Source organism: Sciurus vulgaris (genome assembly GCF_902686455.1).
Source record: "Sciurus vulgaris genome assembly, chromosome: 8".
Taxonomy (NCBI): domain Eukaryota; kingdom Metazoa; phylum Chordata; class Mammalia; order Rodentia; family Sciuridae; genus Sciurus; species Sciurus vulgaris.
Window position 1 is genome coordinate 122,452,897 of NC_136468.1, and position 67,669 is coordinate 122,520,565.

At 47.7% G+C, this 67,669-nt stretch overlaps 6 protein-coding genes across 14 annotated transcripts; 3 read left to right on the plus strand and 3 right to left on the minus strand.

Moving 5' to 3' along the window:
* The first annotated feature begins 5,521 nt into the window (after positions 1-5,521).
* DERL3 (derlin 3) lies at positions 5,522-8,714 on the plus strand. 3 transcript variants are annotated; one of them, XM_079150357.1, is made up of 7 exons: positions 5,522-5,660; positions 5,786-5,851; positions 5,946-6,019; positions 6,129-6,222; positions 6,690-6,956; positions 7,302-7,392; positions 7,509-8,714. In XM_079150357.1, the coding sequence occupies exons 1-6, from the start codon at positions 5,568-5,570 to the stop codon at positions 7,377-7,379; spliced, it is 672 nt and encodes a 223-aa protein (XP_079006483.1). In that variant the 5' UTR covers positions 5,522-5,567; the 3' UTR covers positions 7,380-7,392; positions 7,509-8,714. The 3 variants fall into 3 exon arrangements, with proteins under 3 accessions (XP_079006483.1, XP_079006481.1, XP_079006482.1); XM_079150355.1 differs by having other exon boundaries at positions 6,690-6,885; XM_079150356.1 differs by having other exon boundaries at positions 5,789-5,851; positions 6,690-6,885.
* Positions 8,715-9,741: 1,027 nt separating this feature from the next.
* SMARCB1 (SWI/SNF related BAF chromatin remodeling complex subunit B1) lies at positions 9,742-41,565 on the minus strand. Of its 2 annotated transcripts, none has more exons than XM_079150354.1 (9): positions 41,283-41,565; positions 37,352-37,463; positions 35,500-35,629; positions 31,983-32,120; positions 29,535-29,662; positions 22,674-22,840; positions 16,889-17,079; positions 10,397-10,528; positions 9,742-10,088 (listed from the first exon to the last, which is right to left on the minus strand). In XM_079150354.1, the coding sequence occupies exons 1-9, from the start codon at positions 41,373-41,375 to the stop codon at positions 10,049-10,051; spliced, it is 1,131 nt and encodes a 376-aa protein (XP_079006480.1). In that variant the 5' UTR covers positions 41,376-41,565; the 3' UTR covers positions 9,742-10,048. The 2 variants fall into 2 exon arrangements, with proteins under 2 accessions (XP_079006480.1, XP_079006479.1); XM_079150353.1 differs by having other exon boundaries at positions 37,325-37,463.
* A 1,418-nt stretch (positions 41,566-42,983) lies between these two features.
* MMP11 (matrix metallopeptidase 11) lies at positions 42,984-52,903 on the minus strand. Of its 2 annotated transcripts, XM_079150352.1 has the most exons (8): positions 52,750-52,902; positions 47,555-47,784; positions 46,602-46,745; positions 46,389-46,522; positions 46,004-46,245; positions 45,691-45,907; positions 44,603-44,860; positions 42,984-43,575 (listed from the first exon to the last, which is right to left on the minus strand). In XM_079150352.1, exons 1-8 carry the CDS (start codon positions 52,855-52,857, stop codon positions 43,442-43,444), a joined length of 1,467 nt encoding a protein of 488 aa, XP_079006478.1. In that variant the 5' UTR covers positions 52,858-52,902; the 3' UTR covers positions 42,984-43,441. The 2 variants fall into 2 exon arrangements, with proteins under 2 accessions (XP_079006478.1, XP_079006477.1); XM_079150351.1 differs by having other exon boundaries at positions 45,691-46,245; positions 52,750-52,903.
* A 3,483-nt stretch (positions 52,904-56,386) lies between these two features.
* Positions 56,387-58,332, plus strand: CHCHD10 (coiled-coil-helix-coiled-coil-helix domain containing 10). Its single transcript, XM_079149929.1, has 4 exons — positions 56,387-56,546; positions 56,806-57,025; positions 57,875-58,016; positions 58,119-58,332. The coding sequence occupies exons 1-4, from the start codon at positions 56,506-56,508 to the stop codon at positions 58,136-58,138; spliced, it is 423 nt and encodes a 140-aa protein (XP_079006055.1). The 5' UTR covers positions 56,387-56,505; the 3' UTR covers positions 58,139-58,332.
* On the minus strand, positions 58,138-61,331 carry LOC306667385 (uncharacterized protein C22orf15). 5 transcript variants are annotated; one of them, XM_079149924.1, is made up of 6 exons: positions 60,777-61,330; positions 59,979-60,065; positions 59,761-59,898; positions 59,447-59,521; positions 59,257-59,366; positions 58,138-58,883 (listed from the first exon to the last, which is right to left on the minus strand). In XM_079149924.1, the coding sequence occupies exons 1-6, from the start codon at positions 60,799-60,801 to the stop codon at positions 58,809-58,811; spliced, it is 510 nt and encodes a 169-aa protein (XP_079006050.1). In that variant the 5' UTR covers positions 60,802-61,330; the 3' UTR covers positions 58,138-58,808. The 5 variants fall into 5 exon arrangements, with proteins under 5 accessions (XP_079006050.1, XP_079006049.1, XP_079006052.1 ...); XM_079149923.1 differs by having other exon boundaries at positions 58,138-58,886; XM_079149926.1 differs by having other exon boundaries at positions 59,210-59,366; positions 60,777-61,318.
* Positions 61,332-64,800: 3,469 nt separating this feature from the next.
* VPREB3 (V-set pre-B cell surrogate light chain 3) lies at positions 64,801-66,549 on the plus strand. Its single transcript, XM_079149256.1, has 2 exons — positions 64,801-65,064; positions 65,900-66,549. Exons 1-2 carry the CDS (start codon positions 65,013-65,015, stop codon positions 66,220-66,222), a joined length of 375 nt encoding a protein of 124 aa, XP_079005382.1. The 5' UTR covers positions 64,801-65,012; the 3' UTR covers positions 66,223-66,549.
* Positions 66,550-67,669: the final 1,120 nt, after the last annotated feature.

Here is a 67,669-nt window from a genome sequence, read left to right on the forward strand (position 1 = left end):
GGTATCTTATTTTGTAGCAGGGAGGATTGGAAGTCAGGAGGTGGCATGGGGAGCAGAGCTCATGGCTGTTTTGTCAAGGGATCACAGGCCCTTCTCGTGTCTGTAGTCATTGCACAGGAAAGAGCAGATGGCCCAGGTAGCAGGTCTGCCAACCAGATATTAGAGCATCCAGCACTGGTTGTTTCTCCAGGCCCCTGGAACTTAGGGTGCCAAGAGTTTCTCTGTGTAAATAACTAAAGGTCCAAGGACAAGTGAACCTGATGTCTTTATTTTTTATTTATTTTTTTGAACCTGATGTCTTTAGAGTGGCCTACCTTTGTACTGAGACTAGACAGGACTAGGAATGGAGGTCTGTCCCAGGCCCTGCTCTTCCTCCCACCAAGCCTCAGTTTCCCTATCTGAGGATTCTCCAAATATCTGAGAAGTGGCATCTGTAGCAGAACTCAGCTGCTATTCCCTTGAATGTTCCGCCTGTCTTCTCCCTTGCAGGACTTTCTGCCCCCATCAGCCCTGGACTCTCAGCCTCCCAGGAATATGCTTCTCAGTCCCCAATTTAGGCGCCTGCCTTATCAGCCCCCAATCACAGAGGAGACAGACATCCCTGCTGACAATGACAGCCCCTCCTGCTAGCCTCATCGTGACCTGAGTGGAGGGGAGTCCGCATTGCTAAGTGCCTTAAGGAAGAATACCTCCCTTCCTTCCCCATGCTGGCTTGAAACCCGACCTCCCTTCCTCCTTGGGTTCATTTACCAGTCGGGTGGCGCCTGTCCTGGCGTCAGAGGCCCTGGATCCCTGCCCTGTTGCACACTGCTGCCACTGGGGGATCTGCTCTGCCTGGCCCACTTTGAATATGACCTTGGCCTGCTTTACTGGAAAACCAAGGCCATCTGAGGGGTCTCTCTCAGCCTGCTCCCAAACTCCAACCTCTGAGCACTTTAGTCCAATCTCTGTGTATTAGTGGTTTAACAAATACCCTACACGAATGCACATCTTCTTCAGTGCTTCCAGCTCTCCCCTTCCCTCCACTCTCATCAGGCACTGGTCCCCAGGGAACCAAGCCCTCTCAGTGTCCTTGTGCTTTTGGCATCCTTCTCAACCAGTTCTCCTCTCAGATAGCTTTAGTCTCCAAGGGACCTCAGGGCCTGATCCAGAGGATCCCTGGTCTTATACACAAACATAGACATCCAACGTTGAATTCCCCATGATGACATCTGTATGGGCATTCTCCTTTTCCTCCTGCTCATCCTGGTCACCAGAGACCTTGGCATGGCTGCATTCCACAGTTCTTTCCCAACGCACATCGCACATCTCGCTGAACTTCTCACTGCATGGTCCTTTCTGAAGCCCTTCCTGGGCTCAGCTCCTAGACCTATCCCTTTCCCTCTCCTCTTGATCCCACAGGCTAGGTTTGCCTTCTCTCTCAGACTACTGAAAGTTAGGTTGTAACAGTGGCCTACTTTATGCTTTGAATATAGCCCTTGCTGCTCTGCTAGTGCAACTTTTTTAAAAAAATGGACATGTTTTTTTCTCTTCCTCTCTCCTGCTCCTCCCTAATCTCTCCCCATCCCTAATCTCAGGAGAAACAAGATTACCTTTCTTTCCCATCCTAGGCAGAGTTATCTGTCCTTGAGCACTCACCCAGCATAGGAATGAAGTAATCCAGACTTTGGGGATGGTACCAGAAGGTCTCAGAAATGACTGTCTCCCAAATTAACAAGTGAATTACCACAATTCCAACAAAGAGTACGTGTAATGTAGCCTTTGAATCACCTCTTTAAAAGTCCCCTGGTTCCAGCTGATGGGCAGAATCACAGCCTTTGGGACAGGAGCTCCCTGTGTTTCTCTTTTGCTAGCAAAGTAATAAATCTTTCTTTTTCTCAAAACCATGTCCTTATTATTGGTTTGGCATCAATCCAATAACAAGGACTGAGCTTTCAGCAACAAGGTTGCTAGGCCTGGCTTATCTTCTTCATCTACCCTTACCCCCTGGACATCTCACACAAGCCCAGGCTACAGATGCCATTGGTCTACTTGTGACTAACACCCACATGTGGGCTGTTGGCTACTTTCCCCAATGCCGCACTCAGATTTTTCCCAGTGAATGTCACAAAGATTTCTCAAAACCAACAAGGCCAGAACAGGACTCTCCTGCCTTCTACCCAAGCACACTTCCCTTTGGTAATGGCCATCATGATCTACTCACTCTGGCTCAGGTCCCAAGTGGGGGCCTTGACTCCTCCTCTCACGATCAGGAATGCTAGAGAGCTAGGGCAAGATACTGAGGCAGTGTGAAGACTTCCCTCTTCAAACCCCTATTCTTGAAATCAAGTCAGAAAGATTTCAGACATGTTGCTCAGAGTAATAGGAATGAGTTTATAGAAGAGATAGGGAAAAGGGAAAGGGGACACTCTTAAGGGAGAGAGTGGGTCCGCTTGAGAGGAGAGAGACAATGTGCCTCTCCTGCACTCCAGTTTTATTGGGGATTCTAGAGAAGTTTCCAGAGAATCCCACCCAAGTTCACCTCTTGACTTTTGGCTGACAGCAGGGTAACATCAGGCTTTCAAATCCCCACTGTTATGGTAACTCTAGGTCACTTTGGCCCATGATGATCAGTTCTAATTGGATTCTTAACCCTACATTCTTACAGATTTTATGGTTAGAAAGAACCATCTTTATCTCCCAGAGTTTCAGGATCTGGTCACAGAAACCTCCTGGGTTCCTCCCATCAACATTATGTTGGGCCTTCATTTCTCCTGTAGTTAACAGGTAGTTTGCTGAGGAATGTGACATATCCTGTTCACTTAAGCCAGCAGGGCTGCAGATAAATTGCTTTTAGGAAAAGAAAGCATGTAGGGAGTCAGCACAGTGGGCCCAGTTTATAGAATTATTCTCTTAACCTCATGTTCTCACCATCCTCATCTGTCTGGTTCCCTAACAATGTCCCTGGGGAACCCCTCTTTCACAAAACCACCTTCACTGCTCCTGGGTCTCCAGGTTCTATCCTGCCCAAGCCACCATTGTCACCTGAATTGTACCCTGCTTACTGATTTCTTTCACAGTCCACTGCCCTCAAAACAGATATCATTTTTTAAAAAATATTTTGTTTTAGTTGTAGGTGGAGACTATACTTTTTATGTGGTGCTAAAGATCAAACCCAGGGCCTCACACATACTAAGTGAGCACTCTACCTCTAAGCCACAACCCCAACACCCCAGATATCATTTTTATAGTTATAAAATACACACAGCATAAAATTTGTTCTGACTTTTTTTTTTTTTTTGTACCAGGAATTGAACTCAGGGTCATTCCATTAAGCCACATCCCCAGCCTTATTTTGTATTTTATTTAGAGACAGGGTCTCACTTAGTTGCTTAGTGCCTCACTTTTGCTGAGGCTGGCTTTGAATCTAGATTCTCCGGCGTCAGCCTCCTGAGCCACTGGGATTACAGGCATGTGCCACTGTGCCTGCCTCTGACCATTTTTAGGTGTATAGTTCAGTTGTATTATGTTCTGTCACATGTAACGATCACCACCATTCATCTCCAGAACTTAAGTTTTCTCAAAACAAAACTTGTTTTTTTTTTTTTTTGACAGGACGGAAGTCCTGGGGATTGAATTCAGGGGCACTCAACCATTGAGCAACATCCCCAGCCCTTTGGCCTCAGCCTCCCAAGCAGCTGGGATTACAGGCACTCGCCACCAGGCCTGGCTCAAACTGAAACTTTTTACCCCTACAAACAATAGTTTCCCACTTCCCCTCTCATTTAAGTGAAATCCTACAGTCCTTTTGTGACTGGATAATTTCATTTATCCTAATGTCTTCAAGATGCATCCCTACTGTCAGAATTTCATTCCTTTAGGACTGAGTAATATTCCAGTTTTTTAATATACCACATTTTGTTTATCCATTCACATGTTAATGGACATTTTGGATTGTTTCCACCTTTGGGCTATTGTGAATAATGCTATGAGCACAAGTGTGTAAATAAATACCTGTTCAAGTCACTGCTTTCAATTCTCCTGGGTTTATATCCAGAAGTAGAATTGCTGGGTCATAAGGTAATTCTATTTTTAATTTTTGGGTAATAGTCATATTGTTTTTCCGTAGTGGCCACACCATTTTATATTCTCAGCAACAGTACACAGTTTCCAGTTTCTCCATATCTTAAATAGCACTTGTTATTTTATGTCTTCTTGTTTGTATAACCATCCTAATGGGCACTTTTTTTGTTTTTTAATATTTTTTTTAGATGTTGAGGGACATTTATTTAATTAATGTATTTATATGTGGTGCTGAGAATTGAACTCAGTGCCTCACACATGCTAGCCACAACCCCAGCCCCCTAATGGGCACTTTTATTTAGTTATTTTTTTGGTATGGGGGGATTTAACTCAAGGGTGCTTAACCACTGAGCAACATCCACAACCCTTTTTATTATTTTATTTTGAGACGGGGCTGGCTAAATTGCTGAGGCTGACTTTAACTCTGGATCCTCCTGTCTCAGCCTCCCAATCGCTGGGATTACAGGCCTGCGCCATTGCACCCAGCCTAATGGGTACTTTAAAAAAGTGACAATCACCTCCTGACAGAGGCTTCCCTGAGCACCCCATCTAGCTGACAGACCACCACCTGGCCACACCTCACACTTGGCTGTTTTTTTTTTCATCAGCCACCGTCCCATCAGCACTAGCTCACTGTATTACTGGCTGGGCTGTGAGAGATGTCTTTTTTTGGCTGTTGTATCCCCAGCATTTAAAGAAGGGCAACCAACACAGTATATGCTCAATAAATGGTCGAATGAATGATGTATGAAGTTTCTCTCTTCCATCAAAATATCAAGGCCCTCCCCACCTCGTTCACTTGATCTGGCCTGCCCCACTATCCTCCTGCGGCCTTAAGTCCCCAAACCCAGCCCCTTTCCGACCGCAGCCAGGAAGATCCGTCAGGAGCAGGTAAAGGTTAGCGCGTCTGGGGGAATTTGGACACGCTCCCAAGCGTCTCCTTTGTTGTGGCTTAGGTGGCCCTGCCCTAGGTTCTCACAGGGTAGTAGCACATGCCAGAATCACCTGCGAGAGGAGGGGGTGTGGACCAACGCTACCACACTTCTGGTCCCATCCGCCCCCCGTGGCTCCGCCCCTTTCCGGTCTCGCGCACCTGGCTCTGGTCTTTTCTCCACCGGGCGGTAATTCGAGCCCCGCCCCCATGGTGGCCTCGTGGTCCTTTGCTATTGGACCTCCTCTAGAATGCCTTGAAGAGGCCAATTGCTCATTGGCCACACTTTCTCCCGCGCCGCCACCTCAGCCACAACAACCGACACGTGCTCAACCGTGTGGCTTGCTCATTGGCTAGCCATCCCGCCCCTCCCCTTTTTCTTTTCCTCTTCCATCTTCTCTCTTCCTCTTTCTCTCGGCTTACCGATCCCAGAGCCCCTCCCTCTAGCCCGGTTGCTCCGCGCCTACGACCTGGATTGGCCAAAGGCGGGAGTTAGGCGGGGCTTGGAGGCGGGCCTCGGAGGTGGGTTAAAGAGCGCGCTGCGGGACTGGCTAAGTGTGCGGGTGTAGGTTCAATGGCTTGGCAGGGGCTGGCGGCCGAGTTTCTGCAGGTGCCGGCGGTGACGAGGGCCTACACCGCAGCCTGCGTCCTCACCACAGCTGCCGTGGTGAGCGGATGGGGCGTCGCTATGGCTACAGACCCTGGAGGGGAACGAGGGGGTTTTAGGGAAGGAAGCCAGGGTTAACGGCGTGGATCCTGGGGACATCCCCTGACGTGCCCCTGGTTCCATAGCAGCTGGAGCTTCTCAGCCCCTTCCAGCTCTACTTCAACCCGCACCTCGTGTTCCGGAAGTTCCAGGTGAGGCCGCCGCGTCCCTTGCATCTGCTGGCCCGGACCCACCCACCCTACGCCTGACTACCTTTACCATCCCCCCACCCCCAACACCTCATAGGTCTGGAGGCTTGTCACCAACTTCCTCTTCTTCGGGCCCTTGGGATTCAGCTTCTTCTTCAACATGCTCTTCGTGTATCCTGTCGCATGGAGCCGGGCGGGGCATGAGGGCGGGGGATGCCCGGGCTGGGAGAGGGGAAACTCAGGCCAGATTGGGGTGGCACTTCCTATACCAACACTGCAGGTTCCGTTACTGTCGTATGCTGGAGGAGGGCTCCTTCCGCGGCCGTACGGCTGACTTCGTCTTCATGTTTCTCTTCGGAGGCGTCCTTATGACCGTATCCTTCCTGCGGGCTCAGGAACCTCGAACCACAGCTCCTTGGGGGTCTAGCCTGTTGGACCTAGGACTTGACGTGACTGCCTGGGGCCAAGGAGGGTCACAGTTGTTTAGTTCACTTCAGCTTAGGATGTCATTTCGCAGCCATCCTCATTGATGTGTGCAATGTACAACAGGGTGATTGCAGGAAGGCCTGGTGGGGTGCTGGCGGCCTGAGCCCTGACTGCAAGTATCCAAGAGAAATGAGCAGGGAGGGGCAGTGGTTGGAGCCTGGAATGAAGGAGATAGGTGTGCAGGGCAGATCCGTGGCACCTGAATGCCACAGAATAAAAGGGCTCATCTTGACTGGGGAATGGACGAGGACAATGAGGGAAGGGGATCCAGTGGAAGGACTCTAGGGGCTTAGGAAGTCAGAGAGGCCCTGGGCATAGTTGAGGCCTGTGCCAGGTCACCTTGACTCTGGCCCAGCTGCTGGGACTCCTGGGTAGTCTGTTCTTCCTGGGCCAGGCCCTTATGGCCATGCTGGTGTATGTGTGGAGCCGTCGCAGCCCTGGGGTGAGGGTCAACTTCTTTGGCCTCCTCACCTTCCAGGCACCATTCCTGCCCTGGGCCCTCATGGGCTTTTCACTGCTGCTGGGCAACTCAATCCTCGTGGACCTGCTGGGTGAGCCTGCCTATCCTTTCCACCACCCCAAGTTGGCTGGTCCTCTCTGGACATGCTGCTTCTTCCCCAGGGTATCCTATTCCACTTCTGCTGGTCCTCTTAGCCACAGCCCTCCCAGCTCCTCTGTTCTTACAATCCCTCAAGCCACAGGATTTGCATCTTCAGGGTTGACCTGATGATGTTTGAGTGGGTCCTGCTGGGGGAGGGATGGGTGAGGCAGAGTTCTTGCTCCATGGCTCTTGCTCCCCCAGTGTTCACAGGCTCTTCCTCTCTTCCCCAAGTCCTGCTCACTTCTAGGCTCAAGTCTGTCCCTGGGCTGGCAGTTTGTACAGGACATTGGGGTGCCCATGTTCCGAAGCCTGGGGTTACTCTGGGCTGTAGAGGGTGGCCTTTGGCATTCTATGGCTTTCTCACAGGGATTGCTGTGGGCCACATCTATTACTTCCTGGAGGATGTCTTCCCCAACCAGCCTGGAGGCAAGAGGCTGCTGCTGACACCCAGCTTCCTGTGAGTGCTGGAGATGATTGCACACTCCTCTCTCATCCCCTCCCTTCCCTCTGGCAACTCCCCACCCCATGGGGGACCTGTGCTGGCCTCAGTTCAATGTGGGTCCCTCCCTACAGGAAGCTGCTCCTGGATGCCCCTGAAGAGGACCCCAATTATCTGCCCCTTCCTGAGGAGCAACCAAGACCCCATCTGCCACATCCAGAGCAGTAAGCCCACCCAGGATCAGTCTGACTTTTCTGGAAGGCCTCCATCCTATCCCTAACCACTGCTTGCAGCAGAGCAACCCATCCTGGAGTCTGGGCCGGGGATGAAAGGGCTCATCTGAATAAAGTCACCTGCAGCCTCTGGAAGCACAGCAGTGGCGCCCCCTGCCTCAGCCAGCCACACCCTCCCATCCTGTTCCAGGCTTGCCCTCTGCCTTTGTCTGGCCTGCCCTCTCTGCTCAACTGCAGGCAGTAGGATAGGGGGCCCAGAGAGGGCAAACAACCTGTCCACAGATGCCCAGCAGAGCTTTGAGCTCACAAATGATAGACTAAGTGCCTTGATAAAGTCTTATGGGCAAATTCTATCTCCCTGGGCCTCTGTTCCCTGCCAATCAAGGGGGTTGCCCAGACCTTAGTGGCTGGAACAGGACAGAGCCCAGTCTGTGGTGCCTGTAGGCTGATGTCCACCTGGCCTTTCTCATCCTCACCAAAAACCTCAACAAGTGGACCTCATTTTCTAGCTGGTGAACCAGGACTGTGTCTTCTGCCTCTTGTGACCCCGGAGACTAGAAAAGTTTTGCCTTAGCAAAGTCCTATGACTGGCTGATGCAGAGACCTCTGGAGAGTTTTATCCCTACCATTTACACTGAGAACCTACATGAGACTCCTCTAATGTAGGCATCAGATGGCTGGTAAGGTTTCCTTGTTACTCTAGGCTTGCCTATCTTATTTCTGGATGCTCAGTGCCACGGGGGCTCCTCCAGTCACAGTCAGTCATTTTCACTGTAATCAAACTACTTCTCTAGAATGTGAACCTCAATTTTGTAGTGAAAGTTGGTGAAGCAGCAACTCTTGCATTAAGCTGGAGATACTCAAAGGGTCCAGAAGCAGGTAGGACTTGGTGCGCTAGTTTTTCCCAGGCAAGTGGACCTTTCTGTCCTGTAGGATGAGGCAGCCAGAGTTGTTTCCATCTTACTAGTTGTAGTGACACAGGGCTGCCCCTGGCCTCATGGAACCAGCAAACCCCTCAGCAATGGAACTTGTTCATTTCCAAGGCCAAATGGGCCTGGAATCTTCCACTTTGTTTAGGGTTTCCCAGTAAAGCCTGTTGTGCCCTGCTGTTTCTGGTGCATTCTACTCTTTGATAGGCCTCTACCAGAGGAAGTGAGAGAAGAGCTTTCCTCAGACCACAAGCTGCTCTCCTCCCTGGCAACAGTCATGCTCATAGAGCCCCAGTCCCTACTCAGACTTCTACCCCTGACCCACACAGGCTGAAGCTGAAAGCCAGGTTGCATGGGGCCCCTAACACACAACCAGGGAGGCCAAGAGCTTCTGACCGAGCCCCTGCCCCAGCCCTGCCCTGGCAGGGAAGGACATGTTATTATTAGCCAAGGGTGGCAGTTGCCTGGTGCTGTGGGCCTGAGGCCATTGTCCTTAGTAAGACTGAAGCTATGTGCCCAGTTTGCCAAGCAGTACTTGGCTTAGCAAAGAGACCCACATATGCTACCCTCATGGTGCTTAAGTCATTCTTTAGAGTGGAGGTACACTACCATGTTACAGACAAGGTATGAGACAATAATCTCATCAGAAGAACAGCTGGTGAGGGGTTGTGAATTGGGCCTCCTCTGTACATGCCACATCAACCCTAAAAGCTAGCAGAAGGCTGGGTGTATTCCCACATTCCTCAACAGGCCTGGCTCAGGCCACAGGTGGAGATAGACTCCAACCAGTTTAATGTGTGCTCTGGAGTTGTGCACATAAAACAGGAGAGCCTGTAGCTCTTTTCTAAGGCCAAGTGAAAGGAGCAGAGATGGGTATCACTGGAAGACAGCTGGGCCCCTCCCCTGAGCCTCACAATCACAATTCCCCCTTCTCCCTGCCTAGAAGGACTTACTGAGCACAGGTCCAATTAAGAAGCTGGAAGGCTCATGGAAAAGCAAGGGCTGGGTTCTGCCTCAATGGTATTACATGGTGCTGGGCTATCTTGAAAGTGGAGTTTGTTAAATTCTACCTATCCACTTGGGAATCAGAGGCAGAAAAGAGTGAAGCTTGGCATGTCAGCCTTGGCCACTTCCACTAAGTCTAGCTCGGTTCTGCTCCTGGCTCTCCCATTATTTTTATGCCAAGACATTGAAGAAACTGAACATGACCTATTGCCTTTTATTTAAAAAGTGTTTCTAGCCCTGCCTGGGGCTCCTATACAAAACAAAACAACCCAAAACAAAGCTTCTTCCTGACCCCAGACACTGAGGGAGGGTGTTAGAAGGACAGGACTGGGGCTCAGCAAATGGAATGTGTGCTAGGGGAGGGCAACCTGGAGGCCCCCCACCTCTGCAGCCCACCCCACCCCCTGTCCCTTGGGATGGCACCGGGTTTTCTCCTTGCCAGAAGAGGAAGGAGAGGCAGTCCAATCTTCTGAGATGCTCCGTGGGAGCCAAGCACTGATGGGCTGGTCACCAGGCTGGGGCAGTATTGGCAAGACGCCTCATCCGCCTAGAAGAGGGGAGTGGGTGGTTAGCTAGGGCTAGTCCCAGTCCCCGGCCTTTTCTTGACTTTGCAAGTCCTGCCCCCCCTCTCCAGGAACCCTGAAATCTGCTCTGGGCTGTGGTCAGATCCGACTGGAAAACTTACTTTTATTCTCTGCTGGGAAAGCCACCCTGGAGGATAGATACATTCAGGAGCCTGCCTCTAGCAACATAGGTTGCTTCCAGAATCTATAGATCACTGGGGAAAGGAGATGACTTGCCCCTGCCTAGAAAATGGGTGCCTGTGAACAGAACTGGGGCACAGGGACAGGGTACCTTGTGTTCCTGTCCTGGTCTCGGATCTTCTTCTCCATTTCAGCATCAGTCAGAGTCTCTAGTAGTGGGCACCACTGGTCCGCATCACCCGTGTTCCGGATAGCAATTTCCACCGTGGGTAAGGGGTTCTCACTGGGGAGGGGAGGCAGTGAAAGGAATAATGGCCAATTCACAGAACAGCAGCGAGGAAGTTCCCAGAAACCACTATTCTTCCACACTACTGCCCTCCAGCAGAGAGCCAGCACATAGCATGAAAGCCCAGGCCTTTCCTTCTCATTTGCCTCTGCTCCCCTGGGCCAAAACATGGCCAAGGCCCATTTCTGTGCTCTCACTCCTCCCAGCAGCACTGCTGATACAGGAAGCTGGAGGATGCTCCTGTCACCTGAACCTCAAGGGAGCTACTGAAAACACCAGGGTCTCCCCCTGCAATAATAACCCCATGACCCACCAGCCTCCCTTCAAAATCAACTCTCAACAGTTTCTTTGCTGCCTCATCATGATTCTGGGAGACCAGGAAGGGGGCTGCTGGCTGTGGAGGTGATTCCCCTTGACAGAAGAGTGTGGGTTGGGCCAGGCTACTATCACTGGACCATAACTGGAAGAGAGACCTATTTGTCTCACTCTGTTCAGTGCTGTAACCCATCAGGACCCACTGATCAAGGAGACAGCATGGAGAGTGAAAGGAGGAGTCCTCTGCATCATTTACTGAGGCCTGCTGGGCTGGGCATCTATTGAATGTTCTACCCACTTGTAGCTTAGCACACTTCATGAGGTCCACACTAAGCCCCACAGAAACTGGCTTATTTGCTTACAGCCAGGCAGCTGGCTGCCAGAGCTGGAACCAGAAACTATATCACTGAACCACACCCAACCCTGTAACCCCTCAGAGACAGCCCAACTTCATCCTGAGGGGCTACCTGTGCCCTTCTCTGGCTAAGTGGGCACAGAATCAGGGGTGGGTTAGCATGGGCAAAGGTTACAAGGGCATAGGGGTGGACACAGGGGAGCACTGGGGGAGGGAAAGTTATGGCTGAGTTGCTGCCTCACTGGGCTTTGGGTTTGGTTTTCTCCAAAAGGAAGCTAAGGAAGTACCCACATGTTGCGCTGAGCCCCTGGCCTAGCAGAAAGACTCAGAGGAAGACCCTAACCATAATCTTCTCCTTACCCTCCTACTGTTGCTACTCTGGTCTTCTGGAGTCTTTTGCTCTATCTTGGTGGTCTCCTGGGAAGAAAACTACCCTGCTCTACCATAATCCTACCAGGTGTCTGCCCACCTGAAGCCTGCCAGTATGCAGTGCCCCACCAGCTTCAGAAGGAACACAAGGCAGGCAGGGTTCCAGAAGGTACCTGGCAGAGGTTCTCTTTTTTAATGGGTAAAAGAGAAGAGTTGCCTGGTAGGGCTGCTTGGGTTTTCATGTAGAATATGGGAACAATATTTAGTGCTGTGAAAGGTTGTTGAAGGATTATCAACAACACATACATACATATTTTTTGTGATACTGAAGATTGATCCCAGAGCCTCCCACATGCTAGGCAAGTGCTCTACTACTGAGCTGCATCTCTAGCCCCAAGGATTATTGCTATTAAAGTAGCCAACATCCCTCCATCAAGGGAACTTCCTTCTCAAATGGCCTCCCTGAAGGTGATATGATTGATCAGCTGCAGAGAAGCAGTCCCCTAGGGCTGACTGCAGAGCCATGGCCCCTCACCAACACACTAGCCAGCACACATCCTGCACTGGCAGTCAAGGGCCCATTATCCTGGCTTGGAAAGGTCAGGATGGGAGCCACTCTCCTTGGCCTGGGGAGGTATCTCAGGGACCCTGGGTCCTCCTGCCTGGGTCCAGGGTGTTGTCTGAGACTAGTACTACAGACCAGGACTGACCTGGTTCCCCAGCAGAAATGGGTTTACCCTCATGCTGAAGCTTAGCCCATGGGGCCCAAGAGGTTCAGAAGCCCAGAAGCCCAAGTGTGTGCTGGTGACTCATAAGCCTAGGACCTGGCAACTGTCACCCTTTTGGTCCCCCAGGGGCAACTCTTCAACAGCTTGGTTTGGCAATCCAGGAATGGCCCAGCCACAGACCCCAAACATCATCCCTCACCTCCAGGGCTCCTGGCTGCCTTACTTAGGAGGGTGGACATGAAAGGCGCCAAGACCACACTGAGGGAAGCAAAACATGTTTTTCTCAGAATTTAAACAAGAGCTGGTGAGCAGACCCAGAGGCCTCTTTGTTTACCTCCCCTTTACTCTGGGAAGATTCCACTCCAGTAGGTTTATTACAAAATAAGAATTGCTCCAGTCAACCATGTAAGGATAAGCTTAGAGACAATACTAGCCTGCCTTACGTTTGGGGAGACATGCAGGCAGAGAGATGCTTTTCTGAATTTCAAGAAGTTTGGGGGTCAGGGGAGCCAGTCTGCTCCCACTTCTCTTGAGAAAATTCTGATTCACGGGCTTTGAGGCTGCCAGGGACCCTAGATGTTCCTACCATCCTAAAGTGTCCAGGCAGGGACAAAGAAACCCAGGTAGGAGGGCCATGCTTGAGGTGATAGTGGGGACTAATACTCCTTGAATAGCTTCAGGTTTATTTCAGTGTGATCTCACTTTGTGACTTCATGTGACAGACTCTGAAACTGGGCATGGTGGCACATGCCTATAATCCCAGCTACTTGGGAGGCTGAAGTAGGAAGATTGCAAGTTCAAGGACAGCCTGGAAAACTTTATGAGACCCTTTCTCAAAATAAAAACTAAAATGGACTGGGGATGTAGCTAGGTGGTAAAGTACATTCCTAGCACGTAAGAGACTGAGTTCAGTCCCCAGTACCTAAGGAAAAAGCAAAAAAATAAAATAAAATAAAATAAAATAAAACAACAAAAAACCCAAACAAACAAAAAATAAGACAAGTTGAGGAGCATTATTATCCTCACTCTATAAATATGACCTGGAGGGAAAATGACTTGTCTATAGCTATTCCATCAGCAGGGGAGGAGGAGACAAAATTCAATGTGACCCTATGTTTGCAATCAATGCCTCTCCAATGGGGGGGTCGGGGGGAGGCAGTCTTTCATTATGGGGCTGGGACAACATGACTCTGGATTAGGAATGGTTTCTTAGATGTGACATGGAAAGTACCAAGAACACCATCAGGAAAGTGAAAAGACATTCCACAGAATAGGAAAAAACATACTAATCATATCTATTAAGGGACTTGAATCTAGAAAATATAAAGAATATTATGACTCAATAATAAAAACCCAAACCAATTTAAAAACAGGCAAAGGACCTGAATAAGCCATTATTCTAAAAAAGATATACAAGTGGTCAATAATACATGAAAGATGCTCAATAATATTTGTCATTAGGGAAATGCAACTCCAAACTACAATTACTTCACACCCACTAGAATGGCTACAATATAAGAAAGAAAAGAAAGAAAAGACAGATTATAATAAGTGCTGGCCACCATTTAGAGAAACTGGAACCCTCACATTGCTGGTGGGAATGTAAAATGGTGCAGCCACTTTGGAGAACAATCTGGCAATTCTTCAAAATGCTAAACAAAGTTACCATCTGATCCAGCATTTCTACTCATAGGTATATAACCCAAGAGAACTGAAAACAAGCATTCAAACAAAAACTTATACATGAATGTTCTTAGCATTATTCACAACAGCTAAAAAGTAGAAACAACAAACAAGCCAATGAATGCATAAATAAAATGTAGTATAGCTACAAAATGCAACACTATTCAGCCATAAAGAGTGAAGTTCTGATACCTGCTACAACACAGATAATCCTTGAAAGCATTATGCTAAGAAGTCAGTCACAGAAGACCACATAATGAGTGACTCCATTTATAGTATGTGTCTAGAATTGGAAAATCTACTCACAGAAAGTAGAGTAGTGGTTGCCCAGGGCTAGGAGACTTGAAGGAAGTGGGGACGGACTGCTAAGGGGTATGGAGCTTCCTTTTGAGGTGTCCTAAAATGAACTGTGGTGTTGGTTTCACAGCTCTGTGAATATACTAAAAACCAATGCCTTGTACATTTTAAATGGGTTAATCTGTACCCTTCAATGATATCTCAATAAAGCTGTAATAAAAACAAAACCTGAGGGCTAGTGGTAGGGTTGACAATAGTTTCCCTGGCAGAACAGTTAAGTTCCCATGAGGTGGGATGGTACAGTGGAGAGTGGGATGGTACAGTCAGTAGACACAAGTTCTGGCTTCTAGCCTTGCCATAGTGAGCTGCAGTTCTGCCCCTTGTACTGTGAAGTCTAGAAAGCCTCTAACGAAAGGTCCCCATCCAGTCTTTGCCAAGTCTCTTCCAATGTGGGGAGCACTCTCATTGCCCAGATAGGACACAAAATGGGCTAGACCCTGTGTGAAGAGCTCATCCAGTCTGGTGGGCTGAAAAGACACAAGCAGTCCTCCCTGGTGCCAAAAGAGATGCTTGAAACACTTACTAGGCCCCATTATGGAGTTGTTTGGCCAGGTCTCTAGCAGTATGGCCCTGTCATTAGTCCTGACCTGCACTAAAGACTGCAGTTGGACAGGGGTCAATGCTCCTCCCAGTTCACACCTGGAATTTATTAAGTGGTCACTGAGATAAATGAAGGATCGCTCTCTGAGTCCTGATCTCTCAACATTATTTCCCCAGAGGCCTGCTCTGGAGCCACTCAAAACTGGAGGCAACCAGGAGTTTGGCAAAGAACTGAGGCTAACAGCTCAAGTCACTTGGGGTCTGAGCAGAAGGGTTGCTACTGCACACTAGTAACCAAGGGCAAGGATGCTGGGAGGACCCATCAATAGTAGGCATTGGTGGCTGCCTATGACAGGGTAAAGGTCAACATCTCAGTATCTGGTTGTTGGGAGCAGCAAATCTGCCTGCCACCTGTACCTGTCAGCCTAGAAGGAGCATTTCAGCTTGACTGGTGTCTGTAGGAGGGGGTGCTTGGTGTAGCTTTCACTCCCAGAACCTATGCAATGTTATAGGACTCCAAAGTCAACTCCAGGAATGAGGTCACCCTAGCCTGCTCTTGGGACCATTGGATCCAGTGGCCTTGGCTCCATAGAAGATATCATAACTGCACCCTCTGGCAACACCCCCGCCCCCAACAGGGAGGAGTAGGTTAGACACCAGGGCTGGTCCCCAGTGTAGGAAGCAAAACCACTTGGCCCACAGGGCTGGAGGATCACCACAGGTGACAATGATGTGCATCTAGCACAGCAGGCACTCAGCCTGAGGGGCTCAGCTGTTCCCAATGTTAAGGGTGTGCCTCATTCTTTCTTGTTCAGATTTACAGGAAGCCTTAAAAAAGCTCCCTCTTCTGATATTCAAGAAAACAAGCTAAGACACAAAACTAACTTATAAGCTCCATGAATTGTCAAGTCTTTGCAAAAAATCTTTGTCCTTGATCCTCCTGTAGCATTTTAGACTGTCTTCCCTGAATGATGAATGCAAATGTGGATAATGACAGTTCGAGGGGCAATCTTAACACCTGTTTTGATGAAGTAATACTTGGTGGCTCCCCCACCCCAGACAAACAAAAAAGGTGCTGAGAGGACAGATCAGAAATGATGGGGCTTCTGTTCCTGCAGGCTTGATGAGGCAGGAGCCTCAGACTCTTCTTTCAAGGCCACAAGCAGAGTCCACTGGCCTGCAAGGGTTTTTTGTTTGTTTGGTGTTGGTAGGGGGCTGAAGGTTCTGTTCACACTTCCAGTTACTCAGACTGCCTGATGCTGCAGGCAGAGATCAGGTTGATCTGTTTCCTCCTCTTTAATGGCACTCAGTATGGCACCTAGTCCTGCATGGTGCTCAGCAAGTTTTCTGACTAAACCAAGGCAGAGATATTCAGAAAGAAACTGCTACCAGAGGACTCCGTGATGCTTGTGAGAGGGAAGGGGCCTTGTTTAATAGAGATGAAGAACATGGGGAGCTGTGGTTATGGCTCAGTGGTAGAGTGCTTGCCTACCATGTGTGAGGTGCTGGGATCAATCCTCAGCACCACCTAACAATAAATAAAATAAAGGTACTGTGTCCATCTACAACTGAAAAACAAAAACAAAAACACCATGAGCAGGGGTAAGCCTGATAGAAGGAACAGGTTGGGTCAGAGTGCAGAGGACAGTGTAGCATGACAGTGGGGAGCAGCTGCCATGAGGATGGAGGATTGAGAGGCAAAAGATCTAAGGGGTGGCCCGAGGAGGATTTGGGATGTGGGGACAATGAGGTAAGAACTTCAGATTTACACTGACAGAGCTCTAGTTTTTGCTAGGGATACTACTAAGTGCTTCCAACATGCCATCTCTTTAGCTCCAACCTTGCCTGAGACATGATGCAGGAGGAAGACAGAGCCAACAAACCAACCACAGCCAGGTCACTGTGAAGCTCAAGAAAGCTATGAAAGCTTCATGGCTCCAGCAGAGAAGTATTTCCCCAAAGTGGTTTGGCAGAGATGTGAGGGAGGGAGAGAGGCATAAGCCATCCTACCTGAAGGCATAGGTCTTCTGATGCCAGCTCAGTTGTCCCCGGATGCTGTACGCGATGGTGGTGACAAACTCCCCGCCCAACCCCAGCTCTGAGCACAACTTCAGGGCAAACTTCTCTGGTGAGTTCTCCTTCTCCGACATGTCCCACTCAAACTGGTCCACCAAGGAGATGTTTCCCACGTGGATATTCAGCTGTGGTAAGAACCAAAGTGCAAAGTGACAGCAGGCAGGACTGTCCTCAGCTCAGGGAGGCTGTGGGGAAATGGGAATGGCCTGCTCTGGAGCCACCAGGCCTGGGGTGGACCCTGATAACAATTCATGAAGTAAGAACTAGGCTATCCCTTGTCCTTCCAGTTCCCCATCTGCAAAACAGGCCGATCCCACAAACCTCCCAGATTGCTACAAGGGGCTCTGGCATCATCCGTTCCAGGGAGGCCCCAAGTTCACCTCACTATTTATGTTTTTTAAAGTTCTTTTTTTTTCTTATCTATCTATCTATCTATCTATCTATCTATCTATCTACCTACCTATCTATCTATTTATGCATGGTGGTAGGAATTGAACCCAGGGCCTCATGCATGCTAGGCAAACACTCTGCCACTGAGTTATATTCCCAGCCCCTCCATCTCACTTTTATTCCCATCCCTTGGCTCCTCATCCCTCTCTTTTCTGCCCTTTACCCCATGGCAGTCAATCTTTATGTGACTTTGTTGGCCAGAAAGGGCTCAGCTCAAATGTTACTGATCAGGAACTGTCCAAGTCTGTCTTAAACTATCATCTATGCCTGAATTCTGTTGCTTTATAGAGCTTGCCCCTCTTGGAAGTCATTTTGCCAAATGTGTCACGGATGTAGTTACACTTTGTGTCAACCTTTGTGGCAAGGCAAGAGGTAAGCCTGAAGTGCAGCAGAGGCAATAGCCAGTTCCTCCCACATTCCCAGCAGACCCTTCACAGCATGTGACATACAGCCGAAGGTATCCAGGTCCAGTTGTGCAGTTGGAGAGTTTTCACAAATCAGTGCCCAGGAAACCAACATTCAGATCCAGGAAAAAACAGCCTGTGCTCCAGAAGCATTTACCAATGTCTGCCCCCACCCTCAGATTAGTTCTGCCTATTCTAAAACTGGACATCACTGAACAACACAGGATGGACCCAGTGGCTTTGTTCCCTCAGCATTTTGCCTGTAAAATCCCAGTATAGGGCTGGGAACTTCCCTCATCACTACACAGTGCTCCACTTGATGTGTGGGCCACAGTGCACCTGCCCACTCTCACTACTGCCCCTCAGTTTTTAAGACAAGCTCGAATGGGCAGATGGGCAAGAGGTCACTAACTGGCCCTGAGAACCCAGTCCTTACAGAGACTTCTACCTCTCTTCACAAAAACAAAGGAACTCCAAACCCTGACCATGTTCATGAAGCCCTGTTGCTTTGAGCCCTTTGCACCACTCTGTATTCATTAGAATGTTCTCAGGACCAGACTTTTCTCAGCACTCTGGCTTCAGCTAAAGAGCCAGCTCCTGACACATCCCCTCCCCACCAGTCCCCTTCCATACCCTCCTCTCCTGTTTCTTCATAGCACTTAGAACTCAGAGACCATCTCAGTCATCTGTCTGCTTGTTTTCTGTTTCTGTCATCCCATGAACTCCTGGAATCCCCAGCACAGGCTTGAGGGCATTTATTTTGAGAAACAACCAGTCCTTGTGACAGAGCTGGCAAGGAGAGGGAGGAAGCTGCGGTGCAGAGCTGCACCAACCCCCACATGGCTAGGTAGTGTAGGCAGCAGTCAAAGCCCGAGGCCTTTCCTGTCTCCATGCTGCACATGCCTGGCAATCAACCAGGTTTCTGGAACAGAACTGGAGCTGCCTCTTCCCTACTGGAATCAAATTCTGAGCAAACCATATCAGCACTGGGACAAGAAAGAACACCCAGCAGCAGGCAACCCACAGAATACAGACCAGGACCTAACTGGACCACAGCTACACAGTTCACATCCAATACGCTACCTCACCCCAGGCTGGTGGACCATGTTGCCCATCCCTGTATTTGGTCACTAGCACATTCACTTATCCAAAATTACAGGAAAAAAGTTGTCCTGAGGTCAAGGACAGACAGACCTAAGTAGGTTGACCAAGTTAATACATAGTATGTCACCACTAAGTTAGGCTAGGGAGGAAAACAAGGGAAGGGGGTTAGGAAATTGAGCCAGCTGTAGTAATCAGGAGGTCAGAATGGCCTCTCAGGAGTAAAATAAGTGAACGAACCCAGAGAACAGGCATGTGGTTCCTTGGGAGCAGGGGTCCCAGGCAGAGGACAAGGTAATGCAAAGTCTGAGGAATTAAGGCCTGGAAGCTGGGTTGGACCAGTGAGGGAACAGGAGAGAAGATGAGAATGGTGAGGGGCCAGGGCCCAGGCTAAGAAGAGCCAAGTGGTTGTCAAAGGGCTTGGCTTCCACAGAGGGAGTTGGGGAGCTTCTGGAGGTTCTAAGTAGAGGAGACACTGATGATACTGGTGGATGGTGAGGAGTAGCTAGATTCCATGTGGGTTCACAGAGACTAGGCTGGATCCCCCAAACAGGCATGTGGTAAGGCCAGATTCCTACTTGTCTTCCCCTCTCACCCTGGAATTGAGTGGATCCAAACCAGGCCAGGTTCCCTGGCTGTTCAGAACTAAGCCACTACTTTCTGAGGAAAAAGATATTTTTTCAAGTGCCACTTCTTCTATCCTCCGTCCACTGTCAAAGAAGTCTATCCTCACAGAAACACCCAACTCTTCTTCTGAGTCCCCGATGTAATGGAAAACCCCAAGTGTGACCTTCAGTTCCTCACCTGCAAGATGGATCACCACCTCAGGGGTCAAGTTGCCCACAAGGCTCTGGCCTGAAAAACAAAGCACTATCCCAAGCATCACAAGCTTTTTTGGGCCAGTCTGTGGTGCCCAGTCTGACCCCAGTACTGGTGGACCCTCTTGCCACTCAGCCAGAAGGCAATGCAGGAAGAAAACTGACCTGGGGATGGTCTCCCAAGAGCCTACCTGCAGATGCCATCTCACACATGAGAACTATAACTAAATCAGAGGGTTGCTGGGAAAGCTTTTGCTTAGGGGAACATGTGCTGGCCCCTGAAGGACTTGCAGCTGCTGGACAATTTTCTGTATGGTTGCTTCATGAGGCCTATCAGAGTAACAACAACAAAAAAACAAAAACAAAAACCTGGTATTCAGAATGAGAAAAATGCCAGGGAAACTGGCTAGATATGAATGTCAGACTCACCAGTAACCTGTATGTGGCTGGTTCCATCTGCAATCAGATGGTTGAGCAAAATTAACCTTTATGACTTCATCCTCACCATGGTTGTAAAACAAGACACAGGTACAGAACAGAACCCTGTTCTCTAGAACCAGCAGGCTATTCTTAAAGACACAAGTGAATCAACACATACTGTAGCCCAGTTTATCTCTGTTAAGACATGATACTTTATTTACGGGAAACCTTAAAGACTTACACACACACATACACAGACTAATAAATGAATGCAGCAAAGTAGCAAGATACAAAACCAACACAAAAACCAATTGCCTTTCTATATATTTACAATACTCTGAAAATGAAAGTAAGGAAACAATTCAATTAAAAATAGCATCAAGAATAGGAAGATACATAGGAATTAGCTTAAACAAAGAGATGAAAGACTAGTATACTAAAACCCACAACACATGGCTGAAAGAAATTAAAGAAGGCATAAATCAACAGGAAGAAGTCCCATGTTCATGGACTGGAAGATTTGGTGTTGCTAAGATGTCAATACTACCCCAAATGATTTATAGTTTCAATGCAATCCTATCAAAATTCTAATATTTTTTCCACAAAAATAGAAAAAAAAAATCCATCTTAAAACTGTAATCTAAGGGACCCTAAAACAACCAAAACAATATTGAAAAAGAATGATACTGGAAATTCCACACATCCTAATTTCAAAATTTACTACAAAGCTACAATAATCAAGACAATGTACTGAAATATAGACTGAAGAGAACAGAGTCTCAAGAAATAAGCCCTCACATATATGATCAAATGACATTTGACAAGTGTGCCAAGAACATTCAGTGTAGAAAGGCAGCTTTTTTAATGACTGTTAATGGGAAAACTATATGCAAAAGAATGAAATTGAACTCTAACCTAATATTATATATAAAAATGAAGACAAAATGGATGAAAAATGACTAAAAAGTAGCTCATTTATAAAGCATTTGCCTAGCATATGGAGATTCATAGATTTGATCCCAAGTACTTCAAGTACTTGGGGTGGGGGGAAGAACCTGGATGAAAGATCTAAATGTTAAGAATTAATACCATTACCTGAAAATAGAGAAGGAAATATTTGTGACACTGAATTTGGCTATGATTCTTAGATATGACACTAAAAGTACAAGCAAAAAAAAAAAAAAAAAAAAAAAAAAAAAAAAAAACCAAACAGACAAACTGGATGTCATCAAAATTCAACCTTTGGGGCGGGGAATGTATCTCAGTATTAGAGCACTTGCCTAGTATGTCTGAGGTTCTGGATCCAATCCCAAGCAATGCAAAAAAAATTTTTTTTAAATGTAAAAAAACTTTTGTACATCAAACAACATTATCACAGAGTAGAAAGGCAAACCACAGAATGGAAGAAAATATTTGCAAATTATATATCTGATAAGGGATTGATATCCTTGATATTTGAAATACAGAACTTATAAAACTCAACAAAAATCCAGTTCAAAAACAGGTAAAGAATTTGGATAGACAAATGACAACAAACATATAAAAACATATTTAACATTACTGATAATTAGGAAATGCAAATCCAAACCACAATAAAGCTGGGCGTGGTGGTGCACACCTGTAATTCCAGCAACTCAGGAGGCTGAGGCAGGAGGATCTCGAGTTTAAAGTCAGACTCAGCAACTTAGAGAGGCACTTAGCAACTCAGTGAGACCTTGTTCCAAAATAAAATATAAAAAAATGGCTGGGGATGTGGCTCAATGGTTAAGGATCCCTGGGTTCAATCCTCAGTACCAGAAACAAAAACAAAAACAAAACTACAATAATATACTACTTAACATCCATTAGGACAGCTATGGTCTAAAAAAATAGAAAATAAATATTGATGAATATGGGAGAAATTAGTACCCTTGCGCACTGCTGGTTGGACCATAAACTGGTACAGCTACAATGGACAAGTCTGGTGGTCCCTCAAAATATTTTTAAAATAAAAAAAATAGAATTACCATAAGATCCAGCAATTCTACTTGTGGGTATATACCCCAAAGAACTGAAAGCAGGAACACAGACACATTTGTTCATAGCAGCATTAGTCACAATAGCCAAAATGTACAAGCAATCCAGGTGCCCACTGATGGAGAAATGGATAAACAAAATGTATTATATATGTGCAATGGAGTATTACTGAGTCTTAACCTGGCCCAGTTCACCAGATGATTGCAGTTATGTTGCTCACCTTATCAAGGGCTTCCCGCTCTGCCCATGGGCGGGCTTCACCTCCTTTGAACCAAGCTTTCCTCAGTGCCTGATAGCATTCCCTGTATCTGCCTAGAACGTGATACCTTAATCTGAGAAGTCAGACTATACCTTACTGGAGAAACAGAGCCAGGTGTTGTCTGAAAGATGGCTTAACATAAGCCCTGTTCCACAGCAGAAAACCCAAAGACAGGCTTTTGCCAAGACCTCAATGAACCCTCAGCACCCTACAATATACTTCCCTTCAGCCTAGGGTAAGGAGTCACCTACCTTGATGATGACACGCTGGTCAGACTGGTCCTCCAAGATGCTGTCTGTGGGGTAGGACTCGATCTGCTGTCTGATGGCAGAGGCAATGGCTGGTACGAACGTGAGTGGGTTCAAATCCAAATCATCACAAAGGATTTCTGAAAACATCTCAGGGGTCATGAGCTTCTCTGGAATCAATGGAGCAGGAAGGCATCACAATAGATTATAGGGCCTTATCTCACTGTGTTTAAACTTAGCCTCCCTGAGACCCTCTATCTCTGCTAAACCTCCCTGGATTCAGATGTGGATGACTGGGGAACTGAGGGGGACCCTCCAGGATACTGGGAGTGGAGGACAAAGCACATGATAAGTATTCCTCCCTTCTGGCCCTCATCCAGCAAATATTTCTTCCTCTATGTCCCTGGGGCTTTCTCTCAGTGGTAACAACTTATAAAACCAGAGTATAATCTCACAACCAGGAACCTGGTATAGTCAAGATCCAGAACATTTCCATCACCACCAGGATCCTTCATGTTGCCCTTTTGTACCCACCTGTCCCCAAACCCTGAAAACCACTAATTTCCATTTCTATAATTTCAATATTTCAAGAATGTTATATAAATGGCTCATATTGTATATAACATTTTGGAATCAACTTTTTTACTGTGGTACTGGGAATTAAACTCAGGGGCACTTTACCATTGAGCTATATCCCCAACCTTTTTTTTTGGAAACAGGGTCTTGCAAGTTATTCAGGTCAGCTTTCAACTTGTGATCCTCCTGCCTCAGCTTCCTTAGTTGCTGGGATAACATTTTTTCATTCAACAAAATTCTCTGGAGAATGATTCATCTAGGTTGTCATTTCCTTTTTATTGATGAGTAGCATTACATAGTACAGAAGAATCACATTTTATTTACTCAACCACCAAAGGGCATCTGGACTGTTTTCAGTTTCTGGCTACTATGAATGAAGCTCCTATGAACACTCACATGTAGGCTTTAGCATAAACTACTGCTCTCTTAAAAACTGATTTAACTATTTTAGTTCCTTTGCCTTTCCATATAAATTTTAAAATAATCTTGTCTGAACAAAAATCTTGGCTGGGGAGAGAGCTCAGCTGGTAGAGTGCTTGCCTTGCATGCATAAGACCCTGGGTTCAATCCCCAGCACCACAAAAAAAAAAAAAAAAAAAAAAAAAAAAAAAAAAAAAAACTTGCTAGGATTTTCATAGGAATTGCATTAAACTTGTATATCAATTTAGTGAGAATTGACATCTTGAGTCTTTTACAAATGAACATGGTATTTCTTTCCATTTAGATTTTTAAAATTTGCTTTCATCAGAGTTTTATAAAGGTTTCTGGCATGAGTCATATACATATATATATGTAATATATATATGTAATATACATATATAGTTAGAATTACTTCTAAATATTCTTTTTGCTACTGAGTAATCGTAAATGGTAATTATAGTAATTCATGTCTTGTTGCTATAACAAAACAACTGAGGATGTAAAGATATAAAGAAAAGAGGTTCATTTAGCTCTGTTCTAGAGGTTCAAGAGCATGATACCTGCTTCTGTTCAACTCTGCTAAGTGGCTTATGATGGATGACCAATTGTGGGAGTGTTTGCAGAAGGGATCACATGGCTAGACTGGAAACCAGAGACCAGGGAGGGACCAATCTTGTTCTTTTATAATAATTCACTCTCAAGGGAATTAATTCATTCCCTGAGACCAGCATTAGTCCCTTCCATGGGCAGCACCCCCATGACTTAACTGCCTTCCACTAAGCCCTACCTTTTAAAGGCTCCAGGACCTCAGTACTGCCACATCAAGGGTCACACTTACCACACATGAACTTTGGAAGACAAATCACATCCAAACCACAGCAGTAATTTATTTTTTAAATTTCAGTGTCAACATGTTTGTTAAATACAATTAATTTTTGTATATTTATTTTATATCCTCTTATTTTGATGAACTCAACTATTAGTTCTAGTTTTTTTTTTTTTTTTTGTAGACCCTTTAGGATTTTCTACATATACAATCATATCATCTTGCAAATAGGGTCAGTTTTATGTCTTCCTTTCTGATCTGTATGTCTTTCATTTCCTTATCTTGCCTTATTGCACTAGCTAGAACTTCCAGCATTATGCTAAGTGAGTAGTAACCCCAGACATCCTGGCTTTGTCCTTGATTTTAGAGTCAGAATTTAGCCTTTCACCACTAATTATAATATTAGGTAGTTTTTGTGTGTGTGTGTGTGTTTTGGGGATAGATGCTCTTCATCAAATAGAGGAAGTTTCCTACTAATTTTTCTGGCAGCTTTTATCAATATCCAGTGTTGAATCTACAAAATGTTTTTCTGCATTAACTGATATGATCATGATTTTTCTTTGATCTGTTAACATACTGAACCATCTTTGCATCCCTGCAAAGATGTAAACCTCTTTACAGGGAGCTTTTGTTTGTTTGTTTTTTGGTTTTGGCAGTACTGGGGATCAAACTTAGGGCCTTGAACATGCTAGACAAGTACACTAATGAGCTACATCCCCAGCCCTTCTAAGAGTTTTTAAATTACAAATTCTATTTCCTTAATGGTTATAGGGCAGTTTAAATTATCTATATGACATTGGGTGAACTGTGGTAGTTTGTTTTGCAAGGATTTGATCATTTTTGTGCAAGCTGTTGAGTTTATGTGTGTACAAATGCAGTATTCCCTTTCTTTTGATATCTGCAAGGTCTGTAGTGAAGTACTTTGTTTCTGATATTTGTAATTTATATTTCTTTTAGTCTTGCTAGAGGTTGCCAATTTTAATGATCTTTCAAAGTATCAGTTGTTTCATGAATTTTCTATATTTTAAAAAAATTTCATTGATTTCGACCATTCTATTACATCCTTTCTTCTCCTTGCTGTGGTTTCATTTGCTCTTCTTCTCAGTTCTTAAGATGGGAGCTTAGCTAGGCACAGTGGCACATGCCTGTAAACCCAGCAGCTCTGCAAAGTGAGGCAGGAGGATAGTGAGTTCAAAGTTGGCCTCAGTAAAACCAAAGTTTTGCAACTCAGTGAAACCCTGTCTGTAAATAAAATACAAAATAGGGCTGGAGTTGTGGCTCAGTGGTCGAGTGCCCCTGAGTTCAATCCCCAGTACCTAAAAAAAAGAAAGATGGGAGCTTAGATTATTGATCTGCAGTTTTTCCTGTCTTCTACTGTATGTACTAGTGCTTAAGATTATCCTCAGAGCTCTATTTTGGTTGTATCCCACAAATTTGGTATGTTGTATTTTCATTTCTAATTCATGAATTATTTAGAAGTGTGTTGTTTAACTTGTAATTGTGAGTTCATTGTGGTTGGAGAACACATTCCATATGGTTTCAAATCTCTTAAATTTGTTGAGGTTTATGACGTGATATGGTTTGTATGATATATGTTCCATTGGCACTTAAAAAGATGCATATTCAGCTGTGTTGGAGTGTTCTATCCATGCTCATCAAATTCTGTCGGTTGATGGTGTTTTCAGGTTCTTATATAATCTTGCTGGTTTTCTTTATAATTTTTCTATTAATTGCTGAGAAACGGATATTGAAGTCTCCAACATAATTGTGGATTTTTCCATTCAGTTTTGTTTTTGCTTTACATTTTCAAAGTAAATAAATGTAACTGAAAACAGCAAATCAATAGCAATTTTAGCATCTTAACAACTACTGAAGAATCATGGCTCTCATATACACTAAATACCACCCAAGGTACAGGAAAATTCTATAAGACAGTATTTTGGTTCCCCACACATTGTGTTTATTGTATTTTACATGAGCACTCCTATGAAGAACAGCCTAGTGAAACTTGTGGGGACACAGATTGATGCTGCTCTTCATTATGTAATACAGTATCCATTCCATGAGGGTCATGGGGAAAGTTTCTCTTGGGACTTAAGTACTATTTGTGATACTGTTTCTTCTGAACCAAAGGATGCTTCTACTCTGGACCATACTGAGAATTGTGAAACTGATCATTCATGTATGTATCTAACTGTTTCTAGGAGCTGAGAGCATCACCAACCTCCCAGCAATGTATGCTGACTCCAATCTGAATATGAACCAGAGCCCTGGCTTCCTCTTATATTGCTTAGTTTCATTTCTCCTTTTTCTAGTTTTTCCTAAAAACTTTTTCATTTAAATTTATCTTTTGTATCTAGTATCCTTATGTAACCTGTCTTACATGCCTTTTGGAGTAAAGTGAGAATATAAATAAAGGATCTTTCCATGTGTTTTGAAAGAAGAGTAATAAGACAATATACATTCAATTTGGACAACTAAGTTCCTATGTTGGGCTAGGTTTTACAGTAACTGCTATAAGAAAAGCAGCAATAAAAAATAAGGTCCCTGGGCTGGGGCTGTAGCTCAGTGGTAGAGTGCCTGACTAGCATGTGTGAGGCACTGGATTCAATCCTCAGTACCACATAAAAATAAATAAGTAAATAAACAAATATAGTAAAGATATTGTATCCATCTATAACAACAACAGTAACAAACAAGGGCCCTGACCTCAAGAGGCTGAAACATGGAGAGAAAGAGATGAATTAACAAATAACTATGCTATACTTTGGATCTGGAATGTCATTTGAAGGCCTAATAAAGGCATAGTTCCCAGTTTGGTATTACTGGGAGATGGTAAAAACTTAAAAGAGGTGGGGGCATATGCATGTATGAATATGGCATAACAAATCCCATCATTATGTTTAATTATAATACACCAATTTTAAAAATGCAAAAAATAGGAGGTGGGGGGCAATGGGAAGTTTTTAGATTGCGGGGAGTATGACTCAGAGTGGATTGTGGGACCCTGATCTCATCCTTTTTCTTTTGCTTCTGAGCCACAAGGTGAGTGGCTTTAGCTCTATCAGGCATGATGTGCCACCAGAGGCCCAAAACAATAAGGTCAACCAATTATGGACTGAAACCTCTAAACTGTGAGCCAAAATAAATATTTTCTCATTATAAGTTGATTATCTAGGTTTTATTGTAGTAATGGGAAGCTGACTAATATAAACTATGACAAGGGCCAGCTAAGATAAGCAGGAAACTCAGCAAAGGCAATGGGTGAGGTGTAGTACCATCAATGGCCTAGTACTCATGGACTGCCCTATCTTTATGCGGAGGAGTCATCAGTGATATGTACCTGTACCATTTACACTCAATACAGTCTCCTGGAACCTCTCACCAATGTCCTCCCTCACCAATGTCCTCTCTCACTAGACAACCTGTGGGCTTTGGAAGATAGGTACTTGGCTCTCAAGGCTTATTCCCAGGGCTGGGCACAGGCCCTTGAACTCAGGTCTGGCATGTCAAATGTCTGGGAATGACCAAAGGAAGCAACCTGATCCTTTCAGAAAGCTTATGATAGCCAGATATCAAAAACCACTCATACTCTCCTCAGGAAATCCCCTCTGGGAGAAAAATGCCATAAATGAATATGCTATCTGCCATGGAAACGTCTATAGCAGAGGAGTTTCAGGAAAGTAAGACACCTCAACTCAATAGAAAATTCTGCACCAATTATGAAGACAAAGGAAACAAGGAAGGTCATTATAAGTGAGGAAACAAAACAAAACCTGAAAATTCCAATACTTACACTGTAAATCAACTATGTTAATATATGCATGTGGAAGTGACCAAAAGAGAAAAGGCAAAACTAAAAATAATAATAATGAGATCCTGGTGATTTTAAACTTTTATCCACTTAAAAATGATACTCACTGCTTCTTATCTGAATATATGTAATATGATTATTTTAAAACACTTGACGAAAGGGCTGGGGTTTAGCTCAGAGGCAGAGCATTTTCCTAGCATATAGGAGGTCCTAGGTTTGATCCCCAGCATCACAAGGAAAAAACAAAAAAGTCTGACAAATTTAGGAAAAAAATAAAGAAGAAAATAAACACATACAGAATCTTCCTTCTTAGATGGGAGAAGCACCCTAAACACTCTAGGAGATGTACCCTCTTAACCTGTCTACATTTATACCAAGAGATATGTTGGGATAGCAGAGCCCCAAAGAAGATCTGGCATCTGCCCACAACTTAAGGATATCTGAAGAGGTGAGCAGACAGACATAAGAACACATATGTGACTTTGTGAAAGAGTAGGGTGGTGAACAGAGGTGAAGGGAAGGTGTGGGGAGGGCCAGGTGTCTAAACCTGGTTTGAGTAGCATCTTTGTCATTTGGGGACTGGCAGTCTGTCATGCCAGGGCCCTTTAGTAACCCAACATCACCTGGTAAAGGAGCTTGAAGTTCATTTACTGCTACAGTTTGAATATGGTTTATATTCACTAGAACTCATGTTGAGGCTTGGTCCTCTCAATGCAGTAGGATTGTGGGGGTGGGACCTGGTGGGAGGTAAATGGGTCATAAAAGTGGAACCCTCACCAATGGATGAATACCTTTTTCTAGTGAGTTCTCACTATTGTGGGACTGGTTTAGTTACTATAAGAGTGGGTTGTTATAAAGCACCCCTTGTTTTGTCTCTTTCACATACCTCCACTTGTACTGCCATGAGTTGAAACAGCATGAAGCCCTCACTGGAAGCTGATATAGTTGCCTATTTTTGACATGCCAGCTTCCAGAACCATGAGCCAAAGTAAACCTCTTTTCTTAATAATTACCCACTCTCAGATATTTTGTTACAGCAACAGAAAACAGCCTATGACACATGCTCAACCCACAAGGAACAGGGTACTACGGTAGAACCAGGATGAACCCAGAAATCACACCTTTAAGAACAATGCCACAAAGCTGTGAATGTCAGGCCCAGAATCCACCTGATGGGAAAAGGAGTCATTTGCACATAAGGTTCTGCCCAAACCAACCACCCACATACCATTCATGTTCCAAGTAAAAGCATCCCGCAGCTTCTGCCCATCAATCTCCATGTCCAGCCGGATGGGCACCAGAACCTCAGGCTGGGATGCATTCTCATGAATTACAGCTGGGTCATGATCATCAAAGCTGAAAGTAAAATGGCAGCACCAGTCAGCTAGGGCACCATGCATCCTTGTGCCTGCAGCCCCAGGGATGTGAATTTTTGCTTCACTCTGCACTGTTGGGTCATTGTAAGCGTGGTTGGAGAGGAAAGACCACTTCTTATAAGCACCTTCACCTAACACTGAGGCAGCACAGATGAGTGAGTCCAGCAGTAGTCCCAAGGCCAGAACCTAATAGGGACAGGAGGGGCCATAAATGACAAGGGGCAGCCTGTCTGCAGACAATGCTGAACATTTCATGGATGCAAAGGGAAGGGACAGGAAACTGCTGACCTGGGAAGTGGAACTAGGTCTAAATATATTTTGGTGGAAGATTTAAGCCCCAAATAGGTAGGATATTCAAATAAAACTATGGAAAAGGAGAAAGGCATTTCCAGAAGAAGAAATGTCCAAGCAACAACCAAGAGAGAGGAGAATGGAGGAATTGTGAACAGAGCAGCAAAAGGCTGCCGAAGGCAGAGAGATATCACATGGGGGAGTAGTCCTGGGGAACAACACAAAGCTGATGGGTGTCGAAGTGATCACAGTTCTCCATCTCATGATGTGAAATCTGGCCCTTGCTCTGAGGGAACCCCAGGAGGATTCTGAGCAAGGAAGTCATGTATTTTAGGAAGACAAAGAGAGAAGAGACAGTGCAGGCACACTGGTGACAGGGTAGAGAGGAAGTCTAAGTTGTCTTCTGAAAATGGAGATGACTGTGAACTGCCTTCAGCTAGGGAAATAGATGACAAATGAGGAGAATACTCCTGACTGCGAGGCATGAATGCTCTGGGAAACCCAGACAGGGAAATGGGTAGGAATGCTGGAGTGCCCACTTGAAAAGGGCAGATGACAAGTAAGAGGTGGAAGGGAAGGGGAAGGAAGGAAGAGAGAAGTGAAGGTAGATAGGAGAGAAAGGAAAAAGAAGGGAATGGGGGAGGCAGGGATGGGGGGTGAGGATGAGCCTCGGAAATGCTGTCGTAAGTGAGGTCCAGCAGAATAAATTGCAGGGGACAGCCCTTGGCCATTTGAGAGCAGCAAGGATGCTGATGGTTCTAAGGCAGGGTGAGTGACACAGAGCATAACACAGTAGTATCACCATCTCCACCAGACTAGGTAGCCCCCAAGTGAACCCCTGCCTCTGCTCTGAGGTGAGATTGGGAGTCTGGAAGATTTTTTGAGGAGTGATAAAACCTGCCCAAGCAGAGGTCCATGTTGACTGCAGAGTTGAAAATGCAACAAGGAGACAAGGAGGGGCTGTTGAAGTACCCCTGAGACCTGACAGGAAGCTGTTCAAGGGTGACTTGATTCCAAAAACTCAGAGGTTTGTGCAAATATCTGCAAAGACTAGATTTGTGGTATGAGAAAAAGGAAGGAGAAGAGAAAGAATACAAAGTTTTTGCCCTAAGCAAGGGGAAAGATGGAAAACAAGTCTCATGACAGAGTAGTTTGCAGGTACCAAGTGCCTGGCTAACGACATGAGGGTAGTGGTCAGGGGAGGTATGGGCCTCAGAGATAAAAAATGGAGATAGAAGCCTGCAAGATGTTCCCCAAGATATCTATGTCCTAATTTCTAAAACCTGTGATCATTACCTTATGTGGCCCAAAAAAGGAAATTGCAGATGCGACTAAGTGAAGGATCCTAAGAGATTATCCAGCTGGGTTCTACATTATATCACAGTGTCCTTCTAAGAAGAAACAGAGGGACCTTTCCCACACATTAAGGGAGAAGCCATGTGATCAGGAAGGCAAAATTGGAGTAATGTGGTCACAAGCAAAGAAATGATCACCACCAGAGCCAGAAGAGACAAGGAACAGATTTGCCCCTGGAATCTCCAAAGGAAACACAGCACTGCCCAAACCTTGATTTGGGGCCAATGAAATGATTTTAGATACTTGGTTTATAGAACTGCAAAAGAATAAAACCTGTGCTGCTTTAAATCACCCAGTTAGTGGTGGTTAGTTTTAGCAGTCACAGGGAACTGATATAACAGGAATCACATGGACAAAAGATTGGCTATGGCCAGCTTATAAAAAATGGATGGCAGAGGAAAGGACTGAACCCCTGGGAAGATGACTGAGATGCTGGAGAAATGAGGAGAAAATGATCAAAGCAGGTAGATCCAGGGAGTGTAGGGAAAGCCAGGGCCAAGTCCTGAAGTCAGGGGGAGATAGTCTTTCAAGGAGTAGGAGGCAACAATGTAGCATGAGGGAAAAACACAATGTCACAACAGAGTATTCTCTGGAAAGGGGACTAAAAGTCACTGAGAAACAGCCATGTAATCTACATGGCAGTACTTCCTCACCAAAGGGGGAAAGTTCTCTTCTTGTCCCGGCCCATGCGGTTCCTATTGATGGTGGTGGAACATGGCACAGCATCCAGATGATGGGAGCTATTGGGCAAAGTGGGTACCCACTGGCTGTTCCTCTTGGCCTTCTGTTCCCTGGAGAGACACAGGAAAGAGCACCCCACCCCTGTCAGACTAGGAGACCAATTACGCCCACCAGTCTTCTACTCATGGACACCTGCTATACTGCTGCCAGGCTCCAGGCTCCTGTGGAGGATGTCTATATGCCCTGACTCTCCAGGGCTGTTCCTCAGGCCTTCACCAGCACCTAGACAAGGGGAAGGGTGCAAAGGAGCATTAGACACAGCCCAGAGCATGAGCTGGTGCTAACCCATAGCTATGGCTACATGCTAGGCTCTGTTCCCACACAGCATGTCCCTGATTATGGGAATGGACACAAAGGGGACACTTTCCAGAGGAGTGGACACTGTAGAGGAGCTTTAAACACTGAGTCAGGGGTTCATGGGGGGAGGAAAGAGTTTTTAAGACAAAGTACAGTAGCAGTAGGGATGAGAGCTCTATGAGCACTCAAAGGAGGGGTGGAGGCTGGACAGAGACACCCCCATTACAGGGTCTCAAGAGTTTTGTGAGAAACTGACTTATTCTTAAATAGCTAAAAGTCCCCAGGGTTAGAAGGGAGGGATATGATCAATCTGTGATTTTTTAAGACAGTCTCACTAATGTTGCACCAGCTGGCCCTCCCAGGCTCAAGTAATCCTCCTACCTCAGCCTCCTGCCTCAGCCTTCCAAGTAACTGGGACCACAGCCTTGTGCCCAACAGACTGTGACTTAAGATGTGCCAGCCATCCTGAGATGGACTGGGCAAGGCTTCTGGCCTCTGAGCATACAGAGTAGTCAAGGTGAAACAATGGATTGGTAAACACCTTTCAGAAAGTGACACCCAAGGTAATTTAAATAACCCACGTTCCATAAAGGGCTCACTCTTTTTTCTGAAATCCAGGTGCTTTTACGACTGAGAAAATTCCCAAAGCTGTTTTACACTGAAGCTCCAGTGCTGGGTTAGACAGATGAGAGCACTCAGGTTCTTAAGAGTACCTTCTGTATTCACCTTCCCTAGCAGGGTAAGCAACAAGAGGGCAATGATAGTTTGTCATTCACCTTATATCCCTACTAACACCTTTATGTCTACACAAATGGTTGCGATAACCATTTCAGTCCACAGCAAGTGATGACAACTACCTGACAATAATCACTAAGAAGCAACCTGGGGGAAGTAGCACAAAAACCTTTCTCCCTTCCATGGGTGATGGAAGGCACAGGCAGCAGCCAAGGCCTGCCTAGGTCCTGAGCCCTTAACTTGTTTTTTTCCTAAAGCTGGGGCCACTTATGCTTCCAATGCTGAGGTCTGGGATCACCCCTTGAGTGTGGGTGGGAGGAATTTAGTTCCCAGTCAGCTTAACTAGACAATGCAAGCTATGTTACACATCACAGACATAACAAATTAAAAACAAAAACAAAAACAACAACAACAAAAAAACTAAAACTAAAACAAAAAGCTAGACTAGGTCATACACAGAATGTGAGACTCTTAAGTCATGAACTCCGACCTTGCTCCTCATGCAAAATCTTCCCAGGGGCCCCATGAGGGGGCATTTAGCCTCTGCCCAAACTGTCCAGCAATGAGGTGAGGAGGCTGTCAGGCCCCTTGTCACGTTGACTGAGTAGTGTGGAGTCAGTCAAAGCTGCTTCCCTTGAACCTCTGCCATTCCTTACCCCTGTCATCCTGACCTCCGGGCAAAGGATTCTACTCACTCAGCTGGTCCTCATATGACATGATCATCAAGACTGTGTTTACCACTCCATAAAAGGTTTCCAGCTGACACATACAAACTTAAAAGTGCCGTCCATATGTACATAATTTCCTTCTATGACTTCCTGGTAAGTTCTAGCCATCTTTATGTTCCTACAACATCCCTTGAGGGAACAAGAATCTGCCGAGCACACGTCTACAAAACTAGCCAGACTGGATGCATGCCACTTTTCTTGGGGAGAATCAAAAACAATTCAATAGCAGAGTTGAGAGAAAATCTACACAGAAATGATTTTCCACAACCACATCATTCTGAACAAAAATCCTTTTTCCTTCTAGTGTTGTTTTGTGTATATAAATACATTTTTTCTTGAGAGAAGGAAGCATAAAATAAGTAGGTACAATCTTATATTCTGCATGTCTTACTCAAGTGAACCATTTCTAAGATGGCTGAAGAGTCTACTTAATCATGATTGGTAAAGGTAACATTCTAGCCCATTCAAGAGACTGCAAAACTTCTAATACTTGGCCCTTCCCTAAAACTGGATACTGAATGGTTCCATAGTTATTATTCACAACTCTCCAAAGAACATCTCTATACATATAATGAGTTTATTTATTAATTTTGTTCTTTTAAAATATTTAACTGTCCATAGACCTTTATTTTGTTTTATTTATTTATATGTGGTGCTGAGAATGGAACCCAGGGCCTCACACGTGCTAGGCAAGTGCTCTACCACTGAGCCACAACCCCAGTTCCCTATTTTGTTCTCTTAAATTATTTTCCTAGGACAAATTCCCAGGGAGAAACTAATGAACCAGCCAAAAAAAAAAAAAAATGTTTGGGACATTATAAAGCTTTACAAAAAGATTATACTCATCTTTAGAGCTATCTCCAACATGCAAGTGTTGCCAGCTCTAACACAATTGTCCCAATTCTTTATGTTGGTAGTTTTTTGTTTTTTTTGTTTTTTTTTTAATTTTTAAAGTTATACATTAATGTCTGAGGATATAACTCAGAGCATATGCTTAGCATGAGGGCTGAGATTCAATTCTTAGCACCCCAAAAAATAACAATATACATGAGGACAAACGATCTGGTGTTTGTTTACCTCTTGTATTTCCAGGTCTCAACCATCCTTTATTTATCTATTGGAGGTTAGGGGGCATATAGTTCAGTGGTAGGACATGTACTCGCTGGCCTTGGTTTCAATCCCAGCACCACGAATAAACAAATAAATTAATTAATTAATTAAAAAGTGGAGTATCCAAAATTTTTAAAAAACTAATTCTGGATGTATAGACTAAATAAAATATGGTAAATTTCCAATTACTTGGCCTTTTTAATTGTCTCTGTAAATACTCTTTTAAAGATTCTGTTTTTACACATTCAAATATATTGGTTTTGTGTGTGTGTATGTGTGTGTGTGTGTGTGTGTGTGTGTGTGTGAGTTTATCTGAGCCACTGTGTTTCTGGCAAATGAATCCCACTTTCAAAGTATTCCTAATCACTCAACCAGAATTCAAGACTTGGTCTATACTTCTTAGGAAATCCAATGATAAAGAAGAAACTTAGACAACTGTTTGCTTAGTGGATAAAGTATTGAAAGATATTTCAGTTCAACTTCACTCCAACCTGTTCTTGAGTTTGAGAAAAACCCCCACAGGTGTCACTGGCATACACTTGGGTCAGGAGCACATTACCTGAGGTATGTGGGAGGCTCTGTGCTGATTGACACAGCCTTGTACTTCTCATCATTGCCATCCAGGATCTCTTCTACCTCTGAGGCTTTTAACAGAGTCACACTGGTGGCCAGAGTGGTATATCCATGATCTGTAAGTGGAGAGACACCACTGTGGTCACCCTGTTGGCAGTGGCAGCAAGCAGCAGCCAGCCAACTGGAGACAGCACATTAAGGTCCTCGCATGCAGGAGGTGGGAAAAGCAAGGTGTCAAACTTACTACTGCTGAATGCTGGCCTCTTCCAAACGGGCAATCTGGATGGAGGGCTTTATTTAGAAGTCCTACTGAGTAAAGCCTTCACTTTAATGGGATTGATTTGGACTAATTTTTCCCAGAGCACTAGCTCAGGGGCAAAGGAAGTGCTTGAGGCAGCTGCAGGCAGCACTAGGGGCTACAATAAAGCTCAGGGACTCAGAAAGGCTCCAGAGTAACACCCCAGTGGGAAGAGGTATGACACCACCACAATTCACAGCACGAAGCAAGGTGGGGAGATGGAATGAAAGATGAAGAACACTTTTCTTTTAAAACAAGAGCCCAGAGAATTGGAAAGAGCTGCTTCACACCAAACAGAAATTTCTGTCCCCAAGCAAGTGTGGTCATGCTATCTGGAAAGCGGGACAGATCCTAGGCTTGACCTCTAACTCTTCTAGGGAATGTTGGTCTAGAGCTGCTACCTGTATGTGGGCCCAGTCTGGTTTCTCCTGGAATCAATAGGTTATGGGGAAGGTATGTCCAAAGCACAAGGCAGAAGCATCACCAAGATTTTACCAGGGACTTGCAGAGGGAAAAGCAAAGCTAGGAAGTCACTGCATTAGTGACTGATGCTCCACATGGGGCAGAGGGAACACAAGGAAACTGTTTTAAGCAAATGAGTGGAAATGTTATAACAGCAAATACAAAGCAGCTCTGGCTCCTGCGTTAAAAGAACCCCGAATTTGCCCACAGCGGACAAAACCACAGCAGTACCTACAGACACATCCAAACAGGACAGACTGCAAAGCAAAACACACACACACACACACACACACACACACACACACACACACACACGTGCCCCTCACACATGCACACACCCAGGCTCAGGGCAGCTCTCTACAAGGCGCCATTGCCAAATGGGAAGCAGTTTGACACACTGCATCCAATGTCCCTGTGGATGTGTCTTCCAGTGGAGCACCCAGAATGGCTAAAAAGCATATTTGCCCTTCACAGAGCTGCCATGGCCCAAAGCATGCTACTTTCACTAGTGTCAGGCAGCTCACCTAGTAAGCACCAAGCACATGGCAGGCCACATTGAGCAGAGACATGCACATGAGCTTAGCACACTGACTGTTGGGGGAATGAAGTGCTATGGGATGGATGTGGGATGTGCTCTGGAAGGCAAGCAGTGAAAGCCTCAGAGGGGAGTGGGGGCTGGGGCCACCACCCGCCACTAGGGCTGCATGGAGGATGACTATGGCAACACGCCCACGGCAGATGGCAGAGCATCTCAGCATTCCTAAAACGTTTTGAGACCAACATGTCTTCACAGCACCTGCTACTGTCCCAGCCCTGATCCCTCAACCCCCACAGGCCCAGTGGGAAATAACTGACAATGGATAACCAAAGCTCTCTGAGCTGCACTCTCACCTGAGCTGCGCATGTGCTTGCAGGGCAGCCCTGCCCCTGGGATGCTCCCTGCTCGACTAAGGTCAAGGCTGCAGTGAAGACACTGGAGTGAAAACGTTTTATCTTCATGACATAAGCGAGTGGTTTTGAAACAGGTTTACAAACCCTCGTGAAGACGCACCCTTAGTGTTAGGTTTTGTTTTTTTACCATGTGACGATGCAACTATTTTCTTCCTCTCTTCCACAGTGGCTAGACGCCTCCAGAGCGAGGGGTATCTCTTGTACAGAGAACCTCGGAACATACGGAGGTAGTTTCCCACCTATGAGGTAAAGCAAGAAGGCTTATTATGAGGGTCACATCTCCATGTAGAAGGGGAGGGTCCTGGTATGCAGAAGATCTGCTGGATTGAGTGTCCAACAAACAGGCCTTCAGGCAAACCCCAGGCGCCAGGCTTTCGGCAGCAATAAAACACATTCTGCTGACATCAAGGGTTCAACAGCAGTGCACATCTGGCCTGCATCTGTGCATGCTGACAACAGAACCAAGTTCCAAAGGGTCTGACCAGATGTCTACAAGGAAGGCCCCTAGAGCTTAGTAAGAAGACCCCAGAGCTTAGCAAGAAATTCATGGTGATTTGATTTTAGAATAAGGATCTCTGGCACTTTCCATAAATGCAAAGCTTCTTTGACCTTCTTTTATCTTACGAAGCAGACTTTGATATTTTTACGATGTAATAAACACAGAAAAAGTCTTTTAATTTTAGACAGATGCAGGATAATTTCCCCATGGTCCATGTTGCTTTGTTTAGTAACAAAACCCAAACTGAGGATACCAAAGGAATTTTCCAGAGTTAAAAATCTCTTATTGACAATTACCAAACTGCCATAAAAATCATTACTTCCCCAAACAATAGCTTCAGTTTGTACCACATACAGAAAATATGACTTTCTTCATGAAAAGAAAGCTAAGTCCTAAAGTTTGTGGAAAGACATACCACGGTCTCAATTTTTCAGAAACAATGGCTTCAGAGTCACATTGTAGAGGACAGCGACAGATGGGGGTACCAGGTGCTAGTTTCAATTGTCCTAAAATCATATGTTCAGCAACTCTGAACTTTGCCCCACAAAGGTTCACTTCTATTATTTCTTTCATTCTATCTACCAAGAATAGCATAGATTAATTCAGTAAAAGTAAATTTCTCCATTCTTTATAAAGGAAAGATCAACAATCAGGGTTCCTAAACACCACGAGAAGGGAAAGACACAGTGAGTCCCTTGGGTGCCACACAGAGAGCACAGACACCTTGTTGCTATTTGGCATGTGTACTGTTACCATCCAAGGGTAAAAGTATAGTTTCCATTGGGTTTTTGAAAATGTTGACAGGGCTGGGGTTGTGGCTCAGTGGTAGAGCACTTGCCTAGCATGTGTGAGGCACTGGGTTCCATTCTCAGCACCACATATAAATAAATAAAATAAAGGTCCATCGACAACTAAAAAAAATTTTTTTTTAAATATGTTGACAACACTGGTCCCCGTGATTACCTTCAAGGATCTGCAGGACTCTCAGACCCTAGACCCCTCCCACAGTCTCTTCAGAACTTAGGATATGAGAGGTTTGCCTTCCTGGCTTTGCCCTGAACCAGGTTTTGCACTCTGTGGATCCAGGATTCCTAAACGTAAAATGAAGATGCTGGACTTGAGATTTCTTAGGGTACTCTACCTCTATGACTCTGGCTTGATATAGCTAGCTGCCTGTAGATGGTGCGAGAACAGTCGCATATACCCATGGCAACTGCAAACACTGATAGCAGCTCCACAATGTCTCACAGAGGCACCACCTGTATTGCTCTGGCCAGCCTACTTCTCTGAATATAGCGCCTGTTTTCCAAGGGGAAGGGAGCTAAGAACTAATATTATCACAGGATCTACTGGAAAAGAGCACTATATCCCTGCACCTTTCCCTAAACTCCAAAGATCTGATGACTGTTTAGTTGGATCCAAGAGTAAACTGCCTCTCCATTTGGGTCTCAGAATGATTATTCTCATTTAACAGGAAAGGCCAGGTGGGAAGGGGCTGAAAAAGAAAACTGAAGTCAGCTTTCTAGAACCTAAAATGCATTTGGGGTTGATTCTTAGAGACCCACCTAGTCTAAGCATCTCATTATACATGTGAGAAAAATGATACCAGCTGGGGATAGAGCTCAGTGTTAGAGCATGTGCTTAGCATGCACAAAGTCCTGGGTTGGATACCCAAAGAAAGAATAAAGGAAGAAAAGAACGAAAAGTGATATGGAAGCACAGCAGGGCTATAACTAAGCCTCCAGTGGGTCTACCCACCTGGCCACATGCTGCTTCTCAATTGCTCCATCAGATAAATGAGAACTTTCCTTCAAAAGAACTACCCTCTGCCAAGAGAGGTGGCCCACACCTGCAATACCAGTGGCTCAGGCCCTAAACAATTTAGCGAGACCCTGTCTCAATATACAAATATAAAAAGGGCTAAGGATGTAGCTCAATGGTTAAGTGTCCCTGGATTCAATCTCCGGTACCAAAAAAAAAAAAATACCACCCTCTCAGAGTCCAGGCCGAACAGATTTCTTTTTCATGTATTAGATCAGGTAAAGGTTTCTTTAAACAACCTGCTCAATATCATATACTGAAACTCAACTGCCTTTTACATTATGCATTTATATATATAGATACCTACTGGCTGATGAGGACCATTCTGAGCTGTGGGAGATGGATAGGCAGTGACTCCATGTCCTCAGCACAGCCTTCTTGAAACAGCAGCATTTAAAGTGACAACATGTGAAGTTTATTGCATCCTGCCCTTTTTGTTTTATTAAAGAATGTGAAAAATGGGAACACTAAAGTTCTGATGAGACAACAATGGTCTCATAAATTGATACAGCTACAACAGGAATTATGGGAGTGTCCTGAAAACCTTAGCATGACCAGTAGGAAGCTTCATTCTCACACTGTTCGTCAAAAAAATAAAAATTTAACAATATGAATGAAACGTTCGTGTATGATACTGAAAACTGCCGCAAAGAGAGAATCTTTGGCATTCTGTAATGACTTTAGCTTTCCAGAGTTGGCACTTACCTCCTTACACAAGACTCTACTGCTTGATATTTGCACACATGAATTTTATATCCACAATTTTTAAAAAAGAATATAAAGAGCTGGGCATGGTACTGCATATCTAATCTCAGCTACTCTGATGGCTGAGGCAGCAGGATCTTGAGTTCTAGGCAAGTCTGAGCAACATAGGGAGACGCCCCCCACCTTAATTTTTTTTAAAAAAAAGAACATAAACAGTTGAGGATTGCTGTGAAAACTAAAAGGGTTAGTTGTACACAATCTGCAAAAAATATATACTCAGTACAAACCCCCTCTGAAGGGCCAGCTGTAGGGTTTCCCTAAAGTCAGTCGTCCAGCTGATTCAACAAAGCCCTGCCACTTCAAGTTAAGGATTGCCCTAAGATTTTTCCCTTCTGATAATTCAGGATCAGTTCACAGATATCCAACGCGTGAACTGCTTCTGAATTGCTAAAAGATCTAATTCCAAGAACTGGGGCCTTATCCACCTCAAAGCAAACATCCTTCTCTCAAATGTTTCTTCAGTAAACAAAGGTCAAAACACCTCCACCGCCTACCTCAGAGAACACAAAGGGGATGGGCCCTTTTTAGGCCTCAGGTTTACAACCCGAGATTTCAGGACCTCAGGACCTCGCATGGAGCAATAAGGGGAGTGCCCCTGAGATTTCCAACATCTCAAAAGGTTCAAAGATAGTGGTGCAGTCACTCCGCCCCCAGGAGCCACAATGGCTAACATAACATCCCATTCCTTGGCGTCGGGCTGGAGCTGTACCAACTCGGTGCTAGTCCAGTGGCACCCTAAGCCCTGGCAGCAAGTTGCGTCAGGGATGACTGAAATGGGTAAGTTTACCCAGATCAAGTATGCGCCGTCCCGGCCACGCCCACCAGACCACGCCCCGCAGCCCCAAGCACGCGCCCGTCCGCCCGCCGCCGCCGCCGCCGCGATGAATGGAGACGCGCGCTCCCGGCGCACAGACCCGCCCCGGGGCTCCCGCGGGACCGGGGCCGGGGAGGGCAAGAACGCGCCGCGGGCTACCTCAGAGCCGATCATGTAGAATTCGCCGTCGTCCTCCAGCTGGAACTTGACGGGCTTTTGCCCGAAGGTCTTACTCAGTGCCATCATCATCATTGCGGCGGCGGAGGCGAGCGGCCGGAGCCGGGATGTGAAGGATCAGATAGGCTAGGGTCGGGCCAGGGCGCGCCGAGCCAAGGGGAACCGGGGCCTGGAGAGGAAGGGCGGGCCGGGCAGGCGCTCGCGCCACCACCGGGCTCCTCAGCTGCCGCCACTGAAGATGACCAGGCCGCCCTTAGTGCGCAAGCGCGGGCGTTGACGCTGACGCGCGCGCCGCCGCCCAAACAAAAGGTCGGGCGCGTTCCCGCAAACCCCTTAAAGGAACCACGACCAGTTTTTCCTCCATTCTAGGATGTTTCCCAAGTCTGGTGCGGACCAAAGCTTCTCACGAACAGAAATAGCTACTAAGGCCCTGAGTCAGGCGGTGACTTTCCAAGTCTCACAGCCAGGACTGGCATTCAGCCCAGGGGTAAAGAAAGGAAGTGAGGCCTGAAGACTCGGAGGAAGACAGCTACATCTGGAAACCCGAGAGTCTGGGCATGTTTCGTGACCCTAGGCCGAATCCTCAGATTCCCTACCCGGAAAACACAGTGCAGTAAGCAGATAAAAAGGATTATAGGAATAGATATTCCAGTTTATGCCCACAGCTGTTCCTCTGGCGTTGGGAATGGGCAGAATGGCAACAATGGTGGGGGCTGGGTTGGGCAAAGGCTTTGGAGTTTGGCAATATTCAAAGACCCAGGTGTTAATTGGTTTGGCTGGTGCATTAGGTGAGTGTTGGAGGGGAGGTACACCTCCATTCCCTCCTTAGCTTTGTGCTTACAAGTCCAGCCCTGCCCTAGGGTTCTGTCCTGTACCACTTGCAGCCCCAAGGGGGTAGGAGCACCACTAAGAAAGCGTCAAAGCAATCCATCTAGCTGGTTAACAATGCAGTAAGTAAAAAAGAGCCCACTGGTGGCGGTTTTAATAAAATTGCCGCTGTAAAGGTGCTACTATGAGGATAACAAGAGGGACTGGAAAACAACAAAAGGAGATGCTGGAAAACTGGGGAGGGCCTTGGTAACCATGAGTTTTGTTCTGTGTTTTCACAGCAGTGGGAACTAAAGTATTTTAGGAGTGGGTTGTGGCATGATTAGATAAAATGACTGCCATTTTGGAGCCTGAAGTGCAGGGGTGAGTGGGAAAGCAGGGAACTAGTTAAGAAGCCACTGTAAGTGTTCTTCCAAATGTGATAGAGGAATGGAGCAGAAGGAGCCCTGAGCATTGTGCCCAGCCCCAAGGAAGGGGCCAACACAAAGGAACACTGTCACAAAAGAGAGCAGTCAGGCAATTAGAAAATAATCATGTTTAATGACAGTCCTTAGTAAAAAAGAAACAAACAAACAAAACTTTGTACACTGTACACACATTTACATGACTTTGGAGGATACCAGTAATTGGATGAGGGCTTCAGGACAACCTGACCAGGGATAGGATTGAGGTATGTTGGGGCCTCTAAGGCTTGCGGTCTCCAGGAGAAAGCAGCCCCCTCCCCAGCTGACTGGACCTTTTGGCCTGCATCCTGGAGAACAGATTGCTTGACTCACCAACCTGAAAGCATCCAGATCCAAGCATCTACCCAGAGCTGACTTCTTAGGAAAAGGCCCTGCCCCAAGGCCTAGTTCGTTGGCCAGGGTAGAAGGCCACAGAACTCCTGGCACCCCCAGTTTCAGCACCAGAACCCCGCAGGAGTCTCCTGTACTTGGGCACAGCCTGACAGGCAGGCATAGAGTGAGGATGCTATAGTTCCCCAATTCTGCTGAGGTCCCACCCTGAGGGGCAGAGATGGAGACGTCAGGCAGCCAGGTTTGACCTGGCCTGCACAGGTCAGGCATAGCCAGCCCCAAGATCTCCCTCACTCTTAAGTAATGCCCCCTTGCCCAGTCTGAGACAGTTGCTGGCAGGTGACCATGTCCTGCATGGCGCTTCCCTGCAGTTGTCATGGTGGTTGCACCCCCACCCCACCCCCCTGAGTAAACACAACTCTGACCCATGTCTGGAACCCAGAGCCATAAAGATGGCTGTGGGTCTATATCCTGATATAAGTGGCCTTGGCCTGGCAGGAGTCAGAGCCCCTGAAGGCATCAGTGGAAAGTGTTGGCAGTCTCAGCACAGCTGAAGAAGTCAGGGCCCACTAGACGGGGGAAGCCCTCCAGAGCCTTCACCTTCACAGGATCAAACTTCCAGTAGAGTCGGCCACGCAGGAAGTACGCATAGCCTAAAGAGAAAAGAAGATCAGCCTTGGGCAAGTGGATTGAGGTCCCTTTGTCTGCCTGTCAGGCTGTGCTCAAGTGTGTGCATGGGAAAGGCTGTGTAGGCAGGCCTTGGATAATGTTGTTCCTTGAAACCTGTAGGCTCCAGGGTCAGCCTTTCTTCAGAACTTCCTTTCCCTCCAGGGAACGTTTCCACCTTCACAAGGGGTGGTCCAGGCTGACCACCAGCCTGACAGGTTGGGTCAGAGAGCCTCAGAACCCAATTCCTACCTGTCCTGCTCCTCTCACCTACCTGGTTACCCTACTTCTTCATGTACCAACCAGACTACAGAGAGGCATCCTGGAGTTTCAGAGCCTGAGGCCAACCCAAGGCAGCTGTCCCACTGGGTCCTCATGTGTGAGAGAAAAGAAGTAAAGAGGGCAGTCAAATGAAATAGCACTAGACTTTGAGTTTTAATCTGGATCTAGTCCTCTGCTGAGTGCTTCCCAGTGGTTAGGATTAGAGTCCTGACTCTACACTCTATATCAGTGACCCTGGTTAGGGACCTCATTGCCTGAGTCTCTCTTTGCCTCTCTGGAAGTGGGTTCATAAGAGGTGTTATATCCAAGGGCTGATCTGAGAATTGCAAGAGACATGCAAGGAGCTTGGCATTCATTATGCCTAGAGCATTCTTCACCCTCAGTTTACAGTGATCATTCATTCATTCATTCATTTTGCAGTACTAAGGATCAAACTCCGGGCCTTGCACAGGTAGGCAAGTGCTCTACCACTGGGCTACATCCCCTACCCCAGTTTACCAGCTGTGACCAAGGGATCTGGCAAGTCCTTGCACCTCTCTGGTGCTCAGTCTCTTCATCTGCAACACAGGGTCTAGCAATGGCTGACCACCAGGAGGGGAGAATTTTGAGGTAGACAAAGAATGTGTGATAAAGAGCTGGGCCTCCTAAAGTGGATGTGAGGCTCAACCACCACCAGGTGGGAGATGCAACTGCTGCACCCACGTCCCACCAGCTACTCTACCCACAACACACCATCAGCATCCTGGAAGGCAGCATCAATCTCAGAAGGCACCCCTCGCCAGTCAGTAACCCGACGTGGCACAGGATTGTCCACTCGCCGGATGCTGGGATGGAAACGCCAGTAGTCCCCACCTCGGAAGAAGTAGATCTTGTTCTTCTCAGGACCCCAGACCAAGGCAGCATGGACTGGGGACCCCACCAGGCCCAGCTCTGAGAGGGGTGCAGGACCCAGGACCGGCTTCTCACCGTCGTACACCCAATACTGAGCACCTGTGGAGAGGGAAGGCTGCAAGGAGCTATCAAGCTACTGTGGCCACACCCAATTGCTGTGTACCTTCTAGGTCACCACCACATAGTCTGCTAGCCTCAGTTTCCTTGTCCATAAAATATATGAGCCAACGGTGTCTGCCCAGCATTCCTAGCCCCAGAGGGATGTTGGAATGAGCTGGGATAAACAGGGAGTGAAGACTCTTTAAAGAGCAAGTGGTGAAGGTTATTCTAATCAGCAGAGGGCTACCTGGGTTCCTGCTCTATCTCCCAGCATTTAGTTGCCTGTCACAAATGCCTGCTGACCACTCCCTGGAACCCAGCCCTGTCAGAGCAGGTCCTGGCTGCCTTGGAATCCACATGGAGTTTCCCATTCTATGCTTTTGTTTATGAAATCCTGCCACCTGGAGCGCTCCAGGCTCTTATCTCTGCTAGTTGAGGGTTGAAAGCATAGGCTTCAGGGTCACCCGCCTGGATCAAACTCCTCCTCTGCCTTTTCCAAGCTGTGCCCTCAAGTAAGTCACTTCATCACCTAGGAGTCCCAGGGGCCTCATCCCTAGAACTCCACCTCACATGGTGGCTTTGAGGGTTGAATGCACAAACATGCGTGTGTAATACTTTCAATGCTACTCTGTTCTCAACCATTAACTTCTTTGGGAGCCTCTCAGCTATGCTTGATGAGTGAGTCATGCTATCTCTTGGCCCTGAGTCTTCTGGGTATCATCTCCCTGTCAATTATGTCTCTGGAGCGTTGTATGCTGCTACCCTTGACCATGACATTCCTGATGATAGGAGGTCACTTGAGCTGATCCCCCTGCCCAATCTATACTCACCTTGGAAGAACCAAATGTGGCCTTGAGCATCCTCAAAGGCAGCATCTACAGGGTTTGGTAGTCCCTGCCAGTGGCGAGAAGCCCATGCAGGGTACCCAGGCTGCAGCCTGCCGCTACGCAACCTCCATACAAAGCCTGCCTTGAAGAAGAAAAGCTCTCCCCGGATGGTGGAGACTGCATCAAAAGAGGCCTCACAGGCATCAGGTGGAACTTCCGGCTGTAGCAGGAGAGAGGGATCAGAAAAGAGTCTATACTGGAGCTTCAGAGGCCAACAGGGTCTCACCTCCTGACTCCCCACCCTCCTGAGCCTCACCTCCAGTGGAGCAATCTCATTGTCGTCTATTCCAGCCTGGGGGCCCAGGGCTGGGGCCTGGGAGGTGGAGGCCAGCCGGGGCTGGCCATATAGGTGCTGGATGCCCCTGCGGTCATCTGGGCTGAGGCTCAGTGGGTAGCGGAAGGTGTAGAAAGGGGACATAAGAGCTTTAGCTGCTGTCGTGTGTTGCAGCCCCAACACATGGCCAAATTCATGAGCTGCCACTTGCAGCAGGTCTGTGCCTGGAACAGGGAGGTAGATTAGTAACCCCCCACCTTCAGTCAACAGTTACTAAACCTCCAGGCCTGTGCTTGGGTCCTTGGTATGTGCCCATTCTCTCTGGTCTCCAGTTGCCCCATCTGGAAAATGGGTCTCCAGCCCATACCCTGGTTGTCCCCAATAGTCCAGGTCTCATCATAGTCGAAGTGGACATCCCCTTCTCGGTGGGTTTTGGGGAAGAAGGCATGGGCCAGGATACCTCCAGGCCCATCGAATGGCAAGTTGTCCCCATGCCAGTACCTGTGGGTAGGTGGGGGTAGAGTCAGTGGCTGCTGGCAGTAGGGTTTGTTCCCAGAGGGGTCCTATGCTGCTGGCTCACCTGGTGAAGTCAATCATGATGTCAGCACGGCCCTCATGAACCTCGGTGAAGGTAAGTGGTGTCACCTCACTCCATACCTGTAGGGCCTTTGCCACCGTCTGCCGTACCTGCTCCCGTACCAGCTGCCATGGGAACCGGAGGATCCTGGGGGGAGGTGGAGGGGCCTGGGCCTGGGGCAGAGAAGCTCCTGATGCCTGAGGAGCGGAGAGTTGCCCCTGGATTCTCAGTGGGTGGGTGTGCTCTGGGCCTTAGGTGCAACCAGCTGGTCCCCTTGGCCACATGGGTACATCTTTATACAGGTTTGAGAGTACTTAGATATATACAAGCGTCTACATTTGGTGTAAATAATACAAAAATGAGAGTCCTAAGACCTGCCAAAGCTGCTCACTATGGGAAGACCCTGGCCTTTTGAACTCTGTCTTGGTTCCCAGTGCCCCACCCAGGAAATTCCCAAGGCCTCCACAGTGTCGGCTCCAATGCAGTATGTCAATAGATTATTCTCTCTCAGGCTAAATCTCAACTGCCCAGAGGCCTTCCATTTCACCCATTGAAGAGCCTGCTATTACTGTCCCTGCTCACCATGTTTTCCAAGTCATGAGGGTAGATTTGAACAACCACCTTCTAGGGAGAACCTGGCTGTGTCTCTGTCTCATTCACCATGGAGTCTCAGGCCTGGCCTTTACAGGTCCCCAGTAAGGCCTGCCTGGCATGTGCTGAGACTGTTTGGGGGAATGACAGATGACCCACCCCTGTTCAGTGGGAGGGTATCAGTTTGTGTGTGTCTGTGTCTAAACTGGGGTGTCAGGATTTTGATCCAAGGATGACTGGGGTCAGTGGGCAAACTGGTCTGTTAACTATGTAGATCTAGTCCTGGTGTGTGTCTTGTGAAGCAGGTATGAGGATGACAGGCTCTCACATGGACACACAGTCCTGCTCTGGTGACTGGCCTCTACCTGTAGGTGAGCTCTGTCTTCTCCCAGCGTCCTCCAGACAACACAAAGCGCTTCTGTCGATTGCGGGCACTCAGCACATCTGGTGGGTCAGGCACACCACATCGAGGAGGTCTGGGGCCGCTGGCAGGTGGGAAGGTCTCCTGGGTGGCCAGGGCAGGTACCAGGCTACTAGGCAGAGCTGCATGTCTGTTCTGTGGTCCTCTCCTCACAGGGTGGTGGTGGTGGGTATCCTTGGCAAGAAAGAGGATGCAAGGGCCAGGTCAGACCTCAGGTCCTCATGGCCCATGGTTATAGGTGAGCCTCCTCAGCACAGCCATGTACAGCACCTGTGCACAGTGTCACTAGGAAGAGTGAGGGGCTGGGAGGGGTGTTGGCACATAGCAGAGCCCTTTGGCCCTGGCTGATTGTATGGTTTCCTGACATCTTGTTCCAAGACATCAAGCTTTCTCATCCTCCCTTCCTAGAGAGCCCGAGCTGCCTGTTACCAACCCCTAGCTGCTCAGATCAATGAAGTCTGCATGAGAGCACACTGAATTTGGAGGATCATAAGCCTATGTGTCACTAACTACACTCTCCATTTATAGGTGGAATAGAACCCAAAAAGGTCCTAAGGAAATACTAGGTAAACTCCTGCTCCCCCACAATGCTGCTCCCTGCCCCAACAAACTGATTTCTACCTCCCTGTCTTCTGGTATCAACTGAGCAAAGATACACCTTATCCTGTTATGTGATTAGGTTCTGTCCTTTCTCCTGCCCAGGATGACCCCTCCTCTCTCTCCAGCATCACTGCATTGTGACCTTCATTTGTTTACCTGACAAATGGGGATGATAATCCCCCCTCCAGTGTTGATGTAAAGATGAAATAAGATGATGGGTATAGAGCACTAAGCAGAGACCTGGATGCCTGGGAAGAGCACCTGGTGACTGATGTCTGATTTCCATTTTTTTTTTTTTTTTTTTTTGGTAGTGTTGGCGATTGAATTCAGGGCCTCACATTCATGTGCTCTATCACTGAATTATATTTCCAGTCCCCTTGACATCTGATTTCTAGCAGAGATGGTTTTGCTTACACCCTGCCAGGTTTGGGCATACAGTGGGAGCTAGATATGTGATCTCCCTATCCCTTTCATGCAGTAAGGGTGGAAGCAACCACATACCTGTACCCAGCCCAACTGTGCCAAAGCCCCAAGACCACAGAGGGCAATTCTGACCTGAACTGTGTCCTCTCACTCTCTGAAAGTCCCCATGGCAGAAGTCACAGTTCTTATGCATGAGAAAAGCAGAAACCCAGAGAAGATGGAGACCCTGCAAGGTCACCCAGCAAGGACATGGTGGCCAGATGAAGATCTTGGTGTCCCAGGCCAAAGGAAAGGGCCTGGCTCTAAGCATTGCACAAAAGACAGGTCTATTTCCTGGCTGGAGGAAAGGATGAAGCTGTGTTGTTTGTTGAGACACTCAGCACCTGTCTGGTCTGGGCCTGTCTGACTAAAGCAGCTGTAACCTCCCAACAGCCATATTTGGGGTGGGAGCCTGGCTACTCAGGCTCCGCCCTCAGCCTCAGCCTCTGGCAGCACTCCCAGGCTCCAGGCACCCAAAGCTCGGATCAGGGTACCAGCTCTCCAAGCTTGCCATTCCAGAACTGAGTATTTAATACCCAAGAACACTCCATCAAAAAGGGGCCTTATTTTTTTTTGAATATTATTTTAGTTGTCGATGGACCTGTATTTAATGAATTAACTTATTTATATGTGGTGCTGAGAATCGAACCTAGTGCCTCACACATGCTAGGCAAGCGCTCTACCACTGAATCACAACCCCAGCCCCAGAAAGGGGCCTTCTGTACCATCAGGAATACTTGGAGCTGCTTTGGGTATGAGAGCCTGGATCAATTTTTCTCCTAGTTTCAAAACTTATTTACCTGGCACAGCACAGCCAAATCGGTGGGTCTCAGATGACTCTGGGTTTACTGCTAATGAGTACTTATGACTGTGGTGGTCCAGGACCCTGCCTACAGCTAAGAGCATTGACATGCTCTTAGTTCCTGATGGAACTCTTACCAACTCCACTGTCATCTTCCCCATTTCTCAAACATGGAAATGAAGCAGATAACAGCTGGCAGGGAGTAGACCCTCTGTGCTCATGAACTGCCCCCTCCCTTGCTGTCAACTCTGTTCTTGAGGGTTGAGTCATGTATCCCCTGGAGGAGGAACCCTGGCTAGCCTCACTCAGTAGCAGAAAAATGGGAGATTATTAAGTACTTGCTATTTCCCAGGCACTCTACATATGGGCTCATTGAACCTTCCCCTGACCCTACCATAGATGGAAATGATACCAATCCAAAGATTCACACTTAAGATGTGGACCCCAGGTCCATGTGACTAGCTGCAAGGGCCTGCTCTCACTTGGTCTACCTAGGGGAGAAATAGATTCCTTCTCTCAAGCCTAGCAGGGGTGTGGGGGACCTCCCTGGGGACCTCTAACAATTCAAGAGTTGAACCTGTCAGCTCTGTTTATGCTAGAAATCTCTCTCTTCTGTGGCCCAGTGAGGCCTGGTATAGCTAGCCATGAAGAAAGGGAGAATAATGGATGTACACATCCCATACCTGCTCCTGTCCCTTCCACTCCTTCCCTCATGAGGGACCAAGTCCATGGCCAGACAACCCTAAACAAGTCACTCTTCTTTCCCCATCCATCAAATGGGGGTTGGTACCAAAGAGCTAAGTGACATCTTTCTGTAATACCCACTGCAGCATCTGGCCCCATTCCCTGCCTCTGAGGCCTCCTTCCCTCCCATACTCCGGAATCTATTCTCCCCAAACTCTCTATCCTCCCAAGACTATTGTGATCCAGTTGTGAGGTGTATTGGTGGGCAGAGACCACCTGTTGCCTTATCTACAGCCCTGGGGAGTTTGGGGATCTGCTGTTACCTCTTTTTGTGGAAGATGAACCAGAGCCCTGAGAGTCAAGGACTTTTTTTTTTCAAAGTCACAAAGCAAGTCAGGCAAGAGCTGGTCTCAGACCTGGGGCCCATGTCTTCCCCTTTCCAGTACTTCCATCTCCTACCCGCAGCTCTTTGCTTATCTCCCAAACTCACATACCTGAGAAATTTCTGCTTCTAGTACATTCCCTCATTCTTAGCTCCTGTGGGCTTCCTTGTGGTAGGTGCCTGGCTCACTCTGCCACAACCTTCTCTGGTCTGACAGCCACCAACCCACAGCCTCAGACACACTCAATTTCTTGGTTGACCCAATCTTCTGGTGGAGCTCAGAGACTCAAGGTAAGGGCCTGAGTCAACTTCTAATCCACAAAATGGTAGAGGGGAGATAAGGGAGGACTTCAGACTAGGAAACTACTGGGTAAGGCCAGGTCAGTTGGATTCTTCTCTGGGTCCCAGTTTCCTTTCTAATTGGTTTAATTAAAAACAGCTATACTTTCTGCTGTCAGTAGGAGGTGATTTTGAGAAGAGAGCACTTTGTTAGGCTGTGAGGAAGACAAGAAAGCATTATCAGGCCTTTCTATGAAACATTAGACCCATCTGAGGGTCAGAGAGGCCAAGCAACTTGCCCAAGGCACACAGCCACTTGACAGGCAGAATCATCTTTTTTATGCTTCTGCCTAATCGGCCCCTTCCCCACCTCTCTGCTGGTTCCAGGAAGGAAGGCAGTTTTGTCCCATTGAGTTGCAGGCAGGGCTTTAATCCACCCTGAAAGCTGGGACCTGGGATAGATAAATATTTACAGAAATCTCCTGGCCCTGCTGAAGGCAGCCTAGGAATAAACACATTGGAGGTGACCCCAAATGCTCCAAGTATGTCAGCAGTAATACAGAACCCAGCTCAGACTCCACCTGGCCCCCAACCCTAATGCTGACCCCTGCACAAGCATCACAGTGACAGCTATAGATGACAGAGTGGCTTCAGTGTGCCTGACATTACCCTATTTAATCCTCAATAGTAGTCACTATCACTCCTCCTACCCCCTCCTCCATTACAGATGGAGCAGGTGAGGTTCTGAAGGGGAAGAGGACTCACTCAGGATCACATGGTTCAAACCTAGATCTCTCCAATTCTTGAATCCATAAGTTAAGTTGCTACCCAGGATGATTCCCAATTCTACTCCAAGTTCTAAGGGATGGAGAAGGGCTGGGGAAGATGCAAGATCTCCAGACAGATCTTCCCTCTACCCATTCTACCCTGTCTTCCTATCCTCTCCACTCTCATAGCCAGCACCATCAAGACTGGTTCAGGCAAAGTCAGTGTGGCTGACCGAGGGATCAGTCCCAAGAAGCCTGCCTGTCACATGCCCCTGCTCCTATCACTGCCCAAGCTATCTGGATGCCTCAGCTGCCCACCCCAGTGGACCAGGTACCCAGGACCCTGTGCGTCTGAAGTGGTCCAGGTTCTGGCTCTAAGCCCTGCCTGTTCACCCCTGTGACTGGTGCCATTGAGACACAGCATAGGATATCATCCCCACAACAGTCTCTCCTTTTTTCACACAGCTTCTTTCTTACCTGGGTTTTTTCCTCCTCTCCCAAACACACTTTTTATCCTTTCCTTTCTCTCCCCATCCATTTACTCTGAGGATCTCACCCACTCATTTTCCATACCCCCCTTTCTTTCTGACCCCCACCGAATGATCACACACATTGTCACTGTCACTCATACTCTGCTTCCAATTCTCCCAAACCTACCTCATGAAGGTGAGGGGGGGGGGGCGGCGGCATATTCTCCAGATTTACACCCCATTTTCCCCATAGGAGTCTCTCCCCTCCCCAACTCTTGCTTTATCTTCCTTCCACTGCACACTTGGAGGCGTGCTCTCAGTGGCCACACACCTGGAAGGTGACAACTGCCTGGGACCTGCCGGCTTTGTCCCCTGTAACCACTCCCTCTGCTGCCCGTCCCAACACACACCCCAGCATTCGCGGCTGGGACTCCAGGAACAGGTTGCCAAGTTGGGAGGGGGCGTGAGTCCAGCGCTGAGTCCCGCCTCACCAGCCTGGAGATCCCCGCGCAGGTTCCACTTGCATACCTCCAGGGACGGGAAGCTCACTAATACACCCACAGAAGACGTTTCAGGTACCAGCCGCGCCAAGCCACCCGGGGCTCCCCCAGGGGTCCAGCTCGGCCAGTGGGCCCAGTCGGCGTGCCTGGTCCTCCCTCCAGGATGAGCAGCAGGCTGGTAGCTGGCACTCACCAGCGGCTTGGCCCGGGCTAGCAGCGGCGGCGGCAAAAGCAGCAACAGCAGCAGAGGGAATAGGCGTGCGCGTGGGTCCGCGCCTCGGTGCCCGGCGGCCCGTGCCATCAGCCCCGGGGCTGCTGAGCCTGCTGGGCCGCGCCGGGCCACCGCCCCTTATAGCCTCTGCCCCGCCCCCAAGCCCGCCCCCACCCCGGCCCCGCCCCCCCGCTGCCTTTTGTTCTAAACTTTCCTTGTCACTGCAGCCTTGGGTGGGGGAGGTGGATCCGGAGGGGCTAGACAGGCAGGGGTCGGACCTGGGAGACTAGAGTCCTGTTCCGGAGCGGCCCAAGCTCCAGCCCTCGGAAGTTTGGTGCTGAGTAACCCGGGCCAGCCGGTGCTGCCCTAGGCTGTGTGGGATCCCCGCTGTGTGGGACAGGACGTCCGGAGCCTCAGACCTAATAGAGAGTCTGAGAGGTTGAGGTTTCAATCCTTACCCACACCTTTAGATACTCATCATTTGGCAGAGTTTCATTGGTTACCTGACCTCTGACCTGTCTGTGACAGGTGTTCTTGCCCATGGGCAAATTCTCCCACTCCTCGGAGGCCCCGCTGTTCCATCTGGAAGATGGCACAATAGCTCCTGTGAGGAAAGGGATGTTAAAATGTGTCCCAGCGGAAACTGAGGCATATGGCAGAGGTTGGCCAATCCCTCACCTTGGAACAGATCAGAGATAATTTATAGATGGGGAAACTGAGGCTGTGGGAGGGAGGGGCCAGACTTTTCTATGCCAGAAGGTAAGTAGAGGGTCAGGAGACCATCGAGCTGATGGGCTGGGGAGAGTGAGCTGTAGAAAGGCCATAGGAAGATGTCTGAATAGGTGACTGGAGGCCAAGGCTGTCTGCTGGTCAGGGCCCAACAGGTCCCAGTGGACCTCAGAGCCAGCCATTTGAGACATAAGAGAGAGAAGGTAAGAATCAAAGGATGGGGTAGTGTCCACATGCTGGAAGGAATCCTCCAGTCTCATCCTCAGTTGCAGGAAGGTGCCCACTCCTGTCCTGTAATGAAGAGGGCCTCCCCACGGCAACAGGGAGTCTGCCCCATCATGGGCAACCCTCCAGAGTCAAGATCCAGGCAGTGGCTTCCTCCCACCCTGTCAGGCCCTGAGCTGCTGCAAGATGTTGCAGTAGGTGCTTAGCCTGGGCCAAGAAATGGGGGGGGGGGGGGGGGGTGCTCTTTACAACTTCTCTTGAAACACTCCACAGAGACCCCTCAGTAGAGGCAAGACAGCAGTGAAAGTTAAGTACCTAGACTGCCAATCTTTTTCTTTAAAGTGATTCACTTTTTAATTTAATTTACTTTTTTATTAGTGCATATAGTCATACATAATAGTTGGGTTCATTTTGACAAAATCATACATGCATGAAATTTGGTTTACTCATTTCAGTTCCTGGTACCCCTCTCCCCTCCTCCCTTCCCCTATTCTCCTTCCTCTACTCTACTGGTCTTCCTTTCACTCATTCATTTGTTTATTTTTGATTGGTGCTTTATAGATAAACATAAAGGTGGAATTCACTGTGGTATATTTATAAATGTACCTAGTGTAATTTTGTTAAATTCATTCTGCATTTCCTCCCCTTTCCATCCCTCCTCCCGCTCTCTCCATTTCCTTCTTCTCTTCCATTGATCTTTCCTATATCTTTATGATGTCTGACACCCTCTCCCCACCCCATTTTGCTCTACCTTCTGCATATGAGAGAAAACATTTGACCCTTCATTTTCTGAGTCTAGCTTATTTCACTTAGAAAGTGGCTCTCTTTTTAAAGGTAGATATTTCAATGCTTGCTTCAGTCTCAGCAATTCAAGAATACATGATTGACTCAATATATTTTCTGATACATATGAAAATACATAATTTTCAAAATTAAACATTCATTTGTGTAACTACCTTAAAATAGCCTTGAGTGCCTCTGGGGGTGCATAGTCATGTTTTATGGAATCTGCAGGTTACCAGTCACAGAAACCCAATAAACAATTACCCTAGTTCAGACCCTTGTGTGCCAGGATCATTACCAGCCAACAGTGTACTTAGCAGGTGGGCTGGTCACTGAGGGCCTTCTGCAGGAGGAGGATCTGGAAAAGCCTGGAAGTTTGGTTCCATTTAGCCAATGGGGACCAGGTGATCAGGACTACATGACAAAGAAACAGGGTTGGAAGAGGTGTGGCATGTCTGTAAGGGACATGTGGCCCATGCTCATCTTACTGGGAAGCCCACCCTGGAGGTAGATAGTGACTCTTACTTCAGAGAGAAGAAAACTGAAGACCTGGAAGGGAAGGGTCCTGCTGCAGAGGATGGTTGAAAGGAGTAAATATAAGAACATAGAAATGTGCATGACTTTCATGTACAGTACGTGTGGATGGGAAGAGCTCTGCATGCATATAACTGAGTAGGGCCAGGTAGGGCTAGATCTAACTCAGCTAGCTGTCTGTCCTTGTCCCTCTTCTTCATAGAGGGACCTCTGCTCTTCACCCATTTCCTGGATTCTTTTGTTCTAGGTGATTTCCTGATTCCAGGTGGCCTCTATTGGCACTACAGACAGTGACAAAGAAGGGGAAAGAATTCAGGCTTCCTCCTTGCCTCCAACTAAGGGTCCTAATATGACCACAGCAAAGTCACTGAGGAAAGACCATAAAAACCTTGAGTTCCTGATGGGTTAGGAAGCATTCTAAATCTACGCCTGTGGCTTCATCTTGGCCTGAAACCAAGGTACTAAAATCATTAGATTTCAGGATTCAAACACCTGTGCTTAGTTAGAAACTTAGGTAAACACCTCTAGGTACTCTGGTTACAGCCTTTGGGATGGACAAATTGCTTGAAAGTCGTGTGAATGTTATCAGTGGCTGGCGCAGAATCGGTGGGGCCAAGATCTCAGGGAACCAGCCAGGATTAAGAGCCGCGCAGCAGAACCTCCCTGCACCCCCGTGGGTGGCGGGGGTGGGGGTGGGGGAGACGCTGCTCTAGGTTGCCGGCGCTGGAAGATTCGAAAGGTGTCCGTACGCCCCCTCGTGGGAGTTCTGGGGACAGGTCTCTGCAGTCCTTCCTGGCTCTACTCCACTTCTAACCCCGAGGCCACGCGACGGTTGGCAAAGCCTGCCTGGTGAGCAGGGGCAGCTGCCTGGTGAGCAGGGGCAGGGAACAAAGCCAGGACTGGAGTTCGAGCCCCCTTTCACAAGCCCCAACTTCATTCCCTGCTCACTGCAGTCCTTTTTTTTTTTTTTTTTTTTGGTACTGGGGATCGAACCCTGGGACGCTTGACCACTGAGCTACATTTCCAGACTTTTTTTATTTTTTTAAATTTTGAAATAGGGTCTCGCTAAGTTGCTGAGGCGGGCCAGGAACTTGCGATCCTGCTTCGTCAGCATCCCGAGTCGCTGGGATTACAGGCATGCGCCACCCTTCCCGGTTGTACGGTAGTCCTTCTAATAGAAAACCCTGGCCCTCTCGCCCCTAGTTAAGCCCTCGGTAGTTTACGACTTTGGCCTGTTCCCAGAGCCTTTATAGCTGGGGTCAGACGCAAGGAGAGCTACCTGAGACAGGTCCTTGGTACAGCGAAAGAGGGCCGGGCTTGAGGAGGTGCCTCTTTCCATTGGGGGCGTGTCCCTGAGACCCCGCCCTAGACTCCTCCTCTTTGGCCCTGTGTGACAAGTGCTGCAGCTTTAGTCCGTGAGACTAAGCGGTCTCTGACTCGGCTTGTCCAAGTCCCACCACCGTCAGCATGCCACGCGGGAGCCGAAGCGCGGCCGCCCGGCCATCCAGGTGTGAAGGGGACAGGGACCCCATGGGAAGGAGGCTGGGAAAGTGTGGGCACTCCATCAAGGGCGTCCGCCGAATGACCTTTGTTGTTACTGCGCCATCTTGGCGGGGGGAGGGTCGGGGTGCAGCTATCAGTGTCTAAGACGGGTCGCCGACCAGGTTTTCTGGGAGTAAAGGCGGTCGTTTCCAGGAGCTACAGGGTCCTGAGGCCTCCAGCCTGTAGTCCAGCAAGGATTAACCATGCTTCCTCCTATCTCTGCAGTCGCCCAGCAGCACCTTCTGCCCATTCACCTGCACACCCACCGCCCTCAGCAGCCACCCCGATTCCTGCCCCCTCGGGCCAGCCAGGTCTCATGGCACAGATGGCGTCCACGGCCGCTGGGGTAGCGGTGGGCTCCGCCGTGGGACATGTCATGGGCAGTGCCCTGACTGGAGCCTTCAGTGGAGGAAGCTCGGAGCCTGCCCAGCCTGCTGTCCAGCAGGTGAGCAGCAGGGCCCAAGAGAAACTGAGGCAGGATTCTCCTAAGGCCAAATAGGGAATGGCTGGAGTGTCCAGTGAAGAGTTCTTGGTGTATAGAGAGTTGCCTCAGGCCTAGGACTTTGACTAAGGAGGGTCCTATTCCTCACTCAGCTGTTGAGCTCACTGTCACATCAGTGACAGGCTGTTTTTGAGAGCAAGGTCCCTGAACTCTTAGGGACTGACACCAACCAGCCCTTTAAAAATGGGAAACCCAGGTTCTTTGGGACTCAGAGTTTTGCCCAAAGTCACCTAACCCTAGTAGAGTGGTGAGGGATGTTGAATTAACCAAGCCCTTGTTCTCCTCACACCCAGGTCCAGTATTGTAGCTGCCAGGCCCAATGTGAAGGTCAGCCCATAGTCATGGCTCCTGTTCCCTGATGACCTGTCCCCCACTGGGGCCCTACCAATCCTGAGCCAAATCCAAATGCCGCTTAGCAGCTAGGTCAGGGGTTATAAGGATCAGTGTGGCTGAGCCAGGAAGGTGCTCGAACTTGTGGGGGTGGGGCTATCCTTAGAATACATAAAAGATTCTAGAATCTTTTCCTCCTCCCTCCCCTGCTCCTGCCCAACATGTCCAATTTAAAGCAGCAGGGAAACCCTGTCTGCATCAGTTGAATGACATTGTAGAGGGTGGCTGGCTTGCTCTGTTTCATGGATGGAGCAGCTCAGTTGAGGTTAGACAGGGGCAGACCAGCCCTGGGACATTTGGGGCAAGCAAGATGGGATATGGGGAGAAGTAGGCAGCCCCCAGCTGTGGAACCTATCTCTGGGTACCAACCCTGAGCTGACCCTACTGCCTGCCTCCCTCCAGGCCCCTACCCGTGCTGCCCCACTACAGATGGGGCCCTGCTCCTATGAGATAAAGCAATTTCTGGACTGCTCGACCACTCAGAGTGATCTGTCCCTGTGTGAGGGCTTCAGTGAGGCCCTGAAGCAGTGCAAGTACAACCATGGTGAGTAACTGGACCCTACTCCAGGTGGGGATTGGGAGGGACAGACCCTCTTGTTGCACCTGCAAGCTGACAACCAGCCTATGCTGCCCCCTCTCTCCACAGGTCTGAGCTCTCTGCCCTGAAGATGTTGGTGCAGACTCATTGGCCAGCTCTGAGATGGCTCCTGATTCATAATCCTGCACCCACCCCATCCCTTCACCGACAACTGGACCATGATGACAGATTGTACCTGGGATTGGGAGTAAGAAGGGGGTTTCTTACCCCATAGATAACTCAAGACACAAATGTGCAATTAAAGAGTTTATTTTAGACCACAGCTTGCTGTGTGTCCTCTTGTTGGGCTGTCTGCTGGAAGCACCCTAGCTAATGAACTGGGGTTAGAGGAGGTAGATGGATGTCTCATTGTAGTGTGCTATGTATCACCTGAGACAGGCATCCTGGGTAGGGTGGGAGGAGTCTTATGATAATCTGTACTTGGGGTGGGCAACCAAAGTGGGATAATGAGGCATTAGCAGGTGATCTCAAGAGCATCTGACTTTGGGGGGTTGGAATCCTAGGAGAAGCCTGTTTCTGCCTCTCAGGGGCCCTTGCCCCCTCCACCTTTTGTGCTTTTGCCTCTGAATGCCTTTCTCTGTACCCATATCTTAGGGACTTTCCCCCTCAGAGGCCTCACGACCTTTCCGTGACCTTGCCTGTGACCTTGCTCCTTTTAATGATGCAAGGTCTCAGTAATTCCAGATTGGGCAGAGGACTCCTGCTGGGCTGCTGTCTATTTGCATCTTATCACATGAGTCAGAGGTCACGGACAGCTCCCTTGGCTCTGAGTCCAGCTTGGCCACTTGGCTGTGGTATGCCAGGTCTTGGAACCTGCTGGAACAAAGGAGCAAGTCCTTCAAATTCAGTGCCGATTGCTCCATCACACACTGCTCCTGCCTTCCTTGAGTTCATTTAGCAGCTTTGCATTGAGCACCTACTGTGTGTCATACATGTCATATTCTACATCTCTTAAGCACTGAGGACATTCCTGACCTTAGGGTGCTTATACTCCAGTGGGGTGACCCATCTCCAGTACAACGTGTGCTGTCTTGGGATCCTAGGTGTACAGGGTTGGCATTGAGGGTCTGCCTCTCTCAGCACATATGTCTGTCCTCTGGTAAGGGGTCCCACTCTGGGTGCCCATAACTTTTCCATACCTGACTCCTGGCCCCAGCTAGCGGGTCCTGGATGGCAGGGAGCTCACCCTTCCAGCTCTTGAAGGGGGCTCTAGTTCCCGATGGCTATGCCGAGTGCCCATGCGTCTCCTCCGGCCATTGACCATGGTAGGGATGCCTGATAGCCAGCGCAGTTCCTCTGGAAGGCCCAGGAAACCCTGATGGTGGGGCTGGGGAGAATATGTGCCCTACCCCCCAGGGCTCTACCCTGACACTCACCTGCCAGCTCTGGGCAGTGATCATCGAGGTTGTCCAGCAGTGACTCATAGCAGGTAGGGGCCCCGTCCTTCCCTCCTGCGGAGTGTGGAGAGAGGACAAAAGACCCCTGACTGGCCTGATGGTCCCTATCCCACCTCTTACCCTAGATCTGTTTGCTGGCCCAGGCTGGGGGGTCAGAACAGGGTAATGGATAGGAACAAGTTGGAGCTAAGTCCTGGTCAAAGTGAGGACTAAGCAGGACCTCATGTGGCCTATGGCGTGTTGTCCCCCCTTACATTCTAATATAACCACAGGGGAGTCTTGGGTCCACTTACTGATGATTTTCACGAGGACATAGGTCCCTCGTTCCTGCAGCAGAGGACTGCCCTTGGAAGAGGATGGGGAGGTCCTCTCCTGTAGGTCCTCGTCCAGGCTCACAAGTTGCCCATCCTCAGCCAGGAGGGCAATGGTTGCTGGGAGGGTATATAGAGAGGCTGGGTAGGGCTGGCGACCCTACATGGGGTCCCTTAGCCCCTCCTCCCCATCTCCTCACCATCTGGGGGGACCTGCCCCCTCTGCTTCAGGTGGGCAGTGAGGGTCAGGAGGCTGCACCAGGGGTTCACCAGTTCCCTGCAGCCGGCTGTGGGGTAGGGGCAAAGGTGAGCAGGTAAGTTCCCCTACTTTCCCCCCATCAGGGCCCCTTTGCCTCTTCTTTCCATTTCTCCCCTCCCCAGAGCTGAGACTAGGGCCATGGGACTAGAACTTACCCCAGGCTCAATAGTCCAGGCAGTGTTGCATAAACCGCTTTGGAGACCTATCCATCCACCTCCTCAGATGTGGATAACTGAGGGGCACAACTCAAGGCTCTTGCACCTGCTAGACCCCAGCCCTGATCCCGCACTGGCCCCGCCCCCGACAGCCTACTCCACTCCAGAACCGCCTCCTCGCTCTAACCCCGCCTCCTATGCCCTTCAGAAGGGTTTCCCACCAGAGGAGCAGTGAATCAACTTCAGGTGTGTGCTGCGAGCTGAAAGAAGCCTGAGGATCATGAACTGGATGGCGAAGAGATAGATCTAAAAATGTGCTGCCCAGTGACTTGGCAGCCTCCCTGGGAGGAATCCGGGTGAAATATCAAGGCAGGATCCAGCCCGGGATTTCCCCTCAAGGGACTCACTCCAGGCGCTCACTTTGCCTCCTCACAGAGCCCTTTCTCTAAGCCCTCCATTCTGTTCCCGTCTACACCCTTTCTTCCCGCCGCTGCCTTCCCACCTTCCCCCCACAGCAGAGGGAGGCACGCCTCTGAGTGTGCCCCACCCGCACCGGTCTTCCAGGGCTGAGGGACCCCACTTACCTCCAAACATCACCGTGATAAACATGGCTGCAGCGGGGAAGAGACGGGTCTAGGGGACCGAGCCACCAACTCTTGGCTTCCTCACTCAGGAAATGCCTGGTGCAGATCTACTCCGGGGTGGGGTTGGGGAGGTGTGTACTTGTGAGGGTGGGTGGGAGAATGGTCCCAAGCCTAGATCCCTGCTCAGCCGCCTGTTCAGCTAGTCCAAGACCTCTGTCCTCTTTCTCCTGCCGCTCGCTAGGCCAGAATAGCTTCCCCTAGCTTCCAAGCTGGTTTCCACGGCAGTAGGAGCCGCTAAGACTTCCAGGAAGGAAATGCCTTAGCCCCAGTATCCCGGTAACGGGACCTGAAAGGCGAGCATTCCTTGAGGCGGGGCTCTGGTCCCGCCCACAGTGTGCCCAGATGACGGATTCCGAGACCACATCGGTTATCAGGGAGAGGCCCAAGCTGGAAGAGGTGTGTGTTTGTCCTCACCAGCCCCTGCAGGCTACCAATCAACTCAAGGTTATTTTCCTATGCTCACTTTCTTTCCCTCTTTGCCTTCCTCCCGTCTCCCAACTCTCACGTTCTCCTGTCTTTGTTTCTTGTTAGTCATGTTTATTGAGATAAAATTAGCATACAGTAAAATCTGCTCTTTTTAATGTTTTCAAGTTTTGACAAATCTCATATAACCATCCATCACAGGATACAGAACATTTCCATCATCCCCCAAATTCCTTTGTGTCTCTTAGTAGTTGTGAAAGTTGTCAAGCCATGAACACTCCTCTCCAAAATAAAAAAAGCTGGGAAGTTACAGAAGGAGGGGATCTTACATATTCCTATTTGATAATAAGAACTATTCACAAAGGCCTCTGCTGGAACCACAATCTTGTACAAAGGCCACCATAACCTTACACAGAAATAATTCTGCAAGGACATTTGCCCAGCAACTACATATTTAACCTTGGAGTGATGCCACCGTTGTTATTTGTGCTTCTAGTCAAGGATTATTATTTCAAAAATATTTTATGTAATCCATTTTACCTTTAAAAACTTCTCCTTGCCTCAGTCTCCTTGAATATGTTCATAGTTAACTATGGCTCATTTATTTTTATTGCAATGTTACACTATTCCTAGATAAACTTCATCTTTTCTTTTCTTTTTGTACCAGGGATTGAACCCAGGGGTGCTTACCAATTGAGCCACATCCCCAGCCCTTTTATTTTTTATTTTGAGATAGGGTTTTGCTAAGTTGCTGAGGCTGGCTTTGAACTTATGATCCTCCTGCCTACAGAGTCCCTGGAACTACAGGTATGTACCACTGTGCTCAGAAATAAACTTAATTTTTGGAGAATCTCTAATTGTTATGTAGGTCGGCATAGTCCCTACTCTGTTTTTCTGTCCTTGCTTTTTCTAGAATGTCCTATAAATGGAACCACACAGCATGTAGCTTGTTGCATCTGACTTTTTTCATTCAGCGTGATGCATTTGAGATTCATCGAGGTGGTTGTGCGTATTATTCTTTTTGCTGAGGAGTGTCCCATTATCTGGATGTATCATAATTTGTTAGTCATTCACCTGCTGTCATTTTGAGTTGTTTCCAGTTCCACAAGATATGAATAAAGTCAATATAGACATTTTCCTATAGGTTCTTGTGTGGACAAAAGTTTTCATTTCTCTAGTAAATACCAGAAGAGGGATTGCTGGGTCACCCAGTGAATGTATGTCTAACCTGACAAGAAACTGCCAACATGTTTTCAGCCTGTCCTCACTGTTTTGAATTTTCCTGCTTTCTGTCTTGTTCTGGGCCTGCTGGATCCATAACAGGTCATAAGTGCCTTTTTAGTTTTCGCTACTAGTTAGTCCCTCTTACTAGTTCTATTTATTTGCAGAGCTGGGGCTCAAACCTAGTGCTTCAAACTTGCTAAGCAAGTGCTTTAGCATTGAGCCACATCCGCTCCAGTCTTCTCACTAGCTGTTGCCATGATTTCCTGTCCCTTATATCTGTCTGTCTCTCCTCCTTTCCCTTGTTTCCCCTCTCTTTCTGTTTTTATGGTCTCACACTTAACCTGTCGCTCTGCATCTATATCTGTGTTCATCCTTCCTTTGAGTTTTTGTTTCTCTTTATCATTTTTTCCCCTTCTTGCATACTCCCTCCTCTCTCTCTTTCTGCTGCTTCTCTCATCTCTCCCCATTAAACTCCACCAGACCCCTAAAAGTAAGAGTGCCAATTTCAGTCCATGATCAGTTGGCCCCATTATCTTGGGACTGTGGTGAGGCAACAGATTATGGTGGAAGAGTGTGGTGGAGGAAGCTGCTCATCTTGTGGTGACTGGGAAGCAAAGTAAGAGTTAGGAAGGGAATGAATTCCCACTATCCTCTGAGGGTATGCCCCCAGTGACCTCCTATTAGGCCCCCTCTTAACGGTTCTACTACCTTCCAATAGTACCCACCTTTAATGCATGGGCCTTTTGGTGACATTGCAGATCCAAAATACAGCACTTAATAAATGCAGTGTGCTCAGCACTGAGACAATATGTCCTATCTTTGTATCTTCATTGCTTCCCAGCTCCCAATATGCTTATATTTACTTCAGATGGCAAAACTGAGGCACAGGAAGGGAATCATGCCATTAAGATCAGGAGCTGGGATTCAAACCCATGGTGAAAACCACTTCAAATTGTCTCCATCTGGCAAATGAAAGGGACTGACAACATCAAGGCTAATGAGGATGTGAAGTCACTAGAACTCTTATTCTGCTGGTGGGTGTGCAGATTGCTACATCCACGCTGGGAACCTTGGCAGTGTCTAATAAAGCTAAATGTGCACATCCCCTGCCACCTGGCAATTTCGCTCTGGGTATCTTTTTCGTAAAAATGACAACACAAGTGCACCAAAAGACATTGGCAGGCATGTTCACAGCAGTTTTACAGTGTGTTTTACGGTTTTAGGTTACAGATATCTAATAATAGGAGTATGGATAAACTAGTTATGGTATCTCCACACAATGTATTATACACAGCTACAATAATGAATTACATATTGCTGCACAAATAGGACACTCAGAATGTTGGACAATAGATGCAGGTTCACACACACAACCCTCTATAATTTCATTTACAGTAGAAGTTCTAGAGCAGGCAAAATTATTCTAAAGTGATAAAAGTCAGAATGATGGTTCCCTTGGGGATTATGTTAGTCAGCTTTCTGTCACTATAGAAAATTCCTGAGATAACCAACTTATAAATAGAAAAGGTTTATTTTGGCTCATAGTTTTGGAGGTTTCAGTCCATGATTGGTTGACTCTTGCTTTTTGGTCTGTGGTGATGCAGCACATGATGTGGGGGGAGCGGGTATGAGTAAGAGTAAAGCTACTCAATTCAAGGCAAACCAGGGAATGAAAGAGAGGAAGATGAAGGAGTTAGGGTCCCATTAGCCCCTTTAAGGTCACACCCCAATTGATCTGACAGTCTCCCACTGGGGTCTACCAATAGAGCCAACCCAGCGACCAAAGCTTTAACACATGGGTCTTTGGGATTTTAGATCTATTCTATTTTTAATATTTTTTTAGATATCCATAGACCTTTATTTTATTGATTTATTTATATGTGGTGCTGAGAATCAAACCCAGTGCCTCACACATGCTAGGCAAGCATTCTACCACTGAGCCACGACCCCAGCCCCCATTCTAGATCTAAACTATAGAAGGGGTGAAGGCTGTTATTGACTGGAAAGGTGCTAAGGGGTCTGCTGGGCACACGGAAATGTTCTAAATCTCCATCTAGATGAAGGTTACAGGGATGTTTGTATTGTGTGTGTGCTATATATTACATGAATATACACACACATAAATATTGAACTATATGATTAAGATTTGTGCACTTTCCTGTATACCAGTTGTATCCCAATGAAGAAACATATTCTGAGGCTGGGAGTGTGGCTCAGTGGTAGAGCACTTTCCTAGCATGCTTGAGGTCCTGGTTTGGATCACCAGTGCTGCAAAAAAGCAGATTCCAGTCTTTTGCTATCACTGCATCTGAGTATTTCTAAGCTTCTGATTTCCTAAGGCCTTAGTGTCAGGACCCTGACATTTGGGAAGATAGGACCTGGCCATTGGCCCCAGCTATACCCCTCCCTTCTCAGTCAATGGACTGATTTGCATACCCTGTTGTGGTCCAGCAGCTTGCTTAGCCTTGTGCCCCTAAGCACCTGGAGCATAGCTCAATAAAAAGACTGCCAAACTTCCTGTCTTTGGCCATGGCCTGCCCTAGGTGCCTGGTCCTCCTTCTGATGGGAGTCTTCCTAGCAGGTGAGTCCCCCTTGGCCTGGCTTATCTGAGAATGGGTTGGGGGAGGCACTGGCCCCAGAAGGCCCCTACAAGGAAGCAAATCTATAGGGATTATAGAGAGGGTCCCAGAGAGGCATTTGGGTGGAAAGGAGACCTGGCTCCTGGTCAGTTTTGCTCCTGACCTGGGATAAGTCACTTCCCTGTGTAGGCCTTGTTTTTCCCATTTATGAATGGTCAGATTGCTGGGATCCCTTAGGACTCTAACCCTTTGGGGGTCTTAGGAGACTAGAGCTAATCACCTTAGTTTTACACAGGGAAGGCTGGCAATGGGCTGGTCACTAACCCACAGGGCCTCTGAGGCAACCTAACACTGAAAATGTCCTGAGACACCAGTAAACTGAGGCTGAGCTGATAGGTGGTACAGCCTAGGAGTTTCCTGGGGTATTAGCCTATAACCAGAGTTTGTGAGATGGGGAAAAATCAAAAGAGAGAGAGAGAGAGAGAGAGAGAGAGAGAGAGAGAGAGAGAGAGAGAGAGAGAGAGAGAGAGCGCGCGCGAGCTGGGCATTTGAATGCTAGGCTCTCAACTGAACATGGATTTTTGGGGACATGGCAGTAACAATGACTTGAGGGTCACTGGTTCTAAACCCTTACTCACAAGAGAAATGGAGGCCTAAAGAGGGTACCCTAAGTCACATGGAACTAGGACTCCTGCACCTGATTCAGTGCTAATCCCACTGCACTAGGTTATGAACCCTTTGGGAATAGGTAACTCTTCAAGGTCTGACCAAGCTTTCATAGGCAGGGGCAGAAGGGAAGGGGTCTGGGCTGGGCCTGAATGCGTCTGTATTTCTTAGTTTCCCAGCCAGTCCTGACCCAGCCAGATGCACTGCTGGTCTTCCCAGGCCAAGTGGCTCAGCTCTCCTGCACACTCAGCCCCCCACATACCACCATTGGAGACTATGGTGTATCCTGGTACCAGCAGCGGGCAGGCAGTGCCCCACGTTACCTTCTCTACTACCGCTCAGAAGAGGACCACCACAGGCCTGCTGGTATTCCTGATCGATTCTCAGCTGCCAAGGACATAGCCCACAATGCCTGTATCCTAACCATCAGCCCTGTGCAGCCTGAGGATGATGCGGATTACTACTGCTCCATTGGCTACAGCTTTGGTCCTTAGGGGTTCGGTATGGGGTGAATTTCTCCTGCTTACCTCCCACTTCTGCCCCTGACCTTCAGAACCTCTTTTTCTCTGAGCCTTGCTTTCTTTCTTCTGCCAAATGGGTTAATAACATTCAACATGTCAACAGCAGCCATGAGATCCTGGCTGAAAAAGTGATTGTGATTAGTCTAGGACTCTGTGTGTGTGTGTGTGTGTGTGTGTGTGTGTGTGTGTGTGTGTCTTGGGGTGGGGGCGTTCTGGGGATGGTTGCTGAAAAGGAAGCACCTGAGACCCTTGGGGAGTGGCTGGCCTTGCCCCTGGCCCCCAGAGGCTCAACCTGGTGGCCTGGCTTTCCGGAGACCTAGGGTGCTAGAGGGAGAGAGAAAAAGGAACCAGTCCTTGCCACCCCCAGCTTTGCATGGCTGGCTGATTGTGGTCCAACGCTCACAAATCTGGGGTGGCTGGTCCCCATGGAGCCCAGTTTGCTGGTTTGGGGAGGAGCAGACCTGTCTCCCTACCTGGTCTTTGCATAAGGCCCCACTGATCCTTGCTGGATCAAGGTGTGTGGGGGTGGTATGGGACATGGAGGGAACTCTGAGGCTAGAGCTGAAGTGCTGGAGAAGTCCTGAAGGCAGGCAGAAGGCAGGAGCATATCCCTTCTCTTGGGATCAGTATGTTCTGAGAGGGACTTTGCCACAGTCTGAGCAGATACACGTGAGCTGCAATACCGAGGAATGGAGCAACTAGGTAGAGAGGCAAGTCTTGCCATCAGAAGCAGAGCTGAGTACCTGGGACAGGGGCATTTGCACATTCAAAAACACAGCCTTCCTGGGCATGTTGTCTCATACCTGTAATCCCAGCCTCGTGGGAGGCTAAGGCAGGAGGATTGGGAGTTCAAGGCTAACCTGAGCAACTTATTGAGACACTGTCTCAAACAGAAATAAAAAGGGTTGGGGATGTAGCTCAGTTGCCTATCATATGTGAGACCCTAGGTTCAGTCCCCAATATGGGAAAACAGACATTCCTTGGGCTGGGGATGTAAATAAGTGGTAAATGCTTGCCTAGTTTACACAAGGCCGTGGGTGTGATCCCCAGCACTGCAAAACAAAATTAAAAAAACCCAAACACATTATTCTTTCTTTCTGATGCCCCAAGAGTCACCTCATGTCTGGAGGTCAGCACCCAAATGCACAAACTTCCTCTCTGTCTCTGTCGGGGAGGGGTGGGACAGCAGGATCACATCTAACCTTGAAGGAGGGATGAATGCAAACAGGACCCCTGGATCAGTGAGAGTTTTGACAACTCTGAGAACTCCCTCTCCTTTTCCTGAAGACCCCAGGCACTCTGGTGGCTTCTGTTGCACACGGCCCCATGGCAAATAGAACAGTGCCTGCGGCTCCAGATCTGCCACCTTTCCTGGACGGTTTCCTCCCGGTACTGTTTTCCCCACTGCCAGACGCCCATT

Bases quoted from the DNA above. Each gene is read 5' to 3' on its own strand.
- DERL3 (XM_079150355.1), top strand. From the start codon at position 5,568: ATGGCTTGGCAGGGGCTGGCGGCCGAGTTTCTGCAGGTGCCGGCGGTG. The intron at 5,661-5,785 runs GTGAGCGGATGG...CTGGTTCCATAG, and splicing joins TCCTCACCACAGCTGCCGTG to CAGCTGGAGCTTCTCAGCCC. The intron at 6,886-7,301 runs GTGAGCCTGCCT...GCTTTCTCACAG, and splicing joins AATCCTCGTGGACCTGCTGG to GGATTGCTGTGGGCCACATC.
- SMARCB1 (XM_079150353.1), bottom strand. From the start codon at position 41,375: ATGATGATGATGGCACTGAGTAAGACCTTCGGGCAAAAGCCCGTCAAG. The intron at 37,464-41,282 runs GTAGCCCGCGGC...TTTACCTCATAG, and splicing joins TCTACATGATCGGCTCTGAG to GTGGGAAACTACCTCCGTAT. The intron at 10,529-16,888 runs GTAGGATGGCTT...TCCCCTCCCCAG, and splicing joins CAGAAGACCTATGCCTTCAG to TGAGAACCCCTTACCCACGG.
- MMP11 (XM_079150351.1), bottom strand. From the start codon at position 52,857: ATGGCACGGGCCGCCGGGCACCGAGGCGCGGACCCACGCGCACGCCTA. The intron at 47,785-52,749 runs GTGAGTGCCAGC...TTTCTTGCCAAG, and splicing joins TAGCCCGGGCCAAGCCGCTG to GATACCCACCACCACCACCC. The intron at 44,861-45,690 runs GTGAGTATAGAT...CCCTCTCCACAG, and splicing joins CCACATTTGGTTCTTCCAAG to GTGCTCAGTATTGGGTGTAC.
- CHCHD10 (XM_079149929.1), top strand. From the start codon at position 56,506: ATGCCACGCGGGAGCCGAAGCGCGGCCGCCCGGCCATCCAG. The intron at 57,026-57,874 runs GTGAGCAGCAGG...GCCTCCCTCCAG, and splicing joins CCCAGCCTGCTGTCCAGCAG to GCCCCTACCCGTGCTGCCCC. The intron at 58,017-58,118 runs GTGAGTAACTGG...CTCTCTCCACAG, and splicing joins GCAGTGCAAGTACAACCATG to GTCTGAGCTCTCTGCCCTGA.
- LOC306667385 (XM_079149923.1), bottom strand. From the start codon at position 60,801: ATGTTTATCACGGTGATGTTTGGAG. The intron at 59,367-59,446 runs GTGAGTGTCAGG...TGGGCCTTCCAG, and splicing joins TCACTGCCCAGAGCTGGCAG to AGGAACTGCGCTGGCTATCA. The intron at 58,887-59,256 runs GTGAGCTCCCTG...CCTTTGTTCCAG, and splicing joins CCCCTTCAAGAGCTGGAAGG to CAGGTTCCAAGACCTGGCAT.
- VPREB3 (XM_079149256.1), top strand. From the start codon at position 65,013: ATGGCCTGCCCTAGGTGCCTGGTCCTCCTTCTGATGGGAGTCTTCCTA. The intron at 65,065-65,899 runs GTGAGTCCCCCT...TGTATTTCTTAG, and splicing joins GATGGGAGTCTTCCTAGCAG to TTTCCCAGCCAGTCCTGACC.